The sequence below is a fragment of the Hibiscus syriacus genome, unplaced genomic scaffold (genome assembly GCF_006381635.1).
Source record: "Hibiscus syriacus cultivar Baekdansim isolate YM2019G1 unplaced genomic scaffold, ASM638163v2 tig00010968_pilon, whole genome shotgun sequence".
NCBI classification, from domain to species: Eukaryota; Viridiplantae; Streptophyta; class Magnoliopsida; order Malvales; family Malvaceae; genus Hibiscus; species Hibiscus syriacus.
Window position 1 is genome coordinate 859,315 of NW_024062239.1, and position 72,089 is coordinate 931,403.

Here is a 72,089-nt window from a genome sequence, read left to right on the forward strand (position 1 = left end):
TCTAAATGTTTGAGGCCGATTGGAACTTGAGTCACTTCTGCCTAAGGATGTGTTACTTTGGACAGAAAAAGAAGAGGAAGAACCACAAGGTGCATTTTTTGAATAAAATTCATATAACTCAGGAAACTAATTGTTATAAATGAGACTTACCTCCTTTGAACCTCATCCTCAACATAAAGACGTTGTACAACTCTTTTATAAGTTGTAATTTATATCGAGGATCAAGTAAAACAGCAAAAGACAGAATCATTGAGTGATCAGACCAATATTTCTCATATAGTTCAAGCATGGGTTTAGCCATTGCAGAAATACCTTCACAGTGATCATTATGAGCATCACACAATAATTTTTCAATTGCAACAACATTAGCCAAATACAAGTTAGAAGTGGGATACTTAGAACCATAGAACATAGTAGTAATTTCATAAAAATGCTTAACAAAATCACAGATTGTTTGAACAATTTCTCACTCATGATTAGTAATGAAATCGAACTCATTTTCCCTATTAACAAACAAGTTAATTGCTAATCTAGCCTCAGTTCCCTATGACCATCAAGTAAGTAGAATTCCATCTAGTAGGAAATTCAATACTAAACTTACCAGAGAAAGAAGTATCACAGTCTTTAATGGCTGATTCAAATGCACAAAGTCGAGAACTAGAAGAATCAATAAACTTACAATCTCACACAATTTATTAACAGAAGAATCAATTACCTTCAAACCTTTTTGAACTATCAAGTTCAAATGTGGGCAGCACATCTTATATGAAAGTACTTACCATTGCATGGAAGAGGAGAAATGACATTCAAATCATCTCTCAGTCTCTTGACCATTTTATCATTTGTAGAAGCATTATCAAGTGTAATGGTAAATGTTTTTTTTCAAGACCCCACTCACATATCATCTTTTTAACAAACTTAAATATTGACTCCCCATAATGAGGAGGAGGAAAACGACGAAAATTAAGAATTTTAGACTGAAGGTTCAGTTATTATCAACATAATGAGTAATAAGAGAAAATAAAAATGTGAAGTGCATGCAGACCAACCATCACATGTAAAACAAACACGACTTGAAACAATATGCATTGAATCAAGTAGCAATTTCTTATGCTTTTCATGCTCCAACAGCAATACTTAGTAACAATATACCTAGATATATCCTAACTGGAAAATTATGGTAATGATGTAAATCCCTAAGTTTTTCATGCTCAACAATACTATATACATAATCATACACATAGCCTCAAACAATTCACAATATTTGTTTGATCAAAAGAACTACACAAACAGGATTTTCAACAAGAAAATCCTTATATACTTGGCATTTCTCAGTATTCCTTCTAGGGTTAGATGTACCAATATAAGAATCAGCTTTATACCTTTTATTTTTCATTACTTATACTAGGCATAAACAGAACCAGACAGATTTGATGAAGGTGTAATGGTCCCACAGGAGAATTTCTTCTCCCAAAATTGGCTGCACATTTAGCCTTCCTCTGAGATGATTTATTGATATCAACTACTTCTGACAATATATCATTTACATCACCTTGCAATAAAAAACTAGGGTTAGTTTAAATTAACTTTTTCTGAGAGTATATCATTTACATCAACATCTTTATACCCGTATATATATATATATATATATATATATATCAAGAATATACAAAATAAAAGAATGGGTAGTTACCTATTTCATAATGTTCGTAATTTGATCTGTTGGGTTTCACCTACAAAACAATAAGAATATATTAATTCGAATATTAAAATAAAAATGAAAAATGAAAGGGAATGAGAAATACTTGGATAATTCAACTGATAAGACAATTGTCCATGAAACCGTAGGAAAAAAATAAAGGTTTCGAATAGTTTGGATTCAATTTGGATTAGGGCCCAGGTTTGGGTTTGAATTGGGTTTTGGGTCAGGTTTGAGGTCGGTTTAGATTCATGTTCGGGTTCATTTGGATTCGGGTTCGGGTTTGGGGTTTAGGTTTGGGTTTGGGTTTGGGATCGGGTTTGGGTTCGGGATTGGGTTTTACTTAGGGTTTAGGTTAGGGTTAAGGTTAGAAGAAGATGAACAGTGTGAGTTTTGGTTTTAAGGGTTTGTAAGGATCAAAGAAGTATTTCGGGATGAACATTGATGAAATGATGTTTGGGTTGGTGTTTGATCAAAAAATGAAGTTGGTTTTAAGTTTGGGTGTTTATAAGGGTTTGGGGAAGAAACGGATGAATAATGGATGAATTTGTGAGTGTTTGATCGAAAAATGAATGGTTTGGGTTTTGGTGTTTTTGAAGATCAAATGAGGGTTTTGGGGAAGAACTGGGATGAACACGGATGAATTTTTGGTGTTTGATAAAAAAACATGAAATGGTTTGGGTTTTGGTGTTTTTGAAGATCAATGAGGGTTTTGGGGAAGAACTGGATGAACACGGATGAATGTTTTGGCATTTGATAGGAAAAAACACGAAATGGTTGGTTTGGTATTTTTGAAGATCAAAAGAGAGTTTTGGGGAAGAACTGGGAACAAGTGATGAACACGGATGAATTTCCAGACAGAACGTAGAGGATTTTGAGAGAATCAGAGAGTTGAGAGAGAGAGAGAGAAACAAACCGAGAAAAAGAAAGGAAATGGGTGAAAATGAAAAAAAAATTCCTTTAATACAAGTTCGTTTGGGTTTCGGGTTTATGTTTTGACCCGCATGTTTTTTAACTTCATTTGGCATTGTAGCATTGTCTCCTAGTTTTAAATTTGTTCATTTAGTCCAAATTTAATGATGCAATATATTAATTTAAGCTTCATATTTCAACTTTTTTCAATTTAGTCCAAATTTAATGTTACTATTTATTAATATAAGCTTTATATTTAAAATTATTCAATTTGATCCTTATATATTTTCAATTCTTTCAATTAATATATATTTTATATTAAAAAATATATAGGTTATATATACTAATGAACTTTTCAATATATAATTTATATACTATATAGTTTATATATACTAATGAACTATATAATATATAGTTTATATATACTAATGAACTATATATAATGTATAGTTTAGATATATCATATAGTTTATATATATTATATAGTTTATATATACTAATAAACTATATAATGTATAGTTTATATACCATATAGTTTATATATTCTAATGAACTATATAATATATAGTTTATATATATATAGTTTATATATATAGTATAGTATAGTATAAATTATATATATAGTATAAAATATCAACTATAGTATATAGTTTATATGGTTTTTATATATTTTCATATGTAAATTATACTATATAGTATATATAGTTTATATATAATATATAGTATATAAATATAAAACTATAGAATGTAGTATATATAATCTATAGTTTATTATAGTTTATACTATATAAATAGTGTATATTTCACTAAATATATATATAGTTCATATGTAAACTATAGTTCATATGTAAATATCAACATAGTTTATATGTAAACTATAGTTTCATATAAATATCAACTATAGTGTATATATATAGTTCATATGTAAACTATATAGTTATATATATACAGTTCATATGTAAACTATAGTTCATATATATAGTATATAAATATAAATTATAGTTTATAAATAGTATAAATATAGTGTATATATTAGTATATAAATAAACTATAGTATGTAGTATATAATATAAACTATAATTTATATAGTAATACTATAAATAGTTTAATAGGTCACTAATAAACTATATAAATAGGTCATATGTAAACTATATAGTAATATAGTTTATATAGTATAAGTTAGTTTATATTGTTTATATAGTTTAAATACTACTATCTATAAACTATATATAATTATATATAATTCCATAAATTAATCCTAAATCATAAACCCCCTAAACCTTAAACCATATTATATATATATATAAACTATATAGTTTATATTAATAAACTATATAATTTTTACAATATATATTATTTATAATTACATAATATAAATATTAAATTGTATAGTTTATATATAATTTATATAAAACTATGTAGTTTCTATATAGTTCAATAGTTCATATATAAACTAGTTTATACTGATATATAGTTTATACATAATATATTTATAGTTAATAATATACTTTATAGTTTATATTATATATATATAGTTTTCAATTTTTTTCTCAACTTTTGAAATGAATGCAATTTAGTCCATTTTACAGTTTTTTTTCACATTTTGCGATCATTTCGATTTGATCCCTGTGTTGTTTAATTTATTTAAATTTTAATTTGTAATTTGTTTTTTTTCACATTTTGCGATCATTTCGATTTGATCCCTTTGTTGTTTAATTTATTTAAATTTTAATTTGTAATTTTATATTTGTTCAATTTAGTCCTTAAAATTATATTTGCATCTAAAATTATCCCATACTTATACTTATATCTATTTTTTAATTGGCCCATAACTTTTTAAATGGGTATAATTAGTACTTTTTTGTATTAATTTAAACCTCACAATTTAAAATTATTTTGATTGATCCCTCATCTATGTGTGTTGTTTAATTTATTTAAATTTTAATTTGTAATTTCATATTGTTCAATTTAGTCCTTAAAATTATATTGCATCTGAAATTGGCCAATACTTATTAATTTTATATTTTTTTGGCCGAGAACTTTTTAAATAGGTATAATTTAGTACTTTTTGAATTAATTTCAACCTCACAACTTAAAATTATTTCGATTTGATCCCTTGTGTGTTTAATTTATTTAAATTTTTATTTGTAATTTCATATTTGTTCAATTTAGTCCTCTAAATTCTATTTGCATCTGAAATTGACCCATACTTATACTTATTTATATTTTTTAATTGGCCCATAACTTTTAAATGGGTATAATTTAGTACTTTTTGTATTAATTTCAACCTCACAATTTAAAATTATTTCAATTTGATCCCTCATCAATGTGTGTTGTTTAATTTTTTAAATTTTAATTTGTAATTTCATATTGTTCAATTTAATTCTTAAATTTGTATTTTTCATAAATTGAACCATGATTTATATTCTTAGTAATTTACTTTAAATCATATGCAATTGCAAATTGCAATTCAACATTCATGAAAGATGAAAATAATTAATCCAAAAATAAAAATTAACCTGATTTGAACTCAATCCGTATCTGATAGAGATCCGACCTGAATTTATCTGCCAATGATGTGACCCGATCTGAACGAGATCCGCCTGAAGTCCATCCGAACCTGAATTAACCTGTTTTTAACTGCTCCAGACCTGAACTAACATCGATCCGAACTAAAAGTAACCCGACCTGAACCCGAACTGTACCTGGTGTCAAATCAACCTGAAAATGACCTGACTTGATCTGAGTCGATGCATCAAATTTACCAGACTTGACTTGTATCTGATTTTACCCGACTGACAGAATCCGACTGAAACCTGAACGATTACCCGATTTTACATCCCTAATGGTGAGCGTGTTGGAGCAGGCGATTGGGTCGGTTGGGTGGTGGCTTGAACCGGGTCACTTGTTGGGTCTACAAAATAATGTAATATATGATAATATAATAAAAAATAATAATAAATATATTTTATTATTATATTTTTTTTCGATACCAGGATGGAAAGGGTGTCTACAACTCATCTTTGGAGAAATTGAGTTATACTCCCACATGTCCACAGAGCACTATACATGTCATATAGTCAAAGGTACCGAGTTATTCCGGGTAGCGATCTTTAAGATACGATACGAGTTAAAAACAAGTGGACATATTTGTGCTTGTTCATTGTTCAATGCAGGCAGCATCCAAGACAATATAATATATAAGAACTACGATAACCTCGAGGCAAGATGGCTTCTATGTTTCTTATGCTTGTTTTCTTCTTTTCATTTTAATGTTCAATGGAATTGGAAAATATCTGCTATAGATCATTTCGCCGAGATCATTACTGTGAGGATGAGGCTTGCCTTGCCAACAAGTTTATTGTCTTTCGGTCTGTAGCTGAACAAAAGGTAACTTCTTGGGGCATTTAAATCTTGTTTTTTTTTCCCTTTGATTATTTGAGTATTTCCTTAGTATACCTCACCTTGTATCTTTCTATATTCATTTTATCCTTTGAGAGGCATAATACCATTGAACATGGAGGTCTCATGTCTCTTGCACAAGTATGCATCATTCTTCTAATTAATTGACTCCAGATTAGTTGATTTACCCTCATTCACTGATATGCTTTTATTTGTGGACGGCTTGTTTACTTATTGTTGTTCTTTGTTGCTTTGTTAGTTAATTATGATGCCTTTCAGTACCAACGAGCCAACAAGTAGCAGGCCTATGGAAGCATCAAGTACAAATATTGCAGCTGCTTCATCGGTTGTTACCGGTAATGCAGTTGCACAAATGAGCAATGTAAGTTCAAGTCATGCACAGACTCGGACTCAATCCGCTACAGCGCGTATGTTAATAACACCTAGTTCTCAAACGAGCTCGGACAAAGCAAGTAGGATTGCCACTCTTCGTCAACTCCATCTTGCTGGAAGGCACAAGAAGTCGTCAAGCGGTCGGATTCTGAGGATCGTAGAAGATCTGAAAGTCGAGTATTCCTCTCTGAAAATATAGTCTTCTTCCAAAGCCCAGACAAATTGTTTCTGCAGGCACAACCCACATCGAGATGTATATATCTAGCTCAAGTTTTTTCTTAACCCGAAACAACAGAAAGCAAAGTTAACGCATACGAATGAAACGAAAATGCAAGGTCCAAGTCCAAAAATGAAAGACGAGGATTCCTAATCATGGAAATAGTACAAAGATCAAAATAATAATTCCAGTATAGTACATAAGTCACAATAAGTATTAAAGCATGGAAAAAAATTCCAACCATTCAAAAAGATAAACTAGATATATAATACAATGATAAATGATATCATTTTAATTTTAATTAATTTTAAGACTTAATTCTGAACAATCTCTTCCTTTATAAAAAAAAACTCACAATTCAAATAAATATCCATATGTTAACCCCAATAATTAAATACAAGAAGATATATCGAGATCATAAATCCTAAAAATATTAAGGTATGATACCAAAAGTAATCCCTAACGTTTACCAACGTAGTCATTTTCTCATTATATTTTTAGAGCATTTTGGCCCCCTAACGTTTTATTTTTAGGGTAAAAAAACTCCTGACAATTGACATAATAATCACTTTGGCCATTATTCTTTTTTATAGAGTAATTTATCCGTCAGCGTTTATTTTAAGTTAAAAGACCCCTTATTTTGGAGCGTTAATCATGTACTGACTAATGGTTTCAATCCGCAACAGCGGATATATTAATAATACCTAGTTGTCAAATAAGCTCGTGCAACGCAGTAGGATTTACCACCCTTCGTCAACTCCAGATCTTGTGAAAGGCACAAGATGTCGTCAAGCAACCAGTTTTGAGGATTGTAGAAGATGTTCGTACAACGAACAAGTCTTTGGCTGAAAAAGTGTTGAGCTTCTTTTGAATGTCATAAAGAAAAACCACTACAAGAATTAAAATTTGTAGTGATCATTTAATTATGACACTAAAGAATTTCGTCACAAAAAATATATTATTTATGACCAAAATTATTTTTGTTATTTTTGAAATAAGTAATTGTGACTTATTTTATTTGGTCACTATTTAGATAATAACTGTGACAATTTAAAAGTCATCACAAGTAATTCGTCACTAATAATGTTTCATGTGATCAAAACAAATTGTCATAATCGATTAATCACTGATAGAATGGTTTAATTGGTGCCAATTATTTATTACAGGAAAAATTGTAATAGTGACAATATTAAATAGTCACTATTATTATGTATATGTGACAAAAATATTTTTTTCACTAGTCTTAGTTTGTGATTTGTGATGACAATTATTTTTTCACTAGTTTAATTTGTGATTTGTGACGACAAACTTTATCACTATTAAAGTGAATAAGTGTGTCCAACTTTTATTTGGTCACTAATAAAATGCTTGAATTTGGTGTGAACCTTTTTTTACATGAAATGTTGTAATAGTTATAGCATACTAAGTCGTTATTATTTATTCATAATTGTGGACAATAACATTTTTTCACTAGTAAGTTTGTCACTTTGTAATGGTATATTTATGATAATTTTAAATTATATCACAAGTATCACTAAAAAAAATAAAGGTTTTTACTGGAAAATGTATAGTTACTATTAATAAGTTTGTTATAAAATTAAACTTTTAGTGACAAAAATTTGTACGACACTATTAATAAAAATAATTGTTATGTATTTTTATTTCGTCACTCTATAGTATAACTATGATGATTATATTTTTTTAATAATTAAATTCTCATTATAAGTATATAATTCTGACGAAATGATACGACGGTGAAAAATATAAAGTGATCAATATTATTGATATTTTTGGACAATAAAGTTTGACACTTAATTTTTACTTTTATTGTGAAATATTGACATCAATAATAATTAAAATTTTGTTAAGATAAACTAGTTTGTCAAAAGGTAAAATTTTGTTATTAGTATCTATACTATGTGCAAATTGTGGTTTAATTATTATGCTCTAATTTGATCAATTTTAATTTGTATACATTTTAAAATTTTAAATGTCTATAAAAATCCAAATTATACAACGACTATATGACTTATAAATGACTAATAAAATACCTTAACCTTTTAAATATATTATTTATATTATTATGAATTTATTAACTAAATAAATGCCAACGATACTATAAGCTTTGACAGTGTCATTTAATCTTCAAGATTAGTTTTTCTTCAAAAAATTTGATTAGTTTTTTATATGTAATTTATAATCTTTATTGGCATATTTGTGAATTTTGCAAACACCATTTAATTATTTTTTTAATTTAGGACTTTCACCTCAAAGGGATTAATTATTGTCAAATATTTATATTTTTTTTAATATAGTTTAAGAACATTGTTATTATTTTAGATTTAAATTATAATATTTATATGATTTATTTTTAAATCAGTCTAATTATTTTTATATTTATCTTCCACAAACTTATTTATATTAGAAATCATAGAAAAACTAATTAAATTATTATAATAATAATTATATTATATATATTAAAAAATAAAATTAATGGCAACAATAGTTTAACATAATATTTTTTTGTCAACAATAAGTATTCTTTCTTAGCATAATAGTTAGGCGTTGCCTCTTTCTCTAATGATCACAGGTTTGATCATCTTAAAACGATGAATTATTTAATTTATAAAAAAATAACATGTGAAATCAACAACTACTTCGTCTAGTGGGATGAGTCACTAGATCTACGATCGCCCTTGCTAGGTAGTACTCAATCCGAATTAATCGATTAATAAATCAATATTGGTGGTTATGCAAATAAATAAATATGTAGAGGTGTCGCATCATCCATCGTTAACGAATAATGAACCGATGACAACGATTACAATGCAAGTTACTAAAGAAGGTTATTTTTTATATTTTTGGTGTTGGGTAGGTGTTTGGTAAAATCAACATCGGACGGCTGCTATGAAAGTGTGGGACGACCAAATGTAGCCGTTGGATGTCAGGGGATTGTCCGATTGTAACTCGAGAGGATTTGGTTTTGGGGTTGGCGAAGAGAAAGATATTTTGATTCATTTTAGGGTAAACTACACATTTAGTGTCCCAACTATAACTGTTGTTCATTTTAGCAATCCAACTATTTTTTTTCAAAATCATACAATATTACATTTTGATTTTATTTTAGTCACACACCGTTAAAAATTAATTGTGATGTTGACGTATATCATAAGGTAATGCCACATCATCAATGAAAAAATATAAAAAATATCATGTCAGCAGCTCTGTGAATTTTTTAAACGGTGGAGGACCAAATATAATAGTTGGTATTATTAAAAAAAAGTTAAGCGATCAAAACAAAACAAAGTAATAGTTGGAATACTAAACTTGTACTTTTTTCTTTTTTACGTTTTAGTTACACAATTATATTTTTCAAAGTCATCACTAGCGCTACATTTTTGTCACCCTTTCTTTAAAAAATAACAGTGATGTTGGTGTCACCATAAGAAATCATATCATCGTTGGAAAAAATACACGTCAACAGTTATGCTAATTTTTTTAACAGTGGACGGTCAAAATGAAATCAAAACGTAATGTTAGTGATTGTTTTGAAAAAAAAATTATTTGGGTAACCAAAACATAACCCAAGTAATAATTTGATGACTAAATATGTAGTTACCAATTTTATGGTCAAAACTCATTTATATAAAGCATTGGTCCTTTTTTTCCTTAAACGGATTTAACGGTAAACTTGGTCACTCACCAATTTTCTTTTCTTAAAAATAAGGCTTAATATAAAAATAAGTGCTAAATATATTAAAATTATTTTTAGTGTCTGAAGAATTTTTGCTAAAAATAAGTGTTTAAAGTTTATCCGTTACACTTTTAGGTGCCTACCGTTTAAAAAAACCTTTAAGTGATACGTGTCACGTCCATATTTTTAAAAATTATTTTAAAATAGTTATTATTTCATTCTTGTGAATCTGAGGAATATTGATTCATACACAAGATGCGATATGTCTTGTAGTCTATAATCAATCGACATAGTCAATATAATCAATCGATTTGGGATTTGTTTCCTTTGATAAGGATATAATTATCTTACAAGACATCCCCACATTTTTAAGTAATTGTATAAAGATTTATACATTTACAACTCATATGGTTCTTGTCAATTTTTTTCTGGAAGAATCTTATTTAAAAGGTAATTAGCTGAAAACAGCTTCCCCACATATTCTGTGATAACCCGTAACTTCTTAGCATTGCATTCATCATTCCTTTTTAAGAATTAATTCTTCTTTTCCTACCCCATGATGGTGTCACTTTTTTATAATATCACGTTGTTCACAATATGACAATTAATAGTTCAATTTATTCACCACCAGCATCACTTCTTATCATCTTAATGATTTTATTAAGTTATTTTCAACTTTTAATTTATAGAGAATAGATTTCTCTATAGCTTCATCTTTGCTCTTTAGCAAATATATAGCAATATTTTTGCTATCACTAATGAAGGTAATAAAATATTTGTTCATTCTTGTTTGTAAAAGTAGATCAGGTAAACCATATTATGACATGAATTCAATTTCCAAAATAAATTTACTTTCAATATCTCACTTTACAAACATATTGAGATTTGAAAGAAATAAATTTAACGATTTTTCTTCTTTCAAAATAGAATATACTTGATTCACAAGAAAATAAATTCAATCACTAGGGATGGCAAACGGGTACAATTTCGTGGATTACGCATCGTACCCGCACCAATTGGGGCGGGATAGTATAATTTTAGTGGGTAGTGGGCGGGTGTGGATTTAGAAAGTTGTACCGTCGTGGGTAGTGGGCGGGTGATGGGTTTGAGACATTACCTGCCCCACATCCACCCCGCATCCGCCCGCCACTAAATATCCATTAATTTTGGACCATTATGAATTTAGTATAATTTTAGAGAATAATTTATAAATCTTAATATTGTAGAAGATATAACTTATAATTTAACCAAATATTAGGGATAAGTTTATGAATCAATTTTTTTCTTTCAAACCTCTCGTTCTTTGGTTGCTGGTTACTGCGCCGATATTATGGTAGTTCTTCTTCTCTAAGTTTCAAACTCTGGTCTGCAGCTCATTTAGGTACGCCTTCTTCCTCTTGTTTACTCTAGTCTCCTCTGCGGGTAGTAGAGTAGTATGTCACCTTATTCACAAATCCAAAACCAGCTTCCCCAATCTTGTTGCTACATCGAAGTTGTTTGTGGCCGCTTTAATTGTCGTATCAGATCTAATCCTCTTAGTTCTGTTCAAGATAGACTATCAATAGTCAATACTTCATTATTTGATTTTGATATTTTGCTGAATCTAAAAGCATTCATTTATTGATTTTGATTTTTAAAAAACGCGTATATGTATGTATATTGAATTATCGATTTTGGTATTCTTTGAATTTAAGTGCATTCACACATTCTGCTGATTTTGAAAATTATGAATAATTATGCATTATAATTGTGTAATCATGCATTGAAAAACAAAAATATCTTGAAAAAAAAGCCCAAAACCAATACAACTTAGATTTGATCTCTTTTTCTGGATTTGGATAATGCAAAGGTAAAGATCTAAACACAGGGCTATATTTTACGCCTGGATCATTTGCTTAGATTGTATAAGCTTTTTGGTTGCTGGTGTGGGGAAAGAGATGAAATCATGTTTTAATTTTGAGTAGGTGAAACTTTATTATAGTTAGAAACAGGTGCAGCAGCAAACAAAGAGTCACTGATTAAATAACTCAGAGAAAGTTGTCCATAATATTTTACAACTCAAAGAATGGATTTATTTAAGTGTCTATCCAGCATTTGTAATTCTTATCGCCTTAAACTCCTTTTTTTTAAAGATAAGAATAATTCAATAGAGTCTTTCAAACGTCATTAAACTCATTTTCCCTTGTAAATTCGTAACCCTAGTTTAGGCTTGTATGGACTGGTAAGGCGTCCCACGCCTTAACTGCAGACTTTTTGCGATAGCTCAGGGAATAAGTCGTGCCATGCTTTATGCAAAAACCTCCTCTGGTCTTCGAATATATCCCAAATTTTTTTTTTCTAGTTTTCGGATAATCCAAACATGGTTTTTTATGATCCGTATCCGATCCGATAATCCAGAAAAAATTAGTTACCCGATCCGAACTATCCGAAAATTGAAAAATGGATTGGATATCTGAAATTTTGGATTGGATCAATGGATCGGGTCGATCAGTCGGATCAGATTTTTTGCACGCCCCTAGGTGTCAAGCGGATCTAGTGGGTACGTCTCCAGTTGGGTAGTGGGTGTGGGGATGGATTTGAGAATGTACCCGCGTGGGCGGATGTGGATTTGAAAATTTTACCCATCAGGGGTGGTGGGCGGGTGGTGGATTGGAAAATATTAGGTGGGTATGGGGATGGGGGAGGGGGTATCCGCACCCAACCTGCCCGTTTTCCATCCCTACAATCCACCGATTATTTTCTTTTACAAATCATGAAAATAAATCCAATGATTATTTTCTTTCACAAACAAGAATCATACAATATTCCAAAAAAACATCCAATGATTTATTTCTTTTACAATTAGGAAAATAAATCCAATGATTTGTTTATTTCTTTTTACAAAGAAGAATCATACAAGATTCTCAAAAATGAATCCAATAATTTATTTCCCTTTACAAATAGGAAATAAATCCAACGATTTATTTCGGTTTATTTTCTTTTACAAAATAGAAACTAAATTCTATGATTTATTTTCTTTTTCAAAATAGGAAAATAAATCCAATGATTTTTTCCTTTTACATATAGAATCATACAAGATTCTTGAAAAAATAAATTTACCGATGTATTTCCTTTTTCAAAACAGGAAAATAAATTCTACGATTTATTTCCTTTTACACAATACGAAAAGATTTATTTCCTTGTCCAACGATTATTTTCTTTTACATATTAGAATCATATAAGATTCATAGGAAAAGATTTATTTCCTTGTACAAAACAAGAAAATAAATTCAAGATTTATTTCTTTTTCCAAAATAGGAAATAAATCGGACGATTTATTTTCTTTTTAAAAGATAGAATCATATAAGAAAATGTATTCAACAACTTATTTCTTATTCAAGATTCCTGAGAAAATAAATTTAACAATTTATTTCCTTTAACAAAATAGAATCATTTAAGAATCTCAAAAAATAAATTCGACAATTTATTATTTTTCTTACAAAGTTAAAATCAATCAAGATTTCCAAGGAAATAAATTCAACAATCTATTTTCCTTACAAAGTTAGAATCAATGCAAGATTCTAATGATGAATAAATCCAATGATTTATTTGCTTATATTCTATTAACCGATGGGATTAGTTACACTAAAACCAGAAACAGATATATACAACAACTTAATTATGTTTAATAAACATAAATCAAAAGGAATTAATCCTTTAATTTTACAAAACCCAATATCAAAAGGAACTAATCCTTTGATTTAATTTTCGCAATCCAATAATCGAAATGAACTAATATTTTGATTTTAGTTTTGACAACACAATAATCAAAAGCCTTGGATTAAACTTTAAATCTGTTTGTATCTACAGAATTTCTCAAAAGAAATTTTAGTGCAATAATAAAATTTATAGTGTTTCCAAAAACACACAATAATTATTATAACATTTAATAATAATATAAATACCAAATGTATCTTTATTCATCATATTTAATATTCCATATTAATAGGCCAAAGGTTATATGGTAATAATACCATAACAATAATATCATGAACAATATCATGATTAATGCTCACGTGCACTTTATGGGTGAAATCTTACCATAATAATATCCCCCAATGGTACCATAATATAGAAAAAATAACATTGATTCTTTAATTGCTCTACATTTATAGGCAATAACCACATATGAAATTTTTATTTCAATAACCAAAGAATCACATTTATTTTTTTATTTGCGAAAAAAAAGTAAATCACCACGCGCTAATCACCATGCATTTGTGTATTTACACAAGTTGGTTCCTACATGAGCTTGCAAAGCAATTTGCGAAAAACTCATGTACCATTGCGTAGATTCAAATTAATCTCGCTTATTTTTGAAATTTTATTATCGAACAGAAGCAACGTTTCAAACATAGCAACTAATGTTACTTTAACGACAATTTTTATTAATATATTTGTCCACTTTGAAATTAAGCAAACCAGTTAAAACGACAGGATAAATCCCGAAAAAGAATTTATTTGCCTTTCATAATTTATCCATGATTTCGAATCGTCTCGGATTTTTAAAAAGGTAGAAGATAGAATCTGTCTTAAGATTGTTAGAGGTATAACAATCCGAGATAAAAGGAAAATAAAAATCAAATATTTTATAGATCCACAATTTACTTCCATGGTGATTCATACAAGTCGCGTCAAATGACATTTCATTCCTTGGCATGATCTTGTCATAAAATTCGTGTACATGAATCAAGAATAAAACAAACATAATTAATAACATCGAAAATATTCAATTAAATAATCTGAACATAAAACCATAAATATACGAATAAAAATAAGTTGAGGCATGTAATTACGTAGTTCCCTTAAGACAATTTTTCGGCCACTCTTGGTGCTCGAGATCTTTCGCCATCTGTCTCCCAAGATACAACAACAAGATGATTAGTGCATAGTAGCACCTGTCAAGATCACAAACTATTCTTGGTCTTCGCCTAACACCAAAAAAAGAAAAAAAAATTCCTTGAATTGATTTTTGAGTTTTTTTTAATTGTATTAACCTAGTATGTAACACGGTATTTATAGGGAGTTCACATTGTGAAAAAATGAAAATTTTTGACCTAATGAAGCATTAATGAAAAATCAAGCAATTAAACAATTTCCAAAATTATTATTTTGACTAAATGAACCTTTTAATATTTATCATTTTAATTCTAAAACATATTTAAAGATATTCTCTACTTGAGTAAAATTTCTCATATTTGGGTTAAAATATATGAAAGGCCATAAAGAGCTAGACCGGTTCGGACGTTCACGTTACTCATATCGTGCACGTCTGCACATTTACGAACCAACAATTGGTTTCACATTTTTCTCAACAACGTTTGGATCAATTTCTTATTCAAAGCTCCAAAATTATCGAATTTTTCCATCAATGAGTTGCATATTAATTTTTATATTACTTCATATATGCTTCTAAGCACGATGCATATACTTCTAATAAAAACCAATAGTCTCAATGAATGAAAAATGCAAAAACATCATTTTTAAAGATCAAATCGTACAATTCTGATTAGTTTTAGTATTAAATTGAAACTATTAATTTTTTAGTGTACTATCGAAATTGAGGTTATAAATTACTATTGGAATCCCAACTTAAATCAAGTTAAAATTCATTCTCAATTTTTTTTCCCGAAAATTTGAAAATTTTATTTGTAAAATATTATTTATTTAAATATCAAAATTATTAATAAAAATATCAAGATTAAAATTAAATTTTAAGAACTTTCAAAATCAATTTAAATATTTTCTCATAACTTTAAACTAAAAAGATCAATTTTTAATGGAGTAGTTAGTTTTATTAAAAAAATAAAATATATAAAATTGCAATGAAGGTATACACCCATAAATATAAATTATACACACAATTAGGACATTTCCTAACAACTGACATAAAAACTAGCTGTTTGAGGTCATACGCGGACCAAATAAGAAAAATATTAAAAACTCATCCAAAAAACTCAAACAAAAGAGAGATACAAATAGATCTGACTACACCGACAAAACAAACTACAACAGGGATCAAACTACTAAAGACTACCAATAACCTCAAATCAAAATCTAACATCGTGAGAAAACTATCATACGCAAATAACATATTCAAATCAAATCCGATGGTTCATAGTAGAAAATATCAACATAATAACAAATAAATGTCATCTTGATAAGTTGAGACGATATCAAATCTATCCTAAGAAAATAAATGAAAGAATCATTAGAACAACTGACAAAAACTGAAAAAATATCGAATACTTAGGGTTTTGCGTGTGCTAGGGTTTTAGTTGAAATGAGCGAAACTTGCAGCCGTCCGGTGGGGCGGTGGCTCCAGCGGTAATCCTGTCGTCGCTGGAACGATCGGGATCGCCTGTGGCAATTGAATCACAACCGAGTTTGAAGAAGAGGACTGGGCATGAGGTTATTGCTCCTTGTCGTAACCGATTTTCGCTCGGGCACGAAATTTTACTTGGCGGGAAAAATAAAATGATTTGATTTTAAAAATATTTTGGGAGTCACCATTGACCTTTTTGGGTTAGGTAGGTCAAATACCTAAAAACAATCTTTTAAAATAGTTTTAAGAAACATAATTTAAAAGATAAATTGATCTGCGTATAACCAAAAAATTTTAGTAAATAAAGGATTCGTGGTTGATTACATTTAGGGAAGGATTAACACCCCTATAACGCCAAAATTGGTACTCATTAATTATAAATTGTCTCTATTATTGGAAATTTAAAATTAAAAATATATTTAATTCATAATCATGTTATTTCAAATTAATATAATTTTAAGAAAATATATTAATATATATATATTTATAAATAAGATATTTATTTACTTAGAAATATCAGAAAAGGACTTCTAGGTGCTTTAAGACAGCTCATTTCCTAAAATTAAAAAATAAATAAATATTAATAAAACATTTCTCTAAAAATAATTAAAATATATAATTTATAAAATAAATAAAATTAAGAGACCGAATTAAAATATATAAATAAGTCAGTGACTAAATTATAAAATAAATAAAATTAAGAGACCGAATTAAAAGGATCAAAATTTAATTCCAGTGACTAAATTGAAATGTTACAAATCTATGGGGATTACGGAAAGGGTTTAGCCATGCATGAAATTACAGACATACCCCTCTCCAAAACGGCGTCGTTTGGGAAGGGGTATTTAAACCCTTTATGGCCGGCCATATTGGCCATTTCTTCTAATTTTTCTTTTTTCATTATCTCTCTAAAAAAGGAGAAAAAAATTTCTCTCAACTCTCTCTTCAATTCCCTCACCGGAGGGAAAAAAATTCCGACCGGCAACCGTGCTCCGGGGCCGACCACCACCGCCGGCCACAACGGTGGCCGAAAAATCCCACAATACACCAAAATAAAGCCCTAAATACCCCAAAGCCGAACTTGGTCTTAGTTTCCCCTAAAAATCTCCTAATCGGAGTAGATCTAAGAAAAAAACCAGACGGTTTTACCTCGGTTTTCACACAATTTCTGGCGATGTTTGGGTTTTCCGTGGGTAAGTTGTTCTCTCTCTTTTTTTCTGTTGTGGTTGCTCTCGGGTTTTTTGCTTGCTGTTGGTTGCTGTCTCTATCCGTTCTCCGTTTCTTTCCGTCTGTTGGTTGCTCATTCTTGCTCTCTGTCTTTTTTGCAGGTGATCGATGATGGCTTTTATAGCCTCATCAGATGTTTGGCTCGGACCAGTCCAAAGGGAGCCCTTCGGTCAGTCACCATAGCTATGGTGGTGACTCACCATAGGGCTTTGACGTGGAGAGGGCATCGTGTCGTTTCTGGAGCATTCTGGCTAGGCGGTGTCGTGGTAGCAAGGCGTCGGCAACTGTTGGTTGGGTCACCTGGCATTAGAGGCGTCAACATCGGTTGGATAGCTGAGGCAGCGGCAGCTGGGATGTAAACCTAGGGTTATGAAACCCTAGGGCTTCATTTGATGGAACCATCTGTGGACCTTTGGATCTCTCAGATCCAATAGTTGAGATCGTTGGCGGTTGAGGCTGAGATGATGAAACCCTAATTAGGTTTAGGGTTCTATTGGGTCGGTTCTAGTTGTAAAATGGGCCTCCGGGTCTTGGGTTGATTCTAGTTGGGCCACTGGATTGTAAATGGCTTGAAATGTAATAATATTTTTTATTATTAATAATAATAATAAATAATAAAATAATAATAATAGTATAAATAAAATAATACTAATAATATAATAATAATAATAACAAAAATAATAAAAAAACCAATGCATAAAAAAATTAGTATCTTCATCTGTCCCTCTTTGCTCATTCTTGTGTTAATAAGAATAGGGCAAAGACGAAAATATAATAAATTTTTTTATCCATTTGACTTCACTTGATTATGATGGCAATGTTGAACAAATTCTTCTTTTTTGGGATTAGTTCTTCTCATTATGAACTTTTCCACTGGGGATGACGATCTATCTCCTTCTATGATTGATTTGATAAAAGGTTGAACAATGTTGATGTTGATCTATTTCCGTCTGTGATGAGTCGAGTAAAAGGTTGAATAAGTTCTTCATATTATGAACTTCTTCTTCCTCTTCAGATGAGTTCTTCTCATTGTGAAATTCAAATGTTGATCCTCAAAAGAGGTTCCGTTGATTCAACTTTATATGTGATGAATTAAGGCAAGGTTAAACAAGTTCTTCTCATTATGAACTTCTTCTTCCTCTTCAGATGAGTTCTTCTCATTATGAACTCTCTGAAAATGTTGATCCTCCAGGGAGGTTCTTCTTTCATTCAACTCCATAGATGATGAATCAAGCTAAGGTCGAACAAGTTCTTCTCATTATGAACTTCTTCTTCCTCTTCAGATGAGTTCTTCTCATTATGAACTTCATCTGGAAACGTTGATGTTGATCTATCTCCTTCTGTGATAGAATTGAGCAAAAGGTTGAACAAGTTCTTCTTATTATGAACTTTTTCTTCCTCTTCAGATGAGTTCTTCTCATTATGAACTTCCTCTGGAAAAGTTGATCCATCGAGTGATGAATTCAAGCAAAAGGTTGAACAAATTATTCTCATTATGAATTTCTTCTTCCTTCTTTAGATGAGTTCTTCTCATTATGAACTCTCTCAGGAAAAGTTGATCCATCGAGTGATGAATTCGAGCAAAAGTTTGAACAAGTTCTTCTCATTATGAACTTCTTCTTCCTTCTTCAGATGAGTTCTTCTCATTATGAACTCTACCCGACATGTTGATTCATTGAGTGATGGATTCGAATCTTTGCTAAAATCTTTGAAATTCCTATCAAATATTCAACATGGATAAAATGAATGAAAATGCCCCTATTTTTGTAAATGCCTAAATATGATGCATGAATGTTGAGTGTATTTTTTACTTCAAAGTGGTAAACTTGGTCTTCCTTCACTTGGTCAAAATGTCATTTCAAGCTGGCATTTCTGATTTGGAAGAGCAATCTTTGTGTCTTCTTTACTTCATGAAAGTTTCAGAAGAAATGTTTCATCTGTAGAACTCTTGTCGTAATCAGAATTATGACCTTGATTTCCCACTTTGTCTTAGATAAAACCAACTTTCTTATCTTGGACTTGTGTAGAAATCCAATAAAGCTTTCATCTTTGAAGAGTGAATCTATCATTTTTGAAGAGAGAATCTATTATCTTTGAAGAATGTAGATGTAGATATGCTAAACTCAGCAGAGATTAATTAGGAGATCAGTGTCTGTTCTGATTTGACTCTTGAAACACATCCTAAGGAAGATTTATCATAATTCATTTCATGTCTCCACATCTAATTGGATCTCAAACAAGGCAACTTGGACCATATCATGTCAAGATGCTTAACAACAACCTGTTGTTCAATCTTAGTTGGCTCCACTAGTTTCTTGTTGTTAAAATTTATGCTTCCCTTCTGTGGAAAGAAATCTTCATATATCTCACTTCTGACCTTGGGGCTGAAGAAGTCAAACATTATCTCAGATCAATAAATGAAAATAACCTATGATAGCAATATTGGTTTAGCACCATAATCACTGGTTTGTAAAACATGTGACAATTCATCCTTTCTCATGGCTTTTGCTTGGATTTTCGTAAAGCTTTTGATAACACATTCATCATTTCTTGTGGCTTCTGGCCAGATGTTCATAAAGCATTTGACAACATATTCATCTTTTCATGTGATTTCTGCACAAATGTTTGTAAAACATTTGACAACATATTCATCATTTTCTGTGGTTTCTGCTCAGATGTTTCGTAAACATTTGACAACATATTCATCATTTCCTATGGCTTCTGCTTAGATGTTCAATTATTGAAGCCCTTTGCATATTGTTCAAAGTTTTTGTATGATGTTACAGGACCACTCGAGAACAAAATTAAGTGGGAATATAAGTGAGATGTTGGCGTATTTCATGACCAAAAAGTTGGTCAAATTCACAAAATATGCTAGCGCTAAATTGAATAAGAGACACTAATTGATCTTGATATCATCTCGGGCAAGGCAAGTGTGATACCGATCACGTTTTCTTCCTTAATGAGCATTGTAGGAAGTAAAAACACATCAACTATAGGATCCATGTACTGAAGGAGGTTCATGGAATTCTTGTTGCTGTAGATGAAATGCACATGATAAACCAAATAGATGAAAACTCAGTTCACACTGGCTGGCAATGATAACCCCAGTAACAATGGGAAATGGCAATATACGTAAGTTGAGCCTCTTTATTCAATGTCACCAAGTAAACAAAAATTGATGTGAAAAACAGCTTCGTAACCTCAACAGTATGGTTGAAACTAACTATCAGGAATCTCAAAGAAATATTTCCAATCATCACTGACACACGGAATACAAAATTCAAAGCCGAGATTTTGAGGAACTGAACCTTAGATCGAATGGTCTGCCCGGGGACCATCTTTATCCATGCAACTGTGATGTAGTTTAACAAAGAACACGTTGTCATGTGACACATGGTTAAGAAGATTGGGTATTTGAAACCATACTTGTTGAGTAGATATTTGTTCAACACCAGGATCCTGATGTAACTGCTTGATGAACGAATCAATTATGTATAGTCAGTTTCACTATCACTGTTTCACCATTTTCATTCTTCATTCCTTTTTGTCTTATTGGAAATATTTACTCAAAGCAATGATCTTTAACACATAATGATGTGGGCCTTAAGCATGCCCCAATATTTACTGATATGAACGTTCAAAATGTTATTCCAATTTCTGATTGAAATAGGCTTTCAACATGCCCCAGCATTTGCTAATACAGACGTTCAAAATGTGCCAATATTCCAATTTTTTATTGAAATGGGCTTTCAGCATGCCCCAGCATTTGCTTCTTGTTGATGTGAGCTTTCAAAATGCTCGAATATTCATACTGACGTGGGCCCTCAGAATGCCCCACATGAATCATTTCTATCTGAAATGGGCTTTCGAGATGCCCCAACATTTTGTTTCTGATTCACTCTCAATGTATCTTTGACTTGAATATCATGATCCCCACGAGGTCAAATTTTGACAATTCACTGTTATGGGTACTTGTGGCTTTATTCGTGCCCCAATTTGTTAATCTTAAATGCTTTCATTTTGGTGTTACAAAACAGCCGTGTTGTCAAGTAATTTGAGAAATTCTCTTTATGTTGTCACAAACCTAGGAAGTAATCAATCATTCTGACATAATTGTCTAAGATATGTGTCTCTTTTGAATGAGGTGATGATCTTATGGATATAGAGGGATCTAGTAGGACAAAGTGGTATAAATCGCTTGGTAATTCATTCCAGGCCGACACAGTAATCTGATGCAATAGCAAGACTACATATACAGTGGTACAGGCTCTTGAAAAATCCGTACCCATGCAACATGTTGATTCTGATAACTTCTCATCTGATTATGAAGCGATCTTTCAGGATGATTTCACAAATATTGATAGTTCTTCTAATACCGATGAAATCCTGAATTCTGATTCTGATGAGGAGAATAAACTGTTATACTTGACGAAAATGGGGTACTCAAAGGCTGATGCTTCAATAGCCATGGAGAGATGTGGTCTGGATTCATCAATTGCAGAGTTGACAGATTTTATATGTACTGCTCAAATGGCTAAGGTTGCTGACGCACTTTTTCCGGTAGAAGATAGGAAGCCATTATGTAATGACCCCAATTACAAGAAAAGGCGAAACTCGGGCTATGATTTTTGGAAAGGGAAGAATCAGAGGAAGCTTGGAAAGAAGCTTCTTAATGAAGACGATTATGCAGTTCATCTTTTAAATCTAATGATTGGTTTTGGGGTTCCTACCGAACCAGATCAGATAACTCAAAGAACACTTCCAGAAGATGCTATTGGGCCTCCTTATTTTTACTACGAGAACGTGGCACTTGCTCCAGTTGGTGTTTGGACCGAAATGTCACGGTACTTATATGATGTAGAGCCAAAATTTGTAGATTCAAAGTATTTTTGTACTGCTACATGGAAAAGTGACTATATTCAGAATCTGCCAATTGAGAATAGATTTCCTTTTATTCCGCTTCCTCCACACACCATAAATGATGCTTTTCCACTGACAAAAAAATGGGGGCCTTCTTGGGATCCAAGAACAAAGTTGAACTATTTACAAACATGTACATGAAGTGTCGAATTGACAGAAAGGATCCGTAAGGCTCTTGAAGCTTATGACAATGAGCCACCTTCGAGTATCCAGAAGTATGTTCTTGATGAGTGACGAAAATGGAATCTGGTATGGATTAGAAGGAATAAAGTTATTCCACTTGAACCTGATGAAGTGGAAATGCTTTTAGGTTTCCCTAAAAACTATACACGAGGAAGAGGATCTGCATAGAGACATGTTCCCCAGTGGTATCAATGTCCTGTCCCTTTTCTCTGGGATCAGTGATGCAAAGGTTGCCTACTACTATCTTGGCATACCTTTGAAAATAGATGTGCAAGAACTGAATGGTGATCAATTGGAGCAATTAATGAGTAGATTTGGCGAATTTGACCTTGTTTTTGGTGGCATTCCGTGTAACAACCTTACTGAAAGAAATAAACATCATCATGATGAACCATAAGATTTTTGTTGGTGCATTTTTTTGCAATGACTGTTACAATGACTGCCTCCTCTACTGCTTCAAGATACACACCTACATATCCCACTCTTCACGAACCATGGAAAGGTTTAGTTGATGGTAAAATTGATTATCTTTACTTTTGGAATCATGTAACCAATGTTACCCAATATGAAAGGCATACAAGTGTAGAATTTGTTCCAATGTCTTATTCTGTGCCATAAGTCCTCAATTTCAAATTCAGCAATCTTCTGAAGGATATAATGGATATAATTCTGACAAGGAAAATGATCAGCATGGAAAAAGCTACAATGATGTATCAAGGCTTGAGTCAGTATCACAATATAACCAGAGTGCAAGTAGTGGACTTGTTCATTCCCATAATACACCTTATGCATGAGATAAGTGATAATCTTTCTTGATGAGTTGCTAATAATGTCACAGGAGATCGCTAAAAGTTCAATTCTCTAGACTTTCTGGCTTCTTGGACCACTTGCTTTCAAGAGATGTTAAATGCTTCATCATTCTGGCCTCGTTCATTATTTTTCTTCAATAGAGGTAGAATAGACAACAACTTACTTCAAAGACCTTCCTTATTTGAGTTTGTCCTGTTTGAAAATGTTTTTTCTCCTTTCTTTATCAAAGAATGAAAGAATTTTGTAAAATGTTGCCTATCACAGATTCACAATAGAATCAAATCATAAGCATGAATTCAAAGAATATCAACATAATCAACAATTCTTTATTGTTTAAGAATTATAGCTCTTTGACAAGTATCAATAATTATGGGTTAGTTTTAGGATGGCTTTCCTATTTTCTATGGTTACATCTATTTAAGATGTCACTCCTCTCTCGCTCTTTATGAACTATGTCACATGCCTCACTTTAAGGACTTGGTATTTTAACCGGATGTGTACAAAATGACACAACTAGGATTGCCAATTACTAGATTATCTAAAACACCTCTATTTCAATTCTCTGGAATCTTTCATTTAGACTCATCTAATCAAAGTAGTGCGAAAATATCAGTCTAAAAATGAAATTTCTGAGTGCTTGTGTGAAGTTGACTATAACAGGTGTTTCACAACTCCCTTAGTCCATTTTTATTTAGTGACTTTTTTCCATTTTGGCTAGCTAAGTTTAGCTTTATTGTATATAATAATATAATCATCTTTATTAGGCTAATTGAAACTTATCCATAAAGCCGGGGTGATTAACCAATTGCTCTAGAGGGACAATTTTATTGCATATAATAGTATAATAAGTTAGCTGAATATTATCCATAAAGCCAGGGTGATTAACCAATTGCTTTAGGGGGATAACTCAAGCTTAACAGATTAGCTAAATATTATCCATAAAGCCAGGGTATTAACCAATTGCTTTAGGGGGATAACTCAAGCGTTATTGTATATATAATAATATAACATGGGTATCAAAATCCAATTTCTTAAGCTTGTTAAAAAGAACCTGTTATAGTCTAGGTGTTTTGGTGGAATTCAGAAAATCTCTTTGTTAAAGTTCAATTCTCAAGCAACTGGCTTAAACTAGATTTACCTATTTGTAAAAATTAGATTCATCATTGAACGTCATCAATAGAAAAGTACTCTAGTCGGTTTTGTAATGTAATACATCAACGATGCCCCATGTTGTACGCTCCTATATATAAATACCAATCCTTTTTGTAATTCCTTTCAATATGAGAAGGCTATCTCATATTTGTAATAGGATAGTGTTTGGGCATATTTCATCTGAGGTAAGGTCAAAGGTCCTTGTTTTTGTGGTTTTCAATCCTGATATTTTGTCAAAGATTATAACTCTAATCATGAAGAGTTTTTTAATCCAATTGATATTCAAATAATTGCAAGATTGAAAAATTGACTCAATGCTCATAACCGTAAAAGCAATACAAATTTATTTATTGCACAAAAGGCTGAGAAAGAAACAAAAAACAAGTTTAAAAAGGATGCTGAAAATAGAAAGGTACTACAATGGTAGATAACAACTTCACTTGTTTTGTTTAACTTGCTATATCATTCCTCTAATGTTGGGTGTGTACTTGGCCCAGGATTTTCATCTTTATTTGCCCCCCATTTCTTGATCATTTCTTGTGTCAAGTCCTTTGGATAAACTTTCATATAAAACTCTTCTTCCTCCTGTGTAGTCTCCATCATCATCTTTTTCTTCTCTGGCTGGAAATTGGGTTCATTTTTAGATTCAGAACACCTTTTACTAAGGATGATAACCTTTTCCTGATTCTGAACACATATTGCAGCTGTAATTGGAGTAATATTCACCAGACTCTTTTCACTGGTCCTCAGAAAATCTGATACAGGCGTTTGAGGTTTCTTCAGAGTTACATCTTTCCCATTCATTCTTAAACCTGTAGGCCAGTCTCGAATTACCTCTCCTTTTAATTTTTTATCATTTATATCAGAGAGGTATTGAAAGTTGAACGTTTTATCTTTGGCTCAAGTACTTTGTTTTCCTCTTGCTCAGTAGCACGTACTTCATTTGTTTTAATACTTCCAACTCTATTTTGGGGTTTGGTTCCCAATTGTTTGACCAAAATAATTGATCATCCACTTCTATGATTCCCTGAACTAAGAGTTCTTAAACCACCAAGAGTTATTGAACCACTCGTTTGAAGTTACCACAATTATCAATGGAGTGTCCTGGGGCTCCAACATGATAATCACAAGAGAGTTTCTGATTATACCAACTCGGGTATGGAAGAAACAAAGGCTTAGCTCGACATGGAGTAAAAATATGGACTTGGAGCAACTTGTAATATACCTTGCTACATGAAACTGAAGGAAAACGAGGTAGATTCTCCCTTGACATCACTGTCTCTTTACAATTGTTTCCTTTACTTTCTTGAAGACCATGTGAATGATGACCATAATGTTTGCTTGAATATTTGTCTCTTGAACATCATGAGACAGACATTAATTCGAAGATTTCTCTTTCTCGACCAGTTTTGAGCTTTTGAGAAGCTTAGGTTTCCCATCTTCAAAACATAGCAACCCTTATGCAATAAGTTTTTGGACCTTTAAATTCACAACCTTACAATTTTTCGTATAGTGGCTAAACTCTCCATAATGATAATGGAATGAATTCTTGACACCTTGCCAATTTGGACGCAAATAAGTATTAGGCCTTGGAGGAATTGGTGTTATGAGGTCATTTTCAAAAAGAAATGGTAATAAATCTGAATATGAGATTGGAATTGGAATGAGAGGTATCATTTTCTTTTTTCTTTTACTAGCTTTCTTCAATGGCCTTTGAACCTCTTCTATGTTTCACTTCAACTTGATCTCTGTTGCTTTTTCTGGGAACCTTATTGGATTTCCACATCTCTTGACAAGTTCTTGGTCATTTGTTTCTATTGCATCAGCTACATTATTCATAATCCCATTCAAATCTTTCACAACATGATCCTCTAAGGGTTCTCTCCATGGATCACAATATTCACAATATCCATTAGTTTTGTCATTTGCTCTTTTGAATCATCTTGGAATTTTTTTGCTTGAACCATTTTTTCATTTGAATCATCCCGGAACTTTTTTGCTTGATCAATCATATCTTGTTGAGTCTTGATAAGTTGCTCTTGTAGTTTCTCGATTCTACCAATCCTTGATTAAAACTCATTCATGGCTATTATCTATCTTTAGGAAGACCAAGTTAGCTCCACTTTGATTTCAAAAATTCTGTCATGGAATTATCCACAAATTGTTCCTCGTTGTCATGATTAAATGCATGTAAAATAGTTTGAAATAAAATGTAATTATGCAAATATGCAAATGCAAAAATAAAAATGTAAATACAAACGTAAAAGTAAAAAAATGCAAATGCAAATGTAAATATGTGAATGTAACAATAAGAATGCAAATTATACAGTACAAAAGCAAACATAAAAGTATAAATGAAAATGCAAAGAAGCAAAATGCAAATGCATGTATGAAAAAGTGTTACTCAAGTGTGATCATCTTAGAACAGATTTCATTGAACACAAAAGTTTCCGTGCATCAAACAAAACTTTTACATGTAGGGGACAACTTTCAGTCCTAACTTCAACAAAACTTTATATATAAGGGATAACTTTCCCTCCTAACTTCTCTAAAGCCAAGTTAGTTTCCATTCATGCTCAAAAGTTGAGTTATCAGTCCGCTTCACTTCCTTGTGAAGTCAGTTAAGTCTATCAGCTTATGGGCCATATTACTTGTCTGGACTTCAACTTCTTCCATGACATTCTCTTTTTCCTTCATCTTCTGTGTCAACCTTCGAAGTTGTAGGCAATGTTGCTCATTCTCCCTTGTAATGGAATCTTTATGGTGACGGAGTTCTTTGATAAGATGTTCATGTATGTCGCAACTTTTTTAGTTTGGTTACCCCTGTTATCCACTTTTTTGGGGTGTTTCCTATTCTAGCATTTTGAAAGGCTTGACTAATCTTTTGGAAATCTTCATGCATGGTTTCCATTTCTCTGCTCAATTTCTTGTTTTGATCCTTCAAATAACATGCTTGAGCTTCATAAAAACCTCATTTATTATGAATTACATGATTGATACTCTTGTCGTAGAATGTTTTTGGTATCAATCTGGCAGGATCTTTGCGTAATACTTTTGGTATTAATATAACACGATCTTTGTGTGCATAGCTCGCTTCTATCCTCGGAGTTTCCTCAGGATATCTTTCCTTGGCTGCGTCATATTTTGTTTGATCATAAATATTTTTGTCTTTTTATGAATTTTTTCCAATTTGATGAACAATCTTTCAAGTCAACACCTTTTGGTTATGCCATGATCATGCAATGCAAACAAAAGAAATCAATATAAACAAGTTAGAGCAAAATAACATGCATGGGAAAAAATAAAAAATGGTTAGTACCACTAATGGAAAGAAAAATTCTATTTACCAAGGTATAAATCCTAACCACATGCTTTCTAGTTCCATGCTTTGTTTGGAAAAATTAACTTAGTTCCATGCTTTTATTCAGAAAAAGAAAATAAAATTAAAAACTAGAGTTTATTTCTCCTTTGTGTACACCTACATACATGGTTTCAATATTGCCTTGGATCAGGAGAATTTATAGGGTTTATTATATGCAGAGTTTTAGTTCTAAGAGTAAAGGTACCCAAATTGTCCTTGTTAGTGCCCCCTTGGGCTACCAATCCTCAATCCTAGTCCACTACAGACTTAAGCGGATCGAGTTCAATTCGAGGGGACGCATTTCTCTATGTCTGACATGGAGAATAAATTCTCACGGAAGACATAGGGCATATGAACCCCAAAAGTTACTTGCTAGGTCTGACACGGAGAATAAATTCTCATGAAGACGTCGTTTTCACTCCCACTTAAAAGGGAAAAATCTCAATTATAGAGATTATGTTTATGCAATGCAAATGTTATGTGTAAGGAGAAATTTTGAAACCTTTGACAAACAAATAAAAATGAAATTTAATAACTGAAAATAAAAACAATTAATAAAGAAGAATATAAAAATATTATGAAAACCATAAGTAAAAATTTTGAAAGAAAAGAATTATAAATTATATACATATGAATTTTTAATTTCTAATTTATAGAGACAATTTATAATTAATTTCAGAGCTTGACCAGGTCCCCAGCGGAGTCGCCAAACTGTCGTAATCGGTTTTCGCCCGTGCACAAAATTTTACTTGGCGGGAAAAATGAAATGATTTGATTTTAAAAATATTTTGGGAGTCGCCATTGACCTTTTTGGGTTAGGAAGGTCAAATACCTAAAAACAATCTTTTAAAATAGTTTTTAAGAAAACATAATTTAAAAGATAACGGATCTGCGTATAACTAAAACTTTTTAGTAAAGAAGGGATTCGTGGTCGATAACGTTTAAGGAAGGATTAGCACCCCTATAATGCCCAAAATTGGTACTCATTAATTATAAATTGTCTCTATTATTGGAAATTTAAAAATTCAAAAATATATTTAATTCATAATCATGTTATTTCAAATTAATATAATTTTAAGAAAATATATTAATATCTATATCTATATATATATATTTTATAAATAAGATATTTATTTACTTAGAAATATCAGAAAAGACTTCTAGGTGCTTTAAGACAGCCCATTTCTTAATATTAAAAATAAATAAATATTAATAAAACATTTCTCTAAAAATAATTAAAATATATAATTTATAAAAATAGGATATTTATTTATTTAAGAATATCAGAAAAGAACTTCTAGGTGTTTTAAGACAGCCAATTTCTTAATATTAAAAAATAAATAAATATTAAAATATGATTATTTTTCTTAAAAGTAATTTATATAAAATTAAATTTATAAATAGGATTTTTATTTAATATATAAAAAATAAGTAAATAAATATTATTTATTACATATTTTTATAATAATAATAATAATAATTAAATATATAAACATATAAAATTAAAATATAAATAAAAAATGATTAAAATAAATAAAATTAAAACTATAGTATTAAAATATAAAAGTTAATAAAAATTGTAAGATAAATGAAAGTATTAAAATTAGTGGCTAAATTATAAATATTAAAATTAATACCCTAATTAGTAATTATTTATTTAAAATTACAGTGGCTAAATGTGCTATTTTTCCTATTATTAATTTAGGGACTAAATATTATCTATCAAATTCGAATATCAAATTTAAATAAATTAAAACATGCCTTTGTGATTAAAATATTAATTATTAAACTTAAAGGTTTAAACACGTTATTTTACCATAAACAATATATAAATAAGTCAATGACTAAATTATAAAATAAATAAAATTAAGGGACCAAATTAAAAGGATCAAAATTTAATTCCATTGACTAAATTGAAATGTTACAAATCTATGGGGATTGCGGAAAGGGTTTAGCCATACATGAAATTACAGATATGCCCCTCCCCAAAATGGCGTCGTTTGGGAAGGGATATTTAAACCCTTTATGGCCGGCCATATTGGCCATTTCTTCTCATTTTTTCTTTTTTTCATTCTCTCTCTAAAAAGAGAGAAAAAAATTTCTCAACTCTCTCTTCAATTCCCTCACCAGAGGGAAAAACGTTTCGGCTGGCAGCCGTGCTCCGGGGCCGACCACCACCGTCGGCCACCGTGAACGGTGGCCGAAAAATCCCATAATACACCAAAATAAAGCCCTAAATACCCCAAAGCCGAACTTGGTCTTAGTTTCCCCTAAAAATCTCCTAATCAGAGTAGATCTAAGGAAAACAAAACCGACGGTTTTACCTCGGTTTTCACACGGTTTCCGACGATGTTTAGGATTTTCGAGGGTAAGTTGTTCTTTTTTTTCTGTTGTGGTTGCTCTCGGGTTTTTTGCTTGCTGTTGGTTGTTGTCTCTGTCCGTTCTCCATTTCTTTTCGTATGTTGGTTGCTCATTTATGCTCTCTGTCTTTTTTGCAGGTGATCGATGATGGCTTTTATAGCCTCATCGGATGTTTGGCTCGGACCAGTCCAAAAGGAGCCCTTCGGTGAGTCACCATAGCTATGACAGTGACTCACCATAGAGCTTCGACATGGAGAGGGCATCGTGGCATTTCTGGAGCATTCTGGCTAGGCGGTGTCGTGGCAGCAAGGCGTCGACAGGTTCTGGTTAGGTCACCTGGCATTGGAGGCATCAGCAACGGCTGAATAGCTGAGGCAGCGGCGGCTGGGATGTAAACCTAGGGTTATGAAACCCTAGGGCTTCATTTGCTGAAACCATCTGTGGAACGTTGGATCTCTTAGATCCAACGGTTGAGATCGTTGACGGCTGAGGCTGAGATGATGAAACCCTAATTGGGTTTATTCTGTTGGACCGGTTCTAGTTGTAAAATGGGCCTCCGGGTCTTGTGTTGATTCCAGTTAGGCCACTGGGTTGTAAATGGCCTGAAATGTAATAATATTTTTTATTAATAATAATAAATAATATAATAATAGTATAAATAAAATAATACTAATAATAATAATAATATAATAATAATAAACAAATGGATAAAAAAAAATTAGTATCTTCACTCCTAATGTTGTGCATGGGATACCGATTACTCCTTTTGCAGAAGTCGAAGTTGTGATGGGGGGACTCGATAGAGGGGGAAGGATTGAATACTATGAAGGAATCTTCGATGCCTGATCTGTTTTAGAACAATGCAGTTAAATCATATGCGGCCATGGTGATTGGTGATAAACTAGCGAATCACACTCATTTTCCTGAATTATTGGAGGAAGACATAGTCATAAAAGAGGGGGAGTAAATGTTGACCATAGTGGGGCATATCCGATGATCTACTTCTCAGATTGATTCCATGATTCGATTGATCATAGATGTGAAAATTTGTTATCATTCGTCTTTTGAGAAAAACGATAGGGTACAAAGCGTTATGGAACTAGATTACAACTCTATGGTAGCCGCAAGGTCGATTCCAACTCATTGATCTGGAAAACGACTATTTCTTGGTAAGGTTTGAAAAGGAAGGTGACTCTACGAAGCGCTAACGGAGGGTCCTTGGGTGTTTTTTGGAACCTACTTAACCATTCAACCTTGGAGCACAGGTTTTTCTACGGCGGATAACCATTCCGCTCAAATTATGGTTTGGATACGTTTTCCAGGATTACCCTACTGATATTATTCAAAATCCCTTTTTTGCCTACTCACAGTAGAGATTGGAAAGGTAATTAAGATTGATTACAATACGAAAGTTGGAGAACGGGGGAAGTTTGCTCGATTAGCAGTGGTAGTTGAGCTTTGTAAGTCGTTACTTCATGCATTGGGATAGACAGATTTGTACAACGTTTGGAGTACGATGGGCTACAGAATATATGTTTCCAATGTGGTGTGTATGGGCCATACTCAAACACAGTGCGTTCACCAGCAAGAGTCGGTGGCTACCCCAAAAGCGACTGAAGCTCAGGAGAGGGACAAAGAAGGAGAAGAATATTGTTAGTAGTGACTTATACGAACCATGGATGGTAGCTCAGAGCAACAAACGTAGGGTGAATATGGATAAAGGGAAAAGCGCAAACCACAGACAATTGATGTCGTGAGTGGCCAATGTTGGAAATAAAACACCACACAAACAACTTTATTGAAACTCAAACAAATATTACAAGAGTACTCTCACTCAAAACAAGAACTACAACTCACTCTTATAAGACTTTGCTTCTTCAATCACTTAGAAGCTCTTAATTTTTCTTGATGCTTAAAACTAAAATGGGAGGGGTATTTATATTACTCAAGAACAATCTTACACCACACAAAACCATTGCAAATTCAACAAATACCTAACTTTCACCTAACTAAATTGATGTAAGCAATGACATCATTACTTAAATGATGTAAGTAATGACATCTTTACTTAAATGATGTAAGTAATGACATCAATTTAGTTTGGATTTGGGTTTAGGCTCCCATAATGGATCAAGTTTATGATCCAACACCCCCCCTTAAACTTGATCTTGTGACCCCTAATAAGTTCCTTAATCTTATGAAGTCTTCACTTTTCAGTGGCTTGGTAAAAATATCAGTAACTTGATCTTGTGACTTCACGCATTCAATTTCCACATCCTTTCTTGCAACACACTCCCTTATATAGTGGTAGCGAATGTAGATGTGCTTGCTTCGATCATGGAATACTAGATTCTTTGCTAAGGCAATGGCTGACTTGTTTTCCACACAAACCTTGGTAGGCTCTTCTTGTATCAAACCTATCTCCTTCAATAGATTTCTAAGCCAAATTCATGACAAACGCATGAGGTAGCAGCAACATATTCCGCTTCACAAGTGGACAATGTGACAATCGGTTGTTTCTTTGCATCCATATGAAAGCAGTATCTCCCATGAAAAATACGAATCCAATAGTGCTCCTTCGATTATCTATGTCTCCACCCCAATCACTGTCGCTATATCCAACAAGCTTGTAATCATTAGAAACTGAATAGAATAAGCCGAAGTTAATTGTACCTTTCAGATAGCAAAGAATTCTCTTTGCATCTTGTGGTTGTTGGAGATTCCATGTAGCGACTAACCAATCCAACTGCGTGAAGAATATCAGGCCTCGTGCAAGTTAGATAGAGTAGACTTCCCACCAAACTTTTGAAGAATGTTGGATCTACACTTTTGCCTTCTTCATGTTTGGACACCTTGATCCCGTATTCTGTCGGTGCGCTTATTTGCTTACTGTTCTCCATCTTGAACTTCTTCAGTATCTCATTTGCATAGCTTTCCTGTGAAATAAAAATTCCATCATTTTGTTTCTTAACTTCAATGCCAAGGTAGTATGCCATGAGTCCCATGTCTGTCATCTCGAATTCCTTCATCATCATATCTTTGAATTCTTTAAACATGTTTGGGTTACTTCCGGTGAAGATCAAATCATCCACGTATAGGCACACGATAAAAATATTTCCATCTTTGATCTTGATATATAGAGCGTACTCGTAGGGACATTTATTGAAGCCATTCTCTTGGAAGTACTTGTCGATTCGACTATTCCATGCTCTTGGTGCTTGTTTTAGCCCGTAAAGAGCCTTCTTCAACTTCAACACCTTGGCTTCGTGCCCTTTGACTTCGTAGCCTGATGCTTGCTGAATGTAAACTTCCTCTTCAAGAACTCCATTTAAGAAGGCAGACTTTACATCCATCTGTTGTATCTTCCACTTGTTTTGAGCTGCCAAAGAAATGATTAGTCCGATAGTCTCCATTCGAGCAATAGGAGCAAATACCTCATCATAGTCAATTCCAGCCTTTTGACTATAGCCTTTAGCAACTAGCCTCGCCTTGTACCTTTCAATATCTCCTTTGGTGTTTTTCTTTGTTTTGTACACCCATTTGACACCTATCACCTTATGTCCCTTGGGAAGTGAGGTAAGTTCCCATGTGTCATTCTTCTCGATGGCCTTGATTTCTTCGTCCATCGCATCTCTCCATTTCTTTTCTTATACCGCTTCTTGAAAGCTCACTGGTTCACAATCGGTAAACAGACAAAATAATGTAAAATTATCTTGTCGTTCAGTTACCTCATAGAGATCTCTAAGGCTTCTTGTACGTTGCACAACTCTTTCACTTTAACTCCCACTTGACGATGACGAAGGTGATGAGTCTCCTTGAGTGGTTGATGTTGGTGAAGTGGGTGGAGTTGCAAGCTCTTGTTGAGATTCATCTAGTTGTTCCCTCATTGTCTGCTCATCTTCTTCAAACTGAGGAAAGAAATTGAAGTCATTTGTATGAGAGTTAAAATCCCATTCTCCTTATTCGTTGAAGACCACATCTCGACTAATCACAAACTTCTTATTGTCTGGATTGTACAACTTGTAGCCCTTCGAATTAGCATCATAGCCGATGAAGATAAAACTCTCGCTTTTATCATCAAGCTTCGTTCTTCTATTATCTGGTACGTGAACATGGGCTATACTTCCAAAGGTTCTCAAGTGGGAAATGCCAGGCTTTCTTCCACTCCATGCCTCTTGCGGTGTCTTTCCCCATACACTTCTTGTTGGAGATTGGTTTGAAAGTATACTGCACACGATACTGCTTCCGCCCAAAATTCTTTGGGTAGTTTCTTGCTTTTGAGCATGCTTCGTGCCATGTCGAGGATTGTTCTATTCTTTCTTTCTATCACACCATTTTACTGGGGGGATCTAGGAACTGTCATTGGTCGATGAATTCCATTTGCTTCACAGAACTCTTGAAACTCCATGGAAGTAAATTCTCCAACTTGGTCGGATCTCATGGCTTTGATCTTTCTACCGCTTTCTCTTTCCACTGCTGCTTTGAACTTCTTGAAGACTTCGAAAACTTCTGACTTCTGTTTCAAGAAATATACCCAGGTTTTTCTTGAAAAATCATCAATGAAGAGAAGAAAATAGTTACTATTACCGAGAGAGCTCGGCTTGATCGGTCCACACACATTGGTATAGATGAGCTCGAGTGGCTTCTTGGCTCTTGTCTCTGACTCCTTTGGAAAGCTTTTCCTGAATTGTTTCCCGACTAGACATCCTTCACAAAGCTGGTTAGGATGGTTGATCCGAGGTAGTCCCTTCACCATCTCCTTCTTAGATAGCAGCTCTAGACCTCCAAAATTTAGATGCCCAAATCGAAGATGCCAAATCCATGATGCATCTTTATAGCAAGCTTTCAGGCACTTTGCAACATCATTTTGTATGTTGATCAAGAACATTATATTCTTTGACATCGGTACTTTAGCAATGAAGTTATTCTTATCATCTTTTATAGAAAGATTATAATTATTCATATGAATATCATAACCTTTCTCTACCAGTTGCCCTAAACTTAAGATGTTACTTTTCATATTGGGCACATAGTAGACATTTGAAATAAATTGATGTCTCCCATCTTTCAAACGGATAAGAATGTTTCCTCTCCCTTTCACTGTTATTGTGGAATCATCTCCAAACGAAACATTTCCGTTTACTGACTCGTCTAGCTCCACGAACATATTTTTCCTTCCACACATATGATTGCTTGCACCACTGTCAAGATACCAGGAATTTGCTTGGCCACCATCAGTTTCCTTTCGTGCTAGAAGAAGAGTTTCTTTGCCATCTGTCTTTTCCTCCACGTAGTTAGCTTTCTCCTTAATTTTGTTGTTGGGAGCTCTATATTCTAAAGCATAATTCTCAAACCTTTGACAATTATAACATCGAACTTGAGATTTGTCATGCCTTGAGTTCGGATTGATTCTTCCACGGCCTCTATTGAGCTTTCTCCTTTCTCATAGTTTTTGTTGCAATTGTTGTTGTTGGAATTGTTGTTGTTATAATTCCAGCCTCGTCCATGACCTCAACTTCCACCTCGTCCATGGCCTCTACCTCTGCCTTGGCCACGTTTGTTTCTATCATTGCGTTGGCTTTCATGCATATCCTTGAGTTGCAGCTTGAGGAGTTGCTCAGTAAACTCATAATTCTTCTTATGCTTCTCTTCGTATGCTTGCAATGATCCTTGGAGTTTCTCGATCGTCATTTCTTTCAAGTCTTTAGTTTCTTCAATCGTCACGACGATGTGCTCAAATTTGGGATCCAACGAACGGAGTATCTTCTCTATTATCCTCACATCTTCTAACTTTTCACCATTTCTTTTTAATTGATTAGAAATAGCTACTACTCTTGAGAAATAATCTAAAATAGACTCAGATGCTTTCATGTGTAAGGATTCGAATTCACCTCTTAATGTTTGGAGACGAACCTTCTTCACTTGCTCAGATCCTTTGTAAGAGGTTTGCAGCTTCTCCCACACTTCCTTGCTAGAGCTTGCACTTGAAATCTTTTCAAAACCATCATCATCTAATGCTTGATAGATGAGGTAGAGAGCCTTCTTGTCTCTCTTTCTTGAATCCTTCAAAGTTGTCTTTTGATATGGTGTAAGAGTAGCAAAAGCATCATCATCTGTAGGCTCGTTATAGCCTTTCTCTATGATATCCCACACATCTAGTGATCCAAGAAGTGCCTTCATTTTGATACTCCAATTGTCGTAGTTGTTGTTGTTGAGTGTCGGAACTTGGAATGGTGCCATATCATTTGCCATATTTCTCAATATAAAGAGAATTTGTAAAATCCGATTGCACGGATGAATCCGGAATGCCAAAAAAAAAACTTGGGAGGGACTTGGATAACTCGGTCAAGGGGCTCCAACTCGGTTCAACTTGGTGAGTCAACTCGATTTTTTGGCAGCAGTCTTTCGGCGGTGCGTGGTGGTGAATCAAAACACAGATTGAGAAAATTCTGGCGGCGGCGGATTCCTCTCGTCGAGACCTTCGATCTTTCCAACTCGCTCTGATGTCACTTTGTTGGAAATAAAACACTCACACAAACAACTTTTATTGAAACTCAAACAAATATTACAAGAGCACTCTCACTCAAAACAAGAACTACAACTCACTCTAATAAGACTTTGCTTCTTCACTCACTTAGAAGCTCTTAATTTTTCTTGATGCTTAAAACTAAAATGGGGAGGGGTATTTATACTACTCAAGAACAATCTTACACCACACAAAACCATTATAAATTCAACAAATACCTAACTCTCACCTAACTAAATTGATGTAAGCAATGACATCATTACATAAATGATGTAAGCAATGATATCTTTACTTAAATAATGTAAGCAATGATATCAATTTAGTTTGGGTTTGGGTTTAGGCTCCCATAATGGATCAAGTTTATGATCCAACAGCCAATCGAGATTTGATGTGCTTTAATTTATGGATGTCGATGAAGAAGGTACTAGCAAGGATCGATCATCCGGTATGGACATTGGCTGAATATGAGGGAGAATTCCATAACTATAAGAATCTAAAATAAGGTATGAAAGGTGGGGAACTCAAACAGTAAGAAAAACACTACTGATCGTATTGGCTCGAGTAATGGCAATCTTTAAAAAAAAGGTCTGGGAGTACCAGGATACCACTCAGAGATCATATTAACAGCATCTCAGCCATTACAGGTCTAGGTAGTGTCACGGTTGTTCCTTTGATATAAAGTTGGTGCCCATACGACAGTCTGAATCGAATATAGTATTGCCCAGAAGAGAGTTGGTATTGGAGAGAGAGTGGAATCCCTCAAAGCTACGTCCGAAAGAGGGAGCAAGAAAGGTAATAACAAGGGATTATAGGTAAAGAAAAACCTGACAAATAAAGCCCCAAGTCTGCCTTTACTCTCGAAATAGTTCCAATCAGCGACCGCATCGGTGGATTATGTGGTGAAGATGTTCGCAACAATGTTCTTCAAACTATAATTTTTGGACAAGCCTCTTTAGTGCTAAGTGTGAAAGGAACGATTCCGTTGGAATCGAGTGAGATGAAGGATGGGCTCCTTCAACCCTAAATATTCTTTGCTTTACTATGTTTGGTTGTATGATTTGGAATAACAAGGGTGTCGTAAGCCCTACTAACCTGTGTTATTTTACACAGTTTGTAGATGATATTAATCCTTCGACGGTGGCTTTACTCGAAACTAAAATTAGTGGGAGAAAAGCTGATGAAGTCACTCGAAAACTTGGGTTTAAGAATTCATTTAGAATAGAAGCACGTGGTTTTAGCGATGGCATCTGGCTATTATGGAGATCATCGACGATGGTGGAGGTACTTTGTATTTCAAATCAATTTTTGTATGTTAAGGTTCAGTATCTTGATTTAGGACGTCCATTTTTATCACGGTGGTTCATGCTTTTCCTAATGTGACAATTAGGAATGCACTTTGGAATAACCTTGCGAATTTGGACCCATAAAAAAAATCATCCATGGCTGCTCGGAGAGGATTTCAATGCATTATTAAATTGTGAGGGGTGTCCTGGAGATACAATGGGAAGGCTTAATCCGAGTAAGGGCTTTACTGATTTTGTGTTCGACAATGCATTGGTGGATTTGGGTTTTCATGGTCCCTAATTTACTTGGTATCGGGGCTCTCTTCATCAAATATTGGACCGATTATTGACAAATGCTAGCTGACTCAATACGGGGGAGTTGAGAGTTGGCTCAATACAGTTAATTTTTTCCAAGGCAAGTATAAGCCAAGTGCAGGAGGAGTTAGCATGTCCAAGGAGTTTGCCATGTCCAAGGAGTTTGTCGAGCATGTTCGTGTAGAGAACATTGATTCAGAGACCATCATAAGAGAAGGGTCAAAGCAAGGGCTGCTGAAGATGTTCAAGTGAGGAACAATCCTTCAAAGACGTTGAGGGATAAGGCAACCACGAAAAAACTATCCAATAATAAGTGTGTTTACAGGGCGGTGACTACAGACAAACTGAAGTTGTGTTCAGCTTCAGTTGACATGCTAGAATAACGAGAACATAAATGTTGCTGCATTGATCAAGGTGTGAAGACATATTAAAATCAGTCTTCAAGTGGGAGATTGTTGAAAATTCAAAGTTGAATTTGTTGAATTCAAATTAGGCTGAATTTGTTGAATTCAAAGGTGGGCAATATGGGCAGCTAAAGGAGAATTCAAAGGTGGCTGCCTAATTTTGTTGAATTTTTAGCTTGGAAAAATTAGTTTTAGTCATTGGACTTTAGGGTATTTACATGATTAGTCATCAAGCTTCAACTATAAATACCTTAACCCATTTAGTTTCAAAATCATCCAAAAATCCCTAAATCATCCCAAAATCCCCAAATCATTCTAGCTCTCTCTCAAGTGTTTTTGTAAACACCTGTAAATTTTCTCCCTTTAGTAAAAGATCTGCAGCAGTCCGGAGACGTAGGCAAAATTGGTTGAACTCCGTTATCAATTTCGGGTATTATTTTTCCGCTTTTATTTCGCATTCTCACTAATCTGGTTATAGGGAAATTACTCGTTCTCGGTTTATTTTCTAACACTATGGGCTAGGATATTCCGTGCCAAATATAAACTTGAGGAGTTGGTATTGATTTCCATTACTAGGCATAATTGCTCACGGCTTTGGAGGGGTTTGTCAGTCATTTGGGAGGGCTTTCGAAACAACTTAGTATGGATTCTTCGTGACGGGTCTCGAATTGACCTTTGTTATGATTCATGGCTCGAACAATTGGGTCCTCTAGTTATCGATTTTACTCCTTATAAAGAACTTCCCCCTGAAGGCATTATGGTGAACTCGATGGTTACCAGTGAAGGAGATTGGGACCGACGTGGACTAACGAATTATTTGTCGGATACGGTGTAGCTCTCTTTAACTGTGGGTTTGACCCCCTATACCTGAGGGAGGTCCGGACATGGTGGGATAGAAACACAATGCAAAACGGTGCTTCTCGGTACCTTTAGCTTATAGTGAACGAATGCACCTGGAGAATGGAGATTTGGAAGTTCCATGGGATATGATCCATGCTTTTCGAGGACTCCTAAGAGAGAAAATGCTTTTTTACACCATTTACCATGGAAGGTTATTATCAAATGAGGAGTATGGTCGTCGGCATCTAACTGCGGACACTAGCTGCTCCTTGTGCGGTGAAGACATTGAGAGTAGTTCTCACCTCTTGCGGGAGTGACCGCTAGTGTTGGAGTCGTGGAGAGGCTTGATAAAGCCGAGCTGATTATTTGAATTTATGGCTTTGGATCTTGTTGTTTTGGTAGACAAGAACCTTCGACAGCCTTGTTATTTCCTAGTTAAGGAGGAGGATTGGGACATTCTGTTTGGCAAGGTTGTTTGGTGCATTTGGAATCGACGTAACCAATTGATTTTCGACAAGGATCAGCGGGTCGCTGAAGGTATTATTCAAAGAAGTCTACGCATTAAGGAGGAAGCAGTTCATGCGTGCCAGAGTTATATCTCGAAGCAACGATAGATGGGGTCTATAACGAATCGGGTAGTGGTTTGGTGTGCCCCTCTGAATGGGTGGATGAAATTGAACGCTGATGGAGGATGGAGATAGGATACGGGGTTGACAACTTTCGGAGGTGTGATTTGTAATTCGAATGCTGCCTGGGTAATGGGTTTCTCGTAACAGGTTGGGTGTTGTTCGGAGGTTGCTGCAGAGTTGTGCGATATATTATTGGGGTTGACCATTGCCTGGGAGCTGGGTTTTCGCCGGGTAATTCTGGAATCGGATTGCAAAGATGTTGTGACGGTGGTTCAAGGCCAGCGGAGGGTGAATGAAATTTCGACTTCGACGATGGTGTCGCATATTCAGTAGCTTGTTCGACGGGATTAGATTATTCATAGTAGATATGTTCTTCGGGAAAGTAACCTGGTTGCTGGTAGTTTGGCTCATCTAGCTTGGACTATGACTTAACGTTTCCAAAGATTCTCGGAGCCACCAGCTGAGATTGAAAACTTGTTTCACTTGGGGGAACTTCTGCTGTCCGGCGCCTAAAAAATGACATGACCGGTTAAAATTTAGACCCGTCATGTTATATCATTTAACCGGAAATATTATCAAGTATAATAACATATTAGGTAGAGCTTATATAACGTAATAGGTAGTGCTTATATAAGAAAATAGGAATTTAACCAGAAATATTATCAAGTACAATAACATATTAGGTAGCTCTTATATAATGTAATAGGTAGCACTTATATTGACCTATTTTCTAAGTAAACCGATATATTTACACTGATAACATTGCAAATTTACCTATTACATTATAATTATCAGTTTCGATATTTTTTGGATTGATACAATTTTAAATGCAACGACACTTTATGCGTGCACCTCGTTGGGCATTCATTCTGGAAAAAAGTATCGACACAAACATAAAAAGTGTCGATACATTATTTAGACCTATTTTCTCATAAAATCGGAATACTTTTATCGGGTATATTGTAAATTTACCTATCACATCGTAATTATTGGTTTCGATATTTTTGGGATCGATACTTTTAATAAATGTATCGACACTTTGTGTGTGCATCCCGTTTGACATTCATTATGGACAAAATGTATCGACACAAATTTAACAAGTGTCGATACTTTATGCTGACCTATTTTCTCATAAAAATGGTATATTTATACCTGTTACATTGTAAATTTACCTATTACATTATAATTATCGGTTTCGAAGTTATTGGGATCGATACTTTTAATAAATGTATCGACACGTTATGCGTGCACCTTGTTGGGGCATTCATTCTGGATAATAAGTATCGACACAAATTACACAAGTGTCGGTACATTATGTTGACTTGTTTTCTAATTAACCCGGTATATTTATACCGGTTACATTGTTAATTTACCTATTACATTATAATTATTGGTTTCGATGTTTTTGGGCTCGATACTTTTAGAAAATGTATCGACACATATTTAGGTAGTTATTGTACATACCTAAATATGTCCTACGAATTTAATGTTGTACCCACCCTTTAACTACCACTACCAATACCACATCCTATTGAAAGCACGACTGAAAATGTTAAATGAACCTTTACTTACATCTCCATCAACTCTGAGACCACTGAACTTGCACAACAAAATTTTTTCCATGGATCATACTGATGCAGACAATGTTAAGCCAACCGAGGAATGCCATGAAGTACATAATGCTGATGAATCTGACATATTGGTTAGTCAGCTCTTCTCTTCACGTGATCAAACTTGGTACTTTTACAAGGGATTCGCACGGGAACATGGGTTTAGTGCACGTAAGGGAACAACATGGCTTGACGTGGAAGCAATGTGAAGACACAAGAATTTTGTTGTTCCAAAGAAGAGTTTCGAGTATCAAAAGTCAATATTGTTGATCGTCAACGTGCTCATACGCCAGTCACAAGAACAAGATACAAGGCTAGAGTCGTAGTTACAACAACAAATACAAACGATCACTGGGTTATAAGTAAGTCTTATCATAAAAATAATCATGCATTGTGCACACCTGCTATGACACCATTTATGCGTTCTAATAGAGCTGTAAGTTTGGCTGATATCGATGAGGCAACAACATTGAAAGAGGTCAGTGTTGGCACGTCACAAGTAATGAACTATTTAACGCAGCAGGCAGGGGGCTATCATAATGTTGTATTTACACATAAAGACCTCTACAATGCACTTCAAAGAGGTAAAGCAAAGGAAATCGTTGATGGGGATGTGAATGTGCTTATTGCTTACTTTGATTATAAGAAATATGATGATCCCGGGTTTTTTATGACATACTCGGTAGACGAATCAGGGGCATTGCATAATCTTATTTGGTCGGATTCTACATCGAGATCAGATTACACATGCTTCGGTGATGTAATTATGTTCGACACAACATACAATGATAATTTGTATGGTCGACCAATTATGCCTATTGTCGGTGTCAATCATCACCATTACATAATTGTGTTTGCCACTGCCATAATTGCTGACGAGACATCTCAATATTTTGAGTTGGTGCTACAAACCTTTTTAGAAGCCATGATGAATAAATTGCCTATTTCAGTTGTCACCGATGGGGATAGGGCAATGCAGAGGGCTATTAAATCTGTTATCCCTTATGCTAATCACAGATTATGTTTTTGGCATCTTTCTCGCAATGCACAAGATAAAATTGGTGACCCAAAATTTACAGCAGTATTCTCAAAATGCATGGCTTCCTGGTGGACAACCGAGGAATTTGATATTCAATGGCGTTCGGTTGTTTCAGAATTCAACATCGAAAAAAATCCATGGGTGATTGAGAAGGAAAATACTCGGCACTTATGGGCACAAGCATATCTAACCAGTCATTTCTTTGTCAATATTTGCTCAACACAAAGGTACAAGTCTATGAATGCTTCACTCGCGATTGCACTGAAACACAAGAAGACATATTTAGATGTTGTTCGTGCAATTGAAGATGGAATTAGTAGAATGCGTATGAACGAGTTGAAAGCGGATTACTTAAGTTCCCAGACGAAGCCCTTCCAGATCACAAAACTGGTCGACCTTGAAAGTCATGCTATTGAGATGTTTACCCACAAATCTTTTCGTGCGTTCCAAGATGAACTTCAATGGAAGACATTGTACCAGTTTCAGGAAGAGATTCAGTCCTTATCAGATGAATGTCAACATTATATTTTGATAAAGTACAAAGAAAAAAATAGGATATTTGAAATTAGTTTTGATTCTCGTACAGAAACCCTAAATTGTTCCTACAAAAAATTTAAGACCGTTGGACTTCTGTGTCGCCATCAACTTCATATTTTGAAGCACTTGGATTACACATATTTGCCCGAGACTTTGATTCAAAGTAGGTGGACTAAGGATGCGAAGGCTTCTTCACCCAGTTATGTTGACTTGAATGTGCCTCCAGAAGTGATGCAAATGGCAAGATTCGCTGCTTTACGTTCAACGTCAATTAGGTTATGCTATATTTCATCAAAGACAGACGCGTCTTTCAAAACCGCAAGAGATAAGATGAAAAGACTAACAAAAGAATTTGAAAACTCATTTGGTTTGAATGATTCAGTAAACCAGAGCAGTGTAGTAAACAACGTTCGTGACCCTCAATGAAAACAACGCAAACGAAAAGAAGTACCGAAGAACAAGGTCGAGAAGAAAATTAGGTGATGTGGGTACTGCAACGGTGAGGGACATAACAAACTAACAAGTCCTCAAGTCAAGCTCAGTTTGAATACAAGTACACAACCTACATCAACTGATTTTTTCAAAGACGGAATGGAATGGACATTCAATCCCTCACGTGATGACAACGATCTCCATATATCGTAAGTATCAACATGACTCATATTGTGTATAAGAAACATGTACAATAACCTATTGCTAACTTTTCTCATCTCATACATAATTACATTCACATACAAAATTATAAATCTTATACAAAATTATAAATCTTATACAAAATTAACCCTACATTAACAAAATTTCCTCTCTTAGTCTATTTTGATTGTGGCTTACGAGTGTTAGAGTATGCCCAAAGACCAATCATATGATGATTGTAATAATACTTTTATTTACCGATTTTATTGAATAAAGGCATTGCCGCTATTATTTTCATTTATATATATGTGTTTAACATAAACTGGAAGATAATAAAGTTCATATAATGACATAATTGTTATTATTAAAAGATCCCTAGTCAAGTATTATTATGGGCATGGAAAATAATAATACGCTTAAGACTAACATGTTATTGATTGATGACTAAAAAGCCAAAAGAACATCAGAGATGCCTTACTGATACTGATAGTAGATATGATATGCAAAAAGTTGCTCGAGAGGTTCCTTACTTCATGTCCTTATCATTATCCGAACCTACGCATGAAAATCATCATGCGCTAAGTAAAACTTAGCAAGATAGTATAACTATTTAAGGTGAGTAAAACATAAATATGTCAAAACATTAAAATGTAGTTCAAATAAAGTCATTAAACTTTCAAACCGATTATTCAAGCTATTTTCCTCATCAAAAACCTGAAAATCATCATCTCATGATTTTATCAAAATCATGGTAAACATTATTAGATATAATAATCATGAAATATTCTTTTTCATTCAGACACATTTCAAAACTTTAATATTTCATTTTCATAGCCCAATATATATTTAAGAGAATGCATGTTACGTGAGTTAGACATAATGTGCACACTAATCACCAACGATGTCATCATCATAATCAAAATATGCACTCCAAGTACAATCATATCATTTGCGCCAACGATGCAATACATAATGTACACGAATGTACCATATCGGAATTGAAATTACTCAACTTCATTGCATGCCAAGTGTACCTATGACTGTCAATGCAACATACAATGTGCTTTAGTTTATATAATATTCATTTAGAAATCTTCATTAGTAAATCATAACTTGGACAGTTCATACCCAAAAACATTCAGAAAACATAAGCATTATTAATCATTTAATAATTAAAATAAAATCATACTTTAATATATAATACGAGGTTGACTTATCACAAGTCTTCCTCGATCGAAATAAGTAAAAAAATAAATTACACTCACCATTGCCTCACTACCGAACCTTTTTTTATGATATTTTTTTACTCAAGCGCTTTGCATTTTGCTTTAGAATCTCTAAGATCGCAAGATTTACCGTAATTTGTACGACATCACATACATAACACCATATTCAAACTATATGTTACTATTATACTAACATAGTCTAACCTCACTAATATAAAATTATATAAAATCAAAATCGATACTTAATTGATATAAAGTCAAATCATTATTCCATAATATCTTCATCCTTTCTAAATAGGTATTCAATTCCATAATTACTCATTTCCATCATCAATCCTTAAACTTTCACAAACTTTGCAAATATAAGTCGCTATTTATGAATTCTTTTAGAATTATATCAACGTTTCCATTTAACTCAAAATGATCCTTCATCATTTTCATTTATCTCAAATCAAACACTAAAATTTCCAGCATTGTAATTTCATACTCAAATAATACCATCACATTTGCAAACTTACAAGCAGGTCCTTAATTATCAAGTCCATTCGAAAATCCTCTATGGAATTTCACCAAAGTTTCACTTTAGTTACAATTCTACATTCTAAATTAAAATTCAGCATTCAATCATTAAATATTAACATTGAATACCCATTATTGAACAATTTCTCATCAATGTCTCATAATTTCCAAAACATGCAAAATGGTCCTTTTATTATTTCAAGGTTTCAAATTGATCCAAATCAATCTCCAAAGCATGTAGAACACAATTAATACCCATAGGAAATTTTTCAAAAATTTTCCCATAATTTTCCTTCCATGGTCGAATGCCCTTAAGCCCCAAGGGTAAACCTTTCATTTAAATTTTAAGCATGAATTCAACCACCTTATATCAAATTCATGTTATTTCAATCACCACAACATCAAATTCAATTAAAACACAATCAACCTCTATAAATCCTAACATGGTCGAATACTATATAAGCTTTTGCACTTGATTTTAATCATCACTCCTACTTTAGAATTAATCTGCAACAAAAATAACATAAAAATTATCCAAGAACTCTTAAAATCAAACATGTTCTTCAACCACCCAATTCATGAAACTCAACATCTAAACATGATTTCCATGTAATTTTTATACCAAATGATACAGAATTTCAAGAGGATTAATTATCTATCTAATAGCTTAATCCAAAAACCAACCATACAGATTCAAAAATCAAATTAAAAATAACCCTTACCTCTAGCTATGGTGAATTTAGCAGCTTGAAGAAGATGGCCGATTGTTTTCTTAATTTTTCTAGCAAATTATAACATAATACACATGGTTTTACCTAATATAATTGAATTTAAAATTCAATTAATGAGAAATCCCAAAATTATCATTAATGAATCATGATAATTACTAATTTCCATAGAAATATCTTCTGTTATAATATTCCATTGTCAAAGATGAACCAATTTGAAGTTGACTCTCTACTTTGGTCATGCAATTTTCAAAAATTACAATTTAATCACTAAATTTTCTCAATTTCAGCTAAATATGAGAAATCAACTTCAATTCCATTGTTCCACTTTAAATTTAACTGTTCTAAAATATGAAAATAATATTTCCCACCTTTTTTTAGCATCCTTCAATTTTTTGTAAAATTTTGATAAAATCCGATTACCTGATTTCTTATCGATGTTTAATGCTTTATAGCTTTTAATATAAATCCTAAATCAAAATTATAACTCCCATGACACACTAATTTTGGGAAAAACTATTCATTTACGGGCCAAAATATATAACATTTTGAAATTAAAATTTTGGTCACTAAACTTTTATAAAGTTTATACTTTAGCCACTACACTTTGAAAACTTACATTTTGATTACTAGCCAAAACTTGGAGTATTATCGACCAAGATGTAAACAAACAGCCCCAACAGCACGTATCATGTAATCTTAAGTTTCTCCATGAACCAGTGGATGGTGACATATATTTGGCTTTGTTGACAACAAGGACTTCAAGGGTGTCTCCATTGTCCATTTCCAAGGTAGGTCCAGGAAACATGCCATTAACAGTGATAGTGTTGTGAGTCTTGTAGAACCTCTTCACTTTAGTTGCTTGAATTTGTTTCATTCGAATCACCAACATCAACTCTTTGATTTACACCTAATCCAAACAAATTAAGACCAAAAGAAGAAACGAAGACATATAATAAATTTATGTCGTTGAACTTCAGCACTTGTAGACAGTGCAGAACATGAGAGCAAGAAAATGTCAAGGAAAACCAAGGAAAATGTCTTGAGAATATTAATAGTCAATAGTCAATTAACCATTAAAAAGATTAATTTTAAACAATAAATTAATAAAACAATTTATATCCATAATTAAAAAAACTTAAATTTTGTATTGATTTAAAAAAATAATTGAGTGACTAAAATCAAACCACATAATAATTGAGTGACTAAATATATAATTTACTCTTTTATTATTTTGCCAGAGTTGAAAAATGAAATGAGATAACGATTTAAACTTAGGATAAAACATCTCAAAAGAAATTTTAAGAGATAACTTGGTATGAAAGACGTAGTTTAGGGGACAATGTGTAATTAAGCCTTTACCTAATTAATGGACCGACTAATTTAATCATTAAATTGCATATAAAATAATTTATCTCCAATTGGTTTCCCAGTTCTCTCTCGTGGATGACAGCAATGGCTAACAAGGAGAGGTAGCTGTTATGAACATGAACCTGGATCTAGATTCAATCAGTTGGCTATTATAATAAAAGCTGGAAAATAATCCCAAATAAATAAAATGGATGAAAAAATAGGGAGAGCAGAGGAAAGAGAGGTGGGAGAGCCAGGGAAGAGGCAGTGCATGAGCGGAGAAACAACAGAAAGCTGTTGGTTAGAGCCATCCATGCTCAGCCTCTTCCCTGTCTTTCGTCTGCCTTTCCATTCTCTTTCCCACTCTCTCCAGACCTCACCTTGTCTCGGTCCAAGCCCAAACAAAAGTCAATCCTTCTTTTGTGACAAAATCGTGAGCCTTGAGTCAGTTTTTAGTGAACCAGAATCTGTGTCTGAGTTTGTGTTGTCATCTGAGGTATTTATGCAGCAAGTCCCGCAGAACCGGCGGATTACAGTACAACATGTACTAAACTGATGTACTAGAAATTTTGAGTGCCGGTTGAAAATAAAAGCTGGGGACTACTTCTCATAGGGCGAATATGTACTACACTTTATCTGCTAGTGTACTTCCATATTCCTAAACTATAGGGGGTTTTCTTTCCAGAGAAGAATAATTAAATTAATTTAATATTTAAAAAGAATAAAGATCATTTATGAAACCCCGACATATCATGGCAACAAAGGTGACATCATTTCGGATTATATTTACTTTGTAGATGATGAATACATTGGCAAAAATGCTCTAGCCACTGCCAGCGTTGAGATCAGAAGCTAAACTCCGGCAAACAACCTTAAAAATAATTGTATATAATTTTTTTGGATGAAGCTAAGGTGATTACAAAGTAGTATATGTTGTAAATATTCTAAGTCATTTAACATTGAAAATTCAATCACCTGCTGCAATCGCTGGTGCTCGAACCTGTGACCACAAGGAATAACAACGATAACTTTAATCACTGAGATAAGTTGGTTCGTACATTTATATATAAATTTTATCTTAAATATTATTTAATGATTTAACTTTTCTTACTTAAAAATATATAATAAAAATATTAATATAGTAATTAATTTAAATGTAATATTACGTTAGTTAAATGAATTAGGTTTAAATTCAAAAAATATTAAATTTGTCGTTTTAAATAAAAAATATAAATGAAGAAAGTAAAAAAGAAAAGAAAATGGGAGTCGCACATTAGTTGACCCTAATTTTAAAATGAAATATACTATTTACACGTGAAAGGGTACTTTGAATTAATTAACCAAAAGGGTAAATTACAAATTTAACAACTAAACTTTACTCTCATGTTTCACTCATTTTACTTTTAATTTTTTAGTTTAATTACTAAACTTTATACATTTAACTTTTTCAGTCACTCAGCCGTTAAATTTCTAACGACACTATCACATGATGAACTAAAAAATATTAATCATTAAAAAGTCCACAACAATATATCCTTTGACGTTTGATTGCACAAATTAACTCAAAAACATACTTTTTCCCTCATTTCCTCTTTCTTTTTATTCCATACCAATTTCTCTCTCCCTCCCCAGCCTGAACAAATTCAGGTTTATCATTCAATTAATATTATTGGCATCGAATTCAACCGCTGAATAGATATGGAGAACTAATAGGGCATTCGCCGAGGTATCTCTCTTGAGTCGATGATGCCTCTGTTATTGGAGCATCTCAATCTTCTTCTGCTTTCTCCTCCGCCATATGCTCTACAAAAATTTCGGATAAAAAATCCAAAAATAGGTGTCAATGCTAAATAGATATACTGTAACACCCCAAAAATGTGGTTAGTGACCAAAGCGTAAATGATTAAAGTTTAATGGCCAAAGTATAAAGTTCAAAAAAGTTCAAGAGCAAAAAGGTAATTTTAAAAGTTATGTATTATGACCCCATAAGTGAATAGTTCATACCCAAGAATGATGTTTTCGTGGGAATCAGATTTTTTATCTGAAATTTGTGTTAAAAGCTATAACATGTTAAAGTTCCGTAAAAATTCGGTAAATAAATCGAATAGAAATTATGAGAAATTTTGAAGGATGATATATCAAGGTTATAAATATTATTCCCACATTTTAAAATGATGACAAATAATATAGATAAATCGATTTGTGAATTAATTTCCATGTTAATTATGGAATGTTGGATGAAAATCGCATGATTTAAATTTTTGGAAAAGTGCATGAGTAATATTGTAAAGGGAAAATAATTTATTCATCTTTGGCAAGATATGGTTGTAATTATCAGGTTTCATTAAGGGTGAAATTGTCATTTCCCCATTAAATGAATTTTAAATTAATTCAAGTTTAATAAATGAGAAATTAACATTAAATTAATTAGATATTTCATGAAGATTTTTTCATCTTCAAGCTCCATGGGCGTGTACTCCATCCTAAGGTAAGATAAATTTTATTTTTCATTTTCAAGCAATTTCCTTAGGTTTTGGATTAAAGCGTGAAATATGAAATTGATCTATTTGAGGAGCTCTATCATTCGATACCAATTTTGCACGCTAATCTTGCTTGAAATGCTTAGTTCCTAAATTTGGGGGATGGAGATGAAGTTAGGGTTTTATGATGGATTTTGAGATTATTGACGTTGTAGAATCATTTCTAAGCTTGTTTGATGGTTAAAACCACCTAGAAATACATCTTTTACATTCGGCCTAACCCTAGGTTTTTTGGAAGTTTGTGATTTGGTTAAATTATGTTAAGGATTTAATTGTATAAGCTTTGAAATGTTGATTAGAGGTTGATTTCATGCTTGAATCAAGTTAGAAACCATTAAAACCCTACCCAAAGTATTTAATAAGGGTTAGAAATGATGTAGGAAGGATTCTACAAGCTCTAGAAAGAAGTTGAGGACCTATTCATGAATTATGAAAATTATGGGATTGATGTGAAATTGTTAAGTAGATGATGTACCATGATGTAATTTAATATTAGAATGTTGAATTTGATGTTAGAAGGCGAAAATTTGATATTTTTGAAAGTTGGTAAAGTTTAAGGACCAAATCAAAAATATGAGAAAGTTAGTGAATCAAGTGAAAATGGTATAATTTATTGCGGTATTATTCTGGAATGAAATGCTGGAATTTATTATTATGTCATTTAAATCTTGAATGGAAGTTAAATGGTACATGACCATTTTGAATAAAATGGAAAAGTTGAGATGAATTCTAAAAGATGAATTCTAAAAGATGAATTCTAAAAGATGAATTCTAAAAGATGAATTCTAAAAGATGAATTCTAAAAGATGAATTCTAAAAGATGAATTCTAAACTTGTGGTTAAAATGTAAAGATGAAAATCTTATGTGAAGTTTTGATGAATTTGGATAAAAAGGGACTTGAGTGGTTAACTTGAAGTGTTAAAGCCAACATAGATTTTGTGACATGAAATTAGTATCAAATGAGCATCGAAAGATTTTTAATAAATTATTCTATTGTGTGCCTATGTTAGTAAGATTATAACATGTGGTTAAATTGTATTTGTTGTGGAAATGATGATCATTTAGATTGTGTGCTTGAATTCAAGATCAAACAATATTAAAGTTAAGGAGAAGCTTAAGGATGAATGCGAATTTCTAAGGGAAGTCTGTGAGCTAAGGACACCATGTGAGTGCATACTTAATTTGTATTTACGATATCGTGCAAACATTGGCTTGCGATGAGCCAGTGAAAGAGTTACTATGGTAAGATGTGACTCTTAAATGTTATGTGAATTTTGATTCATGCATAAATGTTCATTTGATAAGTTAATAGAATTAGTGAACAAGCTAAAGATGCAAATTAGTGAAATCTACCTAATTTGTGATCTAACCAGTAAATTTAGAAAATCACCATAAATTCTACAAAGATAATTATATGATTATTTTTATAACATTGAATTCTTATATCAGTCTAATTTTGTTAAGCCAAACGGATACTGATTTTGAGTAGTATACAAAAATATATGAATTTTTAATCGAGGATATTTCAGAAAACAAGACAACAAATTCTGCTCAAAAACAGTTTATGTAAGTTGGCTTTGAAAATTCACTATAAATTGTACAAATGGAACTAGAAGAAGTTCCTAATATGGTTAGATTATTATTTGAGTCTAGTTTCCATTGGTATAAACGAAATAATTTTTAAGTGTGTAGATTAATATAGAATAATAATTCTTTGAAAGTTGAGGAAACTGTTAGATTATGAAATTGTGATAAATTTCGTGATTGAAGCGAATCAAAAGCAAAGGATCAAGGTTAAAGCTTAATGAGGCTTATATTTTGACTTGTATATAAAGTGTTAATGTGAGTACATACTTAAAAATTAGTGAACATTGGCTTAAAGCTTAAAGCTTAAAGCTTAATGAGGCTTAAAGTTTGCGAGCTATGGACACCATGTGAGTGCATACTTAATTTGTATTTATGATACCGTGCAAACTATGGTAATAAGTGACTCTTAAATGTTATGTGAATTGTGATTCATGCATAAATGTTCATTTGATAAGCTAATAGAATTAGTGCAATCTGCCTAATTTGTGATCTAAACAGTAAGTTTAAAAAATCACCATAAATTCTAAAAAATCATTAGAGGATGATTTTTGTACTGATAGATTCTTATATCAGTCTAGTTTTGTTTTGATTTTAAGGAGTACAAAAAAAAGATATTAATTTTTAATCGATAATAGGCCAGAAAACATGGCAATAGATTCTGCTCAAAAATAGTTTTTGTAAGTCATATTTAAAAATTTACTATAAATTGTATAAATAGAACTAGAAGAAGTGAACTATATGGTTAGATTTGTATTTGAGTCTAGTTTCCATTGGTATAAATGGAACACTTTTTCAGTTAGTAGATTAATACAAAATAATATTTCTTTGAAGGTAGTGGAAACTGTTAGAATATGAAAATTGTGATAAATTTAATGATTGAAGCGAATAAAAAGCAAAGGATCAAGATTAAAGCTTAATGAGGCTTATATTTTGACTTTTATATAAAGTGTCAATGTGAGTGCAATGCATGCATAGCATGGGCCGTGGATGTTTTATACATCATTAGGAAGACTTGCGATGAGTAAACCTTATTTATATTATCATGACATTTATTTCATTTATCATATATGACATGCTCTAAATGTGTCAAAGTTGAATATAAAATGCATTGATCACTAGTTTATGTATAATGTTTTTCCATGGATGTTATTTCGGGTATGAACTGCCCAAATGTTAAATTATATTGATATACATTGTAATGAATGAATTAAATATTAATTATATGCCCAAGTATGTCATTGAGGGACAATGATATAGTTGGCATGCCATAGAGTCCAGCAGCAAGCTGCATATCCAGTTTAACATTATAGTGTATATAAAGGACATTTAGTGTGTATGGTGGGTACGACCTTATGTGTATTATGGTGGGCACGACCTTAGGTGTATTAGCACTTCGGTGTATATTTGACTTGTATACCTAGGGTCCTCATAGGTTTATATTTTGGTTTATGGTTTATTGGTTAATAAATGATAAATAGGTGAATAAGCTTATGAGCTTTTGGAATGAATGACAAGTATAGTGGTAAGATATTTTATGTGGTTTATATCATGTTAGCATATGATAACATGGTTAAAGTACATGTAAAGTGATCATAATGCATTGATTAATATTATTTATATATATATATGTGTTGTATTTAATTGACTATTACTAAAATTGCCTCACTAAGTGTATACTTAGCGTGTGATGAATTTCACGCGCAGGTAAAAGAAAGTGAAAGGATTAAGGAGATGAGCTTGGCATCAATCATAAAAGAATATTTGCAGGTAATAGTAATGACATTCTGTTATGTTCTAAATTTTCTAGATACGAGTAAGAAATATCTACAAAATAAATAAAATAATTGTATGAATAAATATCATGATATTAAATTATGTTTTAAGTTTTAATTAATTGGATTTTAAAATTAGATAGTTTTATTTATTATAAGAAACATAACAAAACTCCATGTTACTGCCTGAAACTGGATTTGAAATTAGAAGTCGAAATATTATATTTTGATTTTATGTAATTAATTGTTTTAAAATAAATGTTAACAATTGGAAAATTTTAAAAGAAACAAAATTTTATCCATTCTGGGTTAAGTAATGTTTTGAATAATTAATGTTGCATCTTTAACTCGTAATAGTAAATATATACGGGTTAAGGGTGTTACATTTATTGGTATCAGAGCTACAAGTTTAGCTGATTTTAGGACTAAACCAAGCTTGTTTTGAGTCAAAAAGTGTATACATGCCACTAGGATGTCATTGTTACTGACCTGATGTTTGTAAAGTTCGATTGATGCCAGTCATTTCTAATGAAAGTGAATAAGTGTAGTGCATGTATTATATTTGTTTGATCGAGGGTTTGAAGTAAGTAACAAAGCAGGAGGTTCAAGAATAAGCTAATAGTGATATTAATGCAGTTAGCCACAATTCTCCTGTTTAGTTTAATTAAGATGATGCATCAGCACAATAGGAAGTGACAATGTAAGATTAAGGAAATATTTGTTCATACGTAAGTACAACATTGATTAGAGAATGAAACATTATAATAGAATTGATCCTAACTGACATGTTTGCGGTTGACCCTTTAGGCCATAATATGAGGGTGAGTCGTATTTGTTGACAATAACCGTCTGTTAAAGATTCAAAGTGTTGAGTTTTAATCGACTTGATAGAATTACCTTTCAAAGATAATTTTTGGAATTGATTGATTACCCCCTACCATGCCACAATTAATTATCACTTAAAGTGATTTATTTTAAAAAATTTGAAAGGTTTTGAGATATTAATGGTAGAGAAAGAGAGTAAATTTGTTTCCTAATGTGATGTGGTGGTAATTTGTTATGAAGTTATTGTTATAAGGTTGTCAAGCCTTCTTAGTGAATGAGGTGGATACTCAAACTTTCATAGTTAAGTTGGAAGATATTTCAACTGTTTGAGAGTATCCAAATGTGTATCCAAAAGTTACCTGTACTATTTTCAGATTGAGAAGTAGAAAAAAGATAATATCGAAGTGTTATTGGGTACTACGTTTATTTTTATAACCTTGTATTGAATTGCTCCGACTAATCCTTGAGGATTAAAGGAATAGTTATTAGAATTCTTAAGATCGAGTATTTAGAAGACCAAACATGTCATCTAGGACACACCAGTGTTATTTGTGAAAAATAAAGACTAGTTTATGCAATTGAACATGGATTATCATTAGTCAAGATAAGATAACGATGAGGAATAAGTATCTTATTCCAATGATTGATGATATTTTGATCAGTTAAAAGATACATTGATGTTTTCCAAGGTTGATCTCCTATCTCGATATTAATAGTTAAAGATACGGAAGAAGATCTTCCTAAGACAGTTTTCTGAATTCAGTATGGACACTAACAGTTTGCGGTAATATTGTTTGGTTTAACGAATGTTCATGCGACAATTATGCATTTGATAAAATGAGTATTTTAGTTATACTTGGATTAATTGGTGTTAGTGTTCATTGATGATATTTTGATCTATTGTATGACTAAGGAAGAAAATGATGCATATCTTCGTATAGTTCTTCTAGCATTTCGAGAGAAAAATTGGTATGTTAAGTTGACAAAGTGTGAATTTGGGTTGTCTGAAGCTACATTCCTTGGTCATGTGGTCTCAGTAGAGGGGATAAGAATATACCTTAAGAAAGTACAAACCATAGTCGAATGATAAATTCCAAAGAGTGTTTTCGAGATTTAAAGTTTCTTAGGACTTGTTGATTACTATCAAAGGTTCGTAAAGAACTTTTCGATGATTGTCTCCCCTCTGACCAAGCTACTAAGAAAAGATGGCTATTTATTTGGACTAATAAGTGACCAAAAAATTTAAGATGTTAAAGAGAATATTGACAGAAGCCCCAATGTCAGTGCAATCCAATCCATAAAAGATTGTGTGATTTAAAGTGTTGTGTCTCATAATAGTTTGGGATGCATGCTTGTACAAGAGGAAAAGTTATGGCTTATGCTTCAAAGCAACTAAAGAATCATGAAAGAAATTATATGACTCATGATCTCGAGTTGGCAGCAGTTGTGTTTACTTCATTGATATAACGTCATTATATATAGAGTGAGTGACACTATATCTATACGGATCTCAAAAGGCAAAAGTATGTGTTAACTCAAAGGAGTGAAAATGAAGGAAATAAATTGAATTCCTTAAAGATTGATGATGTGCTTATTAGCTACCACCAAGAAAGGCTAATGTGGTGACTGATACGATAAAGCCGAAAGACATTTCTGTTCTTAGAGTTTTGAATATGTGATTGTCTTTAAAGAAAGATGGTGCTTTGATTGTAAAATTAAAGTTAAAGTAGAGTATCAAGTGCCTTCTAGATTTTTTTAATTGATTTCCATCCCTTAATGGGAATGGGAACAAGTTACCATGGATTTTTTAACATATAAAGAATATTTAAGATAATCTCAAGATAGTTGTCGATTAACATAAGTTTTATTCAGATTTGAATAGAAAAGAGACAATCTATTAAACTAGTGATAAGTGTTTCTTAAAGTATCGATCAAATCCATCTCATGTTACCACATCAGAGGATATTAAGATTCTGTTAGAATTTGACTCATGAAATCAGTACTTACTAAAGTTTGTTAGAGAGATCAAAAATGGGAAAAACTAATTGGAAAAGAGAAAAAGATATGAAAAAGCAATATCCTTATCTATTTACATCATGTGCGTATTGAAAATTCGAGGATGAATTTTCTTAAGGGGGAAGACTTGTTACACCCAAAAATTTTGGTTAGTGACCAAAGCGTAAAATTTGAAAGCTTATTAGCCAAAGTATAAAGTTAAAAAAGGTTTAAGACCAAAAAGGTAATTTTTAAAATTTAGGGATCCGTAAATGAATAGTTCACCCCCAAGAATGAAGTTTTCGTGAGAATCGGATTTTTGATCTGAAATTTATTTTAAAAGCTATAAAGTGTTAAAGTTCGATAAAAATTCAGTAAATGGATCGAATAGAAATTTTGAAGGATGATAAACTAAGATTATAAATATTATTTTCACATTTTAAATTTATGGAAAATAATATAGATCATTGGATTTGAGAATTAATTTCCATGTTCATTTTGGATTGTTGGATGAAAATGGTAAAATTGAAATTTTTGGAAAAATGCATGTGTAAAATTGTAAAGGGGAAAATAATTTGTTCGTTTGACTTTGGAAGATGATAATTAACAAGTGGCAAGATATGGTTGTAATTATCAAGTTTCATTAAGGGTGAAATTGTCATTTACCATTAAATGAATTTTAAATTCATTTAATCTTAACAAATGACAAATTAACATGAAATTAATTAGAAATTTCATGAAGATTTTTTCATCTTCAATCTCCATGGGCGTTTACTCCATCCTAAGGTAAGAGAAATTTTTTTTCATTTTCAAGCAATTTTCCTTAGGTTTTGGATTAAAGCGTGAAATAGGAAATTGATCTATTCGAAGAGCTCTATAATTTGGTACCAATTTTGCAATCTAATCTTGCTTGAAATGCTTAGTTCCTAAATTTGGGGGATGGAGATAAAGTTAGGGTTTTATGAATTGATGATGGATTTTTAGATTATTGATGTTAGAATCATTTCCATGCTTGTTTTATGATTGAAACCACCTAGAATTACATCTTTTACACTAGGCCTAACCCTAGTGTTTTGGGAAGTTTTTGATTTGGTTAAATTATATTGGGGATTTAATTGTAGAAGCTTTGTAATGATGATAAGAGGTTGATTTCTTGCTTGAATCAAGTTGGAAACCATTAAAACATACCCAAAGTATTCAACCATGGTGTTAAAGAGTGAGAAAAAAATATGGAAACATTTTATAAGGTTAGAAAAGATATATGAAGAATTCTACAAGCTTTAGACAGTTGTTGGGACCATTTTTGTAATTTTTTTAAGTTGAGGACCTATTCATGAATTATTAAAATTATGGGATTGATGTACAATTGTTAAATAGATGATGTACTATGCTGGAATTTAATTTTAGAATGTCGAATTTGATGTTAGAAGGTGAAAATTGGATATTTTGTAAAGCTGATAAAGTTTGAGGACCAAATCAAAAATATAGGAAAGTTAGTGAATCAAGTGAAAATGGTGTAATTGTTAAGTATTATGCTGGAATTAAATGCTGGAATTTATTATTATGTCATTTAAAGCTTGAATGGAAGTTAAATGGTAAAGGACCATTTTGAATAAAATGGAAAAGTTGAGATGAATTCTACTAAAAGATGAATTCTAAAAGATGAATTCATAACTTGCGGTTAAAATGTAAAGATGAAAATGTTATGTGAAGTTTTGATGAATTTGGAAAAAAAAGGGACTTGAGTGGTTAACTTGAAGTGTTAAGGCCAACATAGATTTTGTGACATGAAATTAGTATTGAATGAGCATCGAAAGATTTTTAGGAAATTATTTTCTATTGTGTGCCTATGTTAGTAGATTCTAACATGTGGTTAAATTGTATATGTTGTGTAAATGATGATCATTTAGATTGTGTGCTTGAATTCAAGATCAAACAATATTAAAGTTAAGGAGAAGCTTAAGGATGAATGCGAATTTCTAAGGAGAGTCTGTGAGCTAAGGACACCATGTGAGTACATACTTAATATGTATTTACGATATCATGCAAACATTGGCTTGCGATGAGCCAGTGACAGAGTTACTATGGTAAGAAGTGACTCTTAAATGTTATGTGAATTTTGATTCATACATAAATGTTCATTTGGAAAGTTAATTGAATTAGTGAACAAGCTAAGGATGCAAATTAGTGAAATCTGTCTAATTTGTGATCTAAATAGTAAGTTTAGAAAATCACCAAAACTTCTACAAAAATAATTATATGATTATTTTTATACCATTGAATTCTTATATCAGACCAATTTTTTTTAAGCCAAACGGATACTGATTTTGAGGAGTATACAAAAATATATGAATTTTTAATAGAGGATATTTCAGAAAACAAGACAACAAATTCTGCTCAAAAATAGTTTTTGTAAGTTAGCTATGAAAATTCACTATAAATTGTACAAATAGAACTAGAAGAAGTTCCTAATATGGTTAGATTCTTATTTGAGTCTAGTTTTCATTGGTATAAACGAAATAATTTTTAAGTGTGTAGATTAATATAGAATAATAATTCTTTGAAGCTAGTGCAAACTGTCATAATATAAAATTGTGATAAATTTCATGATCGAAGCGAATCGAAAGCAAAAGATCAAGCTTAAAGCTTTGTGAGACTTATATTTTGAATTGTATATAAGTATCAATGTTAGTGCAATGCATGCATAACATGGGACATGGATGTTTTATACATCATTAGGAAGACTTACAATGAGTCAACCTTATTTATACTGGCATGATAATTATGTAAATATATTGACATACTCTAAATGTCAAAGTTGAATATAAAATGCATTGATCACTAGTTCATCTATAATGTTTTCCATGGATGTTTTTTCAGGTATGGACCATACAAATGTTAAATTATATTGATATACATTCCCATGAATGGAATAAATATAAACTATATGCCCAAGTATGTCAATGAGGGATAATGATATAGTTGGCATGCCATAGAGTCTAGCAATAAGATGCATATTCAGTTTAACACTATAGTGTATATAAAGGTCACTTAGTGTGTATGGTGGACACGACCTTATGTGTATTATGGTGGGCACAAACTTATGTGCATTAGCACTTCGGTGTATATTTGAATCGTATACCCAGGGTCCTGATAGGTTTATATTTTAGGCTATGGTTTATTGGTTAATAAATGATAAACATGTGAATAAGCTTATGAGCTTTTGGAATGAATAACAAATATATTGGTAAGAAATTTTATGTGGTTTGTATCATGTTAACATATGGTAACATGGTTGAAATACAAGTAAAGTGATCATAATGCATTGATTAATAATATTTATTTATATCTACGTGTTGTATTTCATTGACTATTACTAAAATTGTCTCACTAAGTGTATACTTATCGTGTGATGATTTTGACGCGTAGGTTAAAAGAAAGCGAGAGGAGTAAGGAGTTAATCTTGACATCAATCATCAATGAATATTTACAGGTAACGGTAATGTCATCATATTATGTTCTAAATTTTCTAGATGGCATGTATACGATTATGAAATGTCTACAAAATAAAAATTATTCGTATGAATAAATATTATTATATTAAATTATATTTTGTGTTTTAATTAATTGGATTTTAAAATTAGATAGTTTTATTTATTATATGGAACAAAGCAAATCTGCCTTTTATTGTATGAAATCTTAATCGGAATTAGAATTCGAAATATTATATTTTGCTTTTTTTGTGTTTAATTTATTTTATAATAAATGTTAAAAATTGGAAATTTTTAAAAGAAACAAAATTTTATCCATTTCGGGTTAAGTAATGTTTTGAATAATTAATATGACATCATGACATCTTTAACTCGTATTAATACATGTATATGTGCTAAGGGTGTTACATATATGTAAGCGAAGACTCAACGGGGTATTAGTGGTGGTGATTCTCACTACGAAGTGGGTTTGGCGTTGAATAATAGTTTCATTGAGCATTCATGAGCTTTGAGTTCCTTTCATTGCCTTCAGTTTGTTCTAGTATTATAATTCAAATTTTGGAAGTTATATCGCACAGTTTCTTCATGGACTTTGTCTACGATTTGCTTCACTCGGTCAAGTGTGACTGAAAGTTCAACCTAATTTGGCTTCCACCATTTTGTTGTTTCTATCTTTGATCTTTGATTGATTGGGAAATGTAATTGCTTATTATTGTAGCAGAATATTCTTTTGTTGTTGTTAAAATTTGACAGTGTATACTATTGTTGACGAAAACGGGTAAAGAAAACAAAAGAACACGAGAATTTTACGAGGTTCGGCAATGTGCTTACGTCCTCGGTGCCTAGGCGGCGCTAGAATTTTATTCAATGATATTTTAGGTCTAGGTTACATCTCTATTTATAATAGAAAACCCTGGTACATAATTACAAAATCAACCCTGTACCATACCGCGGGGGCTGCGCCCCCACACCCCCAACCCACATAATTCGTAACCCCACAACGAGACTTTTTATGAGCCATACATAACAAATCTCCACCTTGGCGAATATCCTGCCCCTTGGAAACTTCAATGTGGGTTGGGTTACCTTGCTTCTTTAACAACTCGAAACATTCAACAAGTCCAAGCAATGCTTGAACTTGTCTGTCGTAACTGGCTTGGTGAACATATCAGCGGCATTCTCATCAGTATGTACCTTCTGAAACAAAACCTCTCCAGATGCAACCAACTCTCTGATCTTGTGGAACCTTACATCAATATGTTTAGTTCTAGCACGATACACCTGATTCTTAGCCAAGTGAATAGCACTTTGATTATCACAAAGCAACTGAACTCCACCTTGTTGAACACCCAACTCCTTCACTAAACCAGTAAGCCATAAAGCTTCTTTTGCAGCTTCAGCCGCTGCCATGTATTCAGCTTCAGTTGTAGATAGTGCCACGACAGATTGAACAGTAGACTTCCAGCAAATAGGCCCTCCACCAAGAGTAAACACATACCCTGTCGTAGATCTTCTATTATCCAAGTCACCTGCATAATCTGAATCCACATATCCTACAACCAAAGGATTATCCCGCTGACTCCCAAAAACAATTCCATGTCCCACAGTACCCTTTAAGTACCGAAAGATCCACTTGACTGCATCCCAATGTTGCTTACCAGGTTTAGACATGTACTTACAAACTTGACTAACAGCATGAGCTAAATCAGGACGAGTACATACCATCGCATACATCAAGCAGCCAACAACATTAGAATACGGAACCTTTGCCATATTTTCAGCTTCCTTATCTGTCTTAGGGCACTGTTCTGATGAGAGCTTAAAGTGATTCGCCAATGGAGTGCTAACTGGTTTTGCGCTGCTCATCGCAAACCTTTCTAGCATTTTCTCAACATAACCCCGTTGAGATAGCCGCAGTTTCCTTGAGTCTCTGTCCCTGCAAATTTCCATTCCAAGAATTTTCTTTGCAGCACCTAAATCTTTCATATCAAATTCCTGACTCAATAAAGTTTTCAAACCGATAACATCATCCATGTTCTTCGCAGCAATCAACATATCATCAACATACAGTAATAGAAAAATAAAAGAACCATCATCAAGGCTCTTAACATAGACACAACAATCATACTCACATCGGTTGTAGCCAATCTTGATCATATAGGAGTCAAACCGTTTATACCACTGTCTCGGAGACTGTTTCAACCCGTACAAAGATTTCTTCAATCTGCAAACTAAATGCTCGTTTCCAGGTTGAGTGAAACCTTCAGGTTGCCGCATGTAGATCTGCTCCTCTAAATCACCATGCAAAAAAGCAGTTTTAACATCCATCTGCTCTAAATGCAAATCCCAACTAGCCACCAATGCAAGTACTGCTCGGATTGAAGTGTGCCTGACCACAGGAGAAAAGATTTCATCATAATCAACTCCTTTCTGCTGTGAAAAACCCTTCGCTACCAAACGAGCCTTGAACTTCTCCCCCTCTTTTCTGTTACTACTGGTTTCTTCTTATACACCCATTTGCAACCAATCGGCTTCTTACCTCAGGAAGGGGAACTAACTCCCATGTGCGATTGTGATTCAAAGACTTCATCTCCTCAACCATGGCTGCCATCCACTTGTCGTTTCCTGACTAGTAACGGCATCATGAAAAGTAACCGGATCATCACTGCTAACAATAAGTGCAAAAGATACCAAGTCTTCAAAACCCAATCTGTTCGGAGGCTTTATATTCGTCCGTCTCACCCTGTCTCTGGCGAGACTATATCCTGCAAATCATCCGTAGTGGAACCACCAGAAGTCGGTTGAGAAGTTTCTGGTTTCTCAACTGGAAACTGCTCGAAATCCACCACTGTCATGTCTTGCTTCTGCTGCAACATGGATTGTTCATCAAAAACGACATCTCTACTAATCACAACTTTCTTCGCAACTGGATCCCATAACTTGAATCCTTTGACACCTTTCTTGTAACCCAGAAAAATGCACTCCTTTGATTTTGCATCAAGTTTGGATCTCTCATCAGCAGGTACATGCACATAAGCAGGACAACCAAAAATCCGTAAGTTATCAAAACTAACATCATGACCAGTCCATACCTCTTCTGCAACTTTCCCAGCCAGCGATGCCCTTGGCGATCTGTTGATAAGGTAACACGCCATGTTAACATCCTCAGCCCAGAAGTGTTTGGGAAGCCCCGCATTCAACCGCAAACATCTGGCTCTTTCATTCAACGACCTGTTCATTCGTTCCGCAACACCATTCTGTTGTGGTGTCTTGCGCACTGTAAAATGCCTCTGAATCCCATGCTCCTTACAGAATTGTAGGAACTGTGAATCTGTGTACTCCGTACCATTGTCAGACCGCAAACACTTGATTTTTCGTCTTGTTTGGTTTTCTACCTCAGCTTTCCACAGCTTAAACTTCTCAAAAACTTCAGATTTCTGTTTCAAAAAATACACCCAAACTTTCCGTGAAAAATCATCAATAAAAGTAACATAGTACCTAGATCCACCCAAAGACGATGTCGTGGAAGGCCCCCATACATCAGAATGCACATAATCAAGAATCCCTTGAGTTGTGTGCTTCGCAGTCTTGAAACGGACTTTAGTCTGTTACCAAGAACACAATACTTGCAAAAGTCGAGCTTACAGCTTTTGACACCATGCAACAAGTTCTCTTGTGTAATTCTGCCATACCACGTTCACTAAGATGAGCAAGGCGCAAATGCCACAATTTTGTCGTATCATCACAGGACTCAACAGAGTGAACTCCACTGCAACGGTACTCCCTAACAATCTGTAGATATTCCCTGCAGTCATCTTGCCTTTCATCACAGTCAATGCTCCTTTAACAATCCGATGGTTTCCCTATCCTCGTCAGCCTTAGGGATAAAACCATTCTTGTGCAAAGTGCCCAAGGAAATCAAATTCTTCTTCAAGTCTGGGATATGTCGAACACCACTCAACGTCCGAACGGAGCCATCGTGCATCTTAATTCTGACATCACCAATACCAACAATATTGCAACATCGATCATCACCCAAATAAACCGAACCAGAATTAACCGGCATGTATGTCGAAAACCATTCCCTATTTGGCGTGATGTGATAAGAACATCCAGAATCAAGAATCCAAGCATCCGTCAATTGTGTCGTTGAAATAGAAAGCATATCACCCTCACTGCAATCAGAATTATCATCCTCGACCACGTTCACAGACTTGGATGAGCCATCACGCTTCTCATCAGTCTGCTTTTTCAACTTCGGACATTCTCGCTTCATATGTCCCGCCTCCTTGCACTTGTAACAGTGAATCGTCTTCTTATCCCTGGATTTGGATCTGGAATTCCGCTTCCCGGACCCTGCCTTCTCTGGCTTCCGTCCACGATCTCGATTACCCTTGACATATAAGCTATCGGCTTGAGAGCTTTCCCCTGCATTCTGCTTCCGCTGGTTGTGAGCCAACAAGGCTGCAGTAATCTCCTCAACATTGATAGTCTATTTCCCATATGTAAGAGTAGTCACCATGTGTTCGTAAGAGGGAGGCAACGAACACAACAGAATCATCGCTCTGTCTTCATCCTCAATTTTCACATCAAGCCGAGCCAGATCAGAAACGATTTGATTGAAGACATTCACGTGTTGCGCCAAATCGTGATCGTCCTGCATCTTCAGCCCATACAACCGCTGCTTCAGATACATTTTTGTCGTTAAGGATTTGGACATAAACTGACTTTCCAACTTCCTCCAAATTTCGTCTGGAGACGATAGATGCATGACGTGATACATGACCTCGTCCGCCAAGCATAATCGTATGGTTCCTGCCGCTCGCTGCTGCAATTCTTCCCAATCTTCCTCATCCATCGACGCCGGCTTTGTAGGTTGCAAAGCCTTCAAGATCCCTTGCTGCGCTAATAGATCCTTCACCCTCGTTTGCCATAATCCGAAGTTACCCTGACCATCGAATTTCGCGACTTCGAATTTTGCTCCTGACATCTGATACCAATTGTTGACGAAAACGGGTAAAGAAAACAAAAGAACACGAGAATTTTTACGAGGTTCGGCAATGTGCTTACGTCCTCGGTGCCTAGGCGGCGCTAGAATTTTATTCAATGATATTTTAGGTCTAGGTTACATCTCTATTTATAATAGAAAACCCTGGTACATAATTACAAAATCAACCCTGTACCGTACCGCGGGGGCTGCGCCCCCACACCCCCAACCCACATAATTCGTAACCCCACAACGAGACTTTTTATGAGCCATACATAACAACTATCTATCTGGTCGAACATCTTAAAGATTCACCACCAACAAAAATCTTTATCAATGATATTTCATTTCCAACACCAAAACACATCTTTCGAATAACCTAACGAAGTTTCAAGTCTTTCTTTACCATTGGATGAGAAGTTGAACCTTCCCAAAAGCTACCCAAAGCTTTCCTCAGTGCAACAATCTCACGAATCCTCGTAATTACCAAGGCCTTGAAAAGTTCTACACCGAGTTTACTCAAACTTGAGACTCCAACAATGGCAAGAAAAAGAAGACGTACATGAAGATAGTGATGCCAACTCGGTTTACAACTCAGAGGAGAGGACATCGATGAGTTCAAAATGAGGAGCAATAAGAAGGAAGAAAGTTCACTGGCTCAAAAGCTGAGAACTTTTGGGCCAAAGAGAGAAAAAAATAATAAAAGTGCCCTATAATTAGAGGTTTAGAGAGAAAATTGTTGAATGATAAAAAAAAAATCTATGTATAAAGTGTGATTATTAAATTAAAAAATTAAAAATATATTGAGTGAAACAGGAAAGAGAATAAAGTTTAATTATTATATTTATAATTTACCTAACTTGAGAAAATGGGATAGCTTTTGGAAACTTTTTACTGCCAATATTTTGACTGAGCGCTTAGAAATTTTATGGAGAAAATAATAGAAGACACTTTTATTTATTTTGTTTGACTTCTAATTCTTAATGAACAAGATTTCCCATTCAACCAATCTGGTCTACTTTCATGCAATGACAAAAATATATACATTTATATATTATTTATCTATAATAATTAAATTTGATTATATCATTAATGGTTTACTTTTAATTGACGATTATACTAAAAAATCATCCTAAAAATATAATTTATCCAAATATCATTCTTTCACCATTATCTATCAAAATATCGCTCTTTCGCATAAAGTACGTTCTACAATAAACATATGATTAGTAGTTTAGAATTTTAAACTTTGATTTAAAATATAAGTCCTAAGATATTTAATTCATTGTATTTTAGTCTTGATTTTTTTTTGTTAATTTATAAGATATTCGTTTGTCCTAAATCATTAAAAAATATATATAATTAGAGTGATAATTGGAGTGATATTAAGTTTAGATATTCCAATTTAGAAAATAAAAGGTGAAATTAAATAAAATTTATAACAATATATTGCATATAATTTTTTTTAATATGACATTAAGTTTAGATATTTTATATATAACAATAATATACATTTTAAAGAGATTGTGAATGTAAAATGTTAAAAGAATAAAAATATACAAAATAAATAAAATTTATAATTTTTACGTAATAAAATATAAAATTCAATATCAGAAAATACAATAACATAAAAATACAATACTAGAAGATACAATAACATAAAACACAATATTAGAAAATACAATAACATAATTATTAGAGGTATTCAAAAGTAAGTAATTGGTCTAGTGAGATGAGGCACTAGATCGCTTAAGCAAGGTCAGAGGTTTGAATCCTGGCGATTGTGAATGAAGCAAATTGGGTTGGGAAAGTCGTCATTGCCTTTGCAGTACCCAATCTGGTTTAGTCGATCAATAGATCGGATACCGGTGGTTATACTAAAATAAAGTACCCAGTCCGAACTACCCAACTTGTCCACCTGTGAAGTGTCAACCCGATTAAAAATTATTGGATATTTTCATGAATTTACAGATCAAGTATCCGTCCTGTTATTTTTATCGAAATTTCGGGTGAGATTGGATAACAAAATCTTCCATAATCGGATATTAGACTACACGATACCCGATTTTTTTTTTATATTATTTTATTAAAATTTAATAATATTCGTCGTTTAAGACCTTTACTATTTTAATGTTTACTGCTTGAATTTACCTCATGGCAGTCCCCAAATGCAAAACAAAATAACAAATCCCAATTTCCTATTGCAAATTAAAATCCCTAATTGACTCTCACCGTCGTCTCTATCTCACTTTTCCCATCGATCATCGCCACCTCCTCGGTTCAAGGGTCCAAAGCCAAGTCAGTCAATTCCAATCTCCAGGTACACATGTAGGAATTATAAAGACATGAGAAATCATATGAATTCTTTTTAATTTACTTTCATTCATTCGTAAAATCATACCACATGTAAAAATACATTACTCAACTTAATTTTGATTTGTGCTTCAACAACAAAAAAATCAATACGAATAAAAATGAGAAATGTTTATGTAAATTTGCATTACTCCAGTTGTCACTTCTGGTTATACACAGAATAGGTTTTCACTTTTCACTTACTGTGTATGAATTTATGTAAAGAATTTTGAGAATTGAATCCTCTTATCTTGTAAATGTAGTAAAATTTATTTCGTAGTAGTTAGTTCATAAATAAAAATTTAATCCTCTTATGTTTTCGAATCATGGCCGGCTATTAGGGGTGCACCCTGAGCAACACTCAGGGCCCCAAATTTTTTAGTATATTTTTATTTTTATAATTGAATCCTTTAATTTTATTTGTTATCTTTAAAATTAAGGCCCCTAAATTTTTAATCCTACTTTTTATCTTTATAATTGAGGTTCTTGATTTTTGAAATCCCACTTTTTTACATTTATAATTGATGACCCTAAGTTTTTCAATTTCACTTTGTACTTTTATAATTGAGCTCCTATGTTTTTCAATCTTAATTTCTACCTTTATAATTGGGCCCCCTAAATTTCTATTCTCATTTTTAAGCTTTAAAATTAAGGTCCCTAATTTTTTAATCCCTAATTTTTCAATCATACTTTTTACATTTATAGTTTAAACCCTTAATTTTATCAATTTTCCATGATTTATTAAAGTAATATTAAATTAATTATTCAAAGTAATAGAATATTCTTTTGTTTTATAAGGGCCTATATTTCAGTTTCACTCAGGGCCACGAAAATATCCGAGAGGAGTCTGTGTCGAATGTCAAGTATCGATCATGCACTTGAATGTTTGATACTTGATATTCAACATCCATTTGAATTTTCAATCATAAGGGCCTAAACTAAAAACTCTTTTTAATTTGAATGTCAAGTATCGATCATGCACTTGAATGTCAAATATCCGAGCGTAATTCTAAAACTAATAATATAGCATAATTTTTTATGTGTAGATTATTTTTTTCAGATTATGTGCAGCAGAATTTTGTAGTTAATATAACAATTGTTTTTCTTCAGATTATGTCGATAATAAGGAAAAACAAATGGTTGTGATGTAAGGAAGATATCTTCTTCATGCGAGTCCTCTAAAGAATCTGAAAAGGTGATGGAGACTTCAATAAATACAAAAAACAAAGGGAAAAAATGTTGAAGCCATAAGTGAAAGAGGTAAAAAAAATATGTTGTTTAGGATCACTTTAAAGAAATTGAGGGTGATAAAAATTGTGTTGAATGCATTTATTGTTATTAAAAGATAACTTGTGAACCTAATAATGAAATTCATGTCATGAAGCGCCACACTAATCGGCGTAAAAAAAGTCTCTTTTAATGTAGATACAAAATAAATAATATTAGATTTTGAATCTAAAAAAAGTGCAATGCTGATGGGACAATTGAAATTGTTAGTGTTCCTAGATTATGACATTTCGATCAAAATGAGATTAGAAAAGCAATTGTTAAATTGTTGATGAGTTGCCATTTAGTTTTATTGAACACGAAGGATTTTGTCATTTTTGCAAGATTGTCATTCTTAATTGTGTTCCTCTTTCACGTGCTACTATTACTAGAGAATGTTATACTCTGTTTATTGAAAAAAAGGAAGAAATTGAAGAGTTATTTAAATAGTTTATCGTCTAGGGCATGTCTTACCACAATACATGGACATATGGTTAAATGTGTCATATATGTGTCTTATTGCCCATTTCACAAATACCGGTTATAAATTACGTAAAATGATAATTTATTTTTGCCCAATTATGGGTCATTTTGGAGAGCTTATTGGTATGGTCGTTGAAAAGTGGCTACTAGAATAGAGTCTTAAAAGGATCATGATTATAACAGTTAATAATGCTAGTTCTAATCATGTAGCAATCAAGTATTTGAAACAAATTCTTAACATGTGGGATGATAGTGTGTTAAATGTTGAATTTTTGCATATGAGATGTGTTGCACATACTTTAAACTTGATTGTTAAAGATAGGCCGAAAGATGTTGATGTTTCTATTATAAAAGTTTGATCTGCTGTGAAATATGTGAGGACTTTCCCTACAAGACTTTAAAAATTTAAAGTTTGTGTTGAAGAGGATAATATAAATTCTAAAGCTCTTATTTACTTAAACATTGAAACAAGGTGGAATTTCACATATTCCATGCTTAAAAGTGCTTGGTTTTGAAGAAGTCATTAAAAAATAGAAAACTAAGTATCTTTTTTACACAAAGGAGCTTATGAACGTTGATGGTGCTCCTCATGATGAAGACTAGGATAAAGTTGCAACTTTCTTATCTTTTCCAGGAATCTTTTATACAACTCTTACATAGATGTTTTAGTCCTCGTATTTAGCGGACTCGTCAAAAGTAAGTTGAGTTCTTCAATTTTTCGTGTTTTTTCTTCTTGTCTACTATAGACAAATTGAAACCATACTTTCGGGTCTCCATCATCTATTTTGTTTTTGCATCATTTATCTTTGTTGGTTTAATATTCAAACTAGAAATACCAACATCAATCTCAACGAACTCTACATACAACTCCACATTAAATATGAAATGAGGTTTGTATGTGTCAATCATGGTTTAGAGGAAATTTCATGCATGATATTAGGAATTTAAAAGATACTAAAGATAATCTTCTATTTCTTTCCGATTGAACCTTCTTTTCGATCTTAGTGATCAACTCGTTCAGTTGAATTTTTTTAATGAAATGCTAAAAAATTTGGAATAATAAAAAATAGTTGTAGCAAAAGTAACTATGTAAAGAAAAAACGTGAAAGACATTTTTTTTGAAGATGTTTTCTTCTTTAAGTGAGAGTAAATAATTTTTCCTTTCACACCAATTTATAGCCCCTAGTGTGGAATATAATTGTTTTTTATTTTTCACTAAAAACATTACATTATTATTTTAAATAATATAATAATTAAAATCCTAAATTACTATCCTAACCTTAAATCCGGTTCAATTATTTGAACAGAGAATTTTCTATTTTTATATATGTATATGAGATAAGATTTCAAGGTAAGAAATATTTCATTTTGAAAAAGTAAGGTCTGAAGTTGTTTTCTACAACAATATAAGTGGGATTAAATCAAGTAGTTATTTTTAGTTTGTATATCATATTTTATGTAAACCCTAAATTGTAAGCCCTAACAATAAATTTTAAACTTTACAAACTAAAAATTCTAAAAATCATAAAAATTAAAAACTCTAAATCACTAACTAAACCTAAAATTGGAGGTGGCATAAATGGGACAAAGGTGCATTATGCAGAATTCACCTTCCACATGTGTTTGTCAAATTAACAAAAGAATCGTCTTGTAAGACACACTTTATGCGAAAGGATGATATTTTGATGAATAATGTTGAAAGGATGACATTCCGATAAATTATAATTTTATAGTGGTTTTTGAGTAAAATTATCCAATTAATTTTGTAGTCAGAGATAGAGATAACAATTAGATAGAACGAGACGAATTTTTAATCACCCGACCCCGACTCTAGGAATAAGAATCAAGATTCGACTTTGACCTATCTCAAGTATTTTTGATGTTTCACCGGTTCAATTTTTGACTCGAAGTTATATATACATACTCACCTTTAATTCCATCCGATCGAATTAATTAAAAAATTTAGAAATTAAATCTCAAAGATAAACCATGAAATCTAAGAAATAAAATTCAGAAAGTGCAAAAAAAAAAAAAATCTCAAAAGATAAGCCATAAAATCAAAAAAGGAATTTTTTCCCATAGCTGGATGCAAATTAGTCCAACGAATCAGATCAATGTGTTTCTAGAAGGTAGTCCACATGGAAGTTGGCTGGTTCGATGAACCGGAAATTCAAGTGGTGCAATTGGTACTAGGCTCTCAGCAGATGCAACTACAGTACGTTCCCTGGTCGGAGATACACTAGCTCAGTTGGTTCAAAACACTTCATCGGCGACTGCTGGTTTGGTCATTGATTTTACTGCAAGTTGGCCGTTGGCATTGATTATCCTAGTACTACTCCCTCTTGTAGGGGTCAATTGTTATATTCAAATAAAATTATTGAAGGGATTTAGTGCAGATGCAAAGGATGCTCATCAAAACTAAGGACCTCAATTTTACATGAATTACCTGCATA

At 32.8% G+C, this 72,089-nt stretch overlaps 2 pseudogenes; both read left to right on the forward strand.

Moving 5' to 3' along the window:
- Positions 1-22,183: 22,183 nt before the first annotated feature.
- LOC120204483 lies at positions 22,184-30,907 on the forward strand (annotated as a pseudogene).
- A 40,308-nt stretch (positions 30,908-71,215) lies between these two features.
- Positions 71,216-72,089, forward strand: part of LOC120204484 — a 2,341-nt pseudogene continuing 1,467 nt past the window's right edge.